The sequence below is a fragment of the Carassius carassius genome, chromosome 27, assembly GCF_963082965.1.
Source record: "Carassius carassius chromosome 27, fCarCar2.1, whole genome shotgun sequence".
NCBI lineage: Eukaryota > Metazoa > Chordata > Actinopteri > Cypriniformes > Cyprinidae > Carassius > Carassius carassius.
In genome coordinates this window covers 27,981,033-28,034,049 of record NC_081781.1, presented here as the reverse complement: position 1 = coordinate 28,034,049, position 53,017 = coordinate 27,981,033, and the positions used below count along the sequence as shown (strand labels likewise).

The following is a 53,017-nucleotide window of genomic DNA, read 5'->3' as shown; positions in this document are numbered from 1 at the left end:
GTTCATCATTGAATTTAGTGATGTCATCTCTATTCAGTTTAAATAGTGTCTGTGCATTTATTTGCAATCAAGTCAACGATATCACTGTAGATGGAGTGACCCCAATTAAGCAAGCCAGAAGTGACAGCGGCAAGGAACCGAAACTCCATCGGTGACCGAATGTAGAAAAAAACTTTGGGAGAAACCAGGCTCAGTTGGGGGGCCAGTTCTCCTCTGACCAGACGAAACCAGTAGTTCAATTCCAGGCTGCAGCAAGTCAAATTGTGTAGAAGAATCATCTTGTGATCTGGTCTTGTCCTGGTGGTCATCTGAGACAAGGTCTTTACAGGGGATCTGTATCTGGGGCTCTAGATGTCTAGGTCTCTGCTGTCTTTCAGGGATGTAGAGGTCCTTTCTAGGTGCTGATCCACCATCTAGTCTGGATACGTATTGGATCCGGGTGACTGCAGTGACCCTCTGAGCTGGATACAGACTGGATCTGGTGGCTATGGTGACCTCGGAATAAGAGAGAAACAGACTAATATTAGCGTAGATGCCATTCTTCTAATGATGTAGCAAGTACATCGGGTGGTATGGGAAGTGTTCCCGGTTTACCTAATTAATGCAGCCTAAAAATCCTTTAACGCATTTGGATATTAAAAGTATATTAGTATGTTATGTAAGCCAGGTTAAAGAGATGGGTCTTTAATATAGATTTAAACTGCAAGAGTGTGTCTGCCTCCCGAACAATGTTAGGTAGGTTATTCCAGAGTTTAGGCGCCAAATAGGAAAAGGATCTGCCACCCGCAGCTGATTTTGATATTCTAGGTATTATCAAATTGCCTGAGATTTGAGAACGTAGCGGACGTAGAGGATTATAATGTAAAAGGAGCTCATTCAAATACTGAGGTGCTAAACCATTCAGGGCTTTATAAGTAATAAGCAATATTTTTAAATCTATACAATGTTTGATAGGGAGCCAGTGCAGTGTTGACAGGACCGGGCTAATATGGTCATACTTCCTGGTTCTAGTAAGAACTCTTGCTGCTGCATTTTGGACTATGTAAGGATGAAAGAACCTGAGATACTTTGATCTCCTGAGAAACAGACAATATAAATATACATGGGCATCTTCGAGACACCCCACAGTGGAGGAGCAGGAGACCTCCTCCCCTTCTGGCCATTTGTTTCATTTTAAATCCCTTCCCCCATTCTTCCTTCTACTCAGTCTGCTCAAAATGATTACATGAAAATGCCAATGCAAGTTAACTAACACTCATGTCTAGTATCATTGGAAATGTCTCAGTGCAACTGGTACAATGGTCTCAATCTTACAAAAGTAGATTAGAAGATAATACAGATCTGAAGAGTCAAGAGATATCTTGATTATTGTGATGGGAGTGTCCTTTCCTAGGGTCCTCCATGTAAATTACCCGCTATTCCCATTGAGTTGTAAAACCACCCAGGCTTGGGACCTGAGTTAATGCAAATTCCAATTGTTAGTTCCTGTCTCCATCTCGAGGGATGTTTGTCTTGGTCTGAGGTATTTAAACGATTGCAGCAAGAGGATCAGGGCGATTTCTGTAGCCACAAAGCCAATAGTGTGTTGTGTGTCTCTTCACTTCATACTATGTATTTTCTAAGGTCAGGTATTCATATTTTACTTTTAGATTCATCTTTGAGAATTTGATGTTTTGTATTGATATGATTTGATGTGTTTCAATTGGATATGTAATTGGCAGAATACATATTTACCTGACTGATAATAAATTGTTACATTTGATTTTATTCTGTTTTACTCTGTAATTATGGACTCAAGTAGATTATGTTGAATCCTTGTTAGCGACATGAGCACCCGAATGAACAAGTTAATATAAACTAAAGAGTTTAACCAGAATAATCAAATGCCAGAAGAATAGGCCTACTAATTAGAAACAGACGTACAACCATTTTGTATTCCAACCTAAATTCTAAGGTCATATTAAAATGGAGTCAGATTAAATAATAAAATGGAGTCAGATTTGAGTTTAACCTAAATTGAATAACTCTACGCGCTGAAAGACCGAACACGCAGGAAACCTTCATCCAGCTCCAGATACCTTCCTTGGGCCGAGTGCCTGGACCTTACAACTAGCTGTAGTTTGTTTACTAAGCGTGCAGAACAACCACCCAGTAAAGCATTACAATAATCTAACCTTGAGGTCATAAATGCATGGATTAACATTTCTGCATTTGACATTGAGAGCATAGGCCATAATTTAGATATATTTTTGAGATGGAAAAATGCAGTTTTACAAATGCTAGAAACGTGGCTTTGTAAGCAAAGATTGCGATCAAAAAGCACACCTAGGTTCCTAACTGATGACGAAGAATTGACAGAGCAGCCATCAAGTCTTTTTTCAGAATTTAGCAGTAAGAAATGACTCGTCATCCAGTTTTTTATATCAACTATGCATTCCATTAGTTTTTCAAATTGGTGTGTTTCACCGGGCCACGAAGAAATATAGAGCTGAGTATCATCAGCATAACAGTGAAAGCTAACACCATGTTTTCTGATGATATCTCCCAAGGGTAACATATAAAGCGTGACGAGTAGTGGCCCTAGTACTGAGCCTTGAGGTACTCCATACTGCACTTGTGATCGTTATGATACATCTTCATTCACTGCTACGAACTGATGGCAGTCATATAAGTATGATTTAAACCATGCTAATGCACTTCCATTAATGCCAACAAAGTGTTCTAGTCTATGCAAAAGAATGTTGTGGTCAGTTGTGTCAAACGCAGCACTAAGATCCAATAAAACTAATAGAGAGATACAACCACGATCAGATGATAAGAGCAGGTCATTTGTAACTCTAAGGAGAGCAATCTCAGTACTATGATACGGTCTAAATCAGGGGTGCCAAACCCTGCTCCTGGCGATTTTCATCCAAGTTTAAGCCGAATTCTGACTCGTGCGACTCTTTTTCGGGTCAGGAAGATTTTCAGCATTTTCGTGCGTCGTTTGTTGTGCAGTGTTCGTGCAGTGTACAAGGGGAAACGAGAGCCGATTAATCTCTCCCGACCGGCAATCGGTTGGTCGGATGGATTTCTGACATGTCAGAAATTTTGGTCGCCTCTCGTGAGGTATCGCACTATTGAAGCAGGGCTACGAAACGATTTTCCGCGTTTCCCTCACTGCGCATGCGCGAAACCACAGACGAAACCATGGCGACATGGCGTGTAGTGTGGACGGAAAACTTGTCGAGTTATGGCAGCAAAATGTCAGCCTTTTCGACGTGTCGTCGGCAACTTACCATTACAGGAATGCCAGAGAGAAAAGTTGGGAGGATATAGCTGCTGAACTGCAGCTTCCTGGTAAGTTAATGTATTTTTGTTTATTTAGTGTCTAATTGTGTTTAATTTGCTCTTATTTCTAATAAATGAAAATATTAATTACAAGGTGATTAGTTAAAGTGTGTGTGTGTGTGTGTGTGTGTGTGTGTGTGTGTGTGTGTGTGTGAGAGAGAGAGAGAGAGAGAGAGAGATGATAAAAATACTGTTATAACAGGAGGATGCAGTAATAACAAAAAGGTAAATGTAAATGTTGTTGTAATTGTTTTTTTTTATTGTTTGTAATTTGTTTGTTTTGTTTGTTTGTTTTTCTTTACTTTGCAGTTAATGAGGTGAAAACAAGAATAGCATCGCTAAGAACCCAATATGGCAAACTTATAAAGCCTAAACCCAGTGGCAGTGGACAGAAACCCCTTGCCTCCAAGCAAACTGGATCCTCAGACATCTGGACTTTTTAAAGGCCCATGTGACACACAGACCCACCGAATCAACTCTGAGAGTAAAAGTTGTCTTGTCTTGTATCTACTAGGCTGCATCCCTTGCCTTAAATTGCAATCTGCTCTGTCATCCTCTGATTTTATTTTGCATGCAAAAGTAGTAAGTAATCTTAGACTGAGGGCACTTATTACATTGTAAATTCATTGTTATCCTTTATTCTGTTAAGTTCAGTGTAAGTACATTTTGACAAATGTGTCAGCTAAATGAATAAATGTAATTGTGAACGTTAATTACCTACACAAAATTCACAAAGTCTTCACTTCTAAACTTTTGTCTTTACCTGTGCTGTTTATAGCTTGACTCTGACTCAGATGACGTTGGACCAACAGAGGACAGCCAAGTAGAAGATGATCACATGCTTGATGTGTGCACCATTGATAATGGCCTATGGTCAGAAATGTCATCTTCTGCTTCTTGCAGCCAGCCTCCAAGCAGCCCAGCATTGGAAGGGGAAACCTCAGAGTCTGTGCGTGGTGACACTGCTAAAAGGCCTAGGTTGGGCAGAACCGAGGCAAAGCCATGGACAGTAATATTGAGATGGCGAAACTCACATTGTTAAAACAGGTGCATTCAACACTATCTGCCACAAATGACTGTCTGGAGATGTTTGGCCAGCAAGTAACAAATGAGCTGTGAAATGTTAAAGATAAAGCACTGCAGCTAAAACTAAGGAGAAATATCATTCATATCATATGTTGTATGATGCTCAAGAGGCAGAGCAAGCAAGTCAGTACCAACCACCATTTGTGGAGGCACCTTCATCTCAGACAAGGTATTTCTCATCTGTGACAGTGCAATATCAGGTATACCAGGCCCAGCAGAGCCCTCAAAGTGAACTGGACCACCAGGCCCAGTCACAAAGTCAGCCCCCACCACTCTCTTTTGTAAGGATGCTTAATTAGTTTAACACAAAAAAAATGGTCTACCTCTGTAAAGGGTTGCAATGTTATTTGCTATTGCACCTTCACCAAAACTTTTGTTCACATATTAGTTTACTTTATTTGGAGGTACACATACAAATTCAACAAGTAAATTATTTTTTAAAAAAAACGTAATATTTTATATGGGAGTATGTATCAACATTATTATTTTTGTTAATGTATATTTGCACTGCTGTGTTTGAATGCATGTGCAAAACCTGTCTGTGTAATCTTACTTACCTTCACTACTGAAATTAGCACTTTATGTTCTTTCTAGTGCAGTTACTTTGTACTTGGTGTGTTTCGGGGGGCGGGCATCCAACTTTGGGAGAATTTGTAATGTACCTCTAATGTGGTAGTAAAGGTTGAAGGGTTGTAATGCACTTGTGCCTTAAGAAAACATTTGTGTTTGAAAAAAATATAAAATAAAAGAATATTTTTGAATATATTAATGCAATTGTTTGGTTTTGATTTCAGGGAATTAGTCATTTGACTAACATCTATTGTTATCTGTGCAGTAAAAAATAATGTTCTTAAGACTATTTGTGTCATTTCAAAGGAAGTATATCTTTTTTTTTTTTTTTCAAAAGCATGTCCACCATCCAACTTGGTTACACAATTTTCTTTTACTGCAAACTAATTATATATTTTAATAACCAATACAATTACTACACCATATCCTCTTGCCATGAAAGACTCCCTGCAGGTGAAACAAACTATTGGCAAAGTGTGTCTCGTTGCTTCTTGGCTTCCACAGAGGGATTTCTTGCTCTTCCCGTTGATGCAGACTGTAGTGCTCCCTCTCTCCTCCATGCCCCTTCAATAAGCTGATGGGTGGCATCCTCATAATCCACATAGGCAGGTGGTACATTGGCATCAGATCACTGGTTGCGTAAAAAGTTGTGCAGGCAAAGACACGCAAAGAGAATGGTCACAAATTTCTCTGGATTCAGGCAAATGGTTGTTCTAAAAACTCTGAAGCGATTTGCCAAAATTCCAAAGGGTTTTCAACAACACGACGTGCCCTGGAAAGACGATAATTGTAAATTCTTTGATTTGTGCTCAGGGTTCGAAAAGGGTAGGGCTTCATGAGATTAGTTTTCAGTGGATAAGCTTCGTCACCGATGAACATGTAGGGCATCATGACATCAGTGTTGGGAAGGGTATCATCAGGGGGCACATGCAGTAGGCCAGCGTCCATAGCAACTCTCAGGTCAGACAGGGCAAACACACCAGCATCAGACACTCTGCCCTGGGTTCCTGCACTTGCATACAAAAACCTGTATTTGGCATCAACTACTGCCATAAGTATGATGGAAAACCTGGACTTGTAGTTGTAAAACAAGCTTCCAGTCTTGGCAGGGGGTTGAATGAAGATGTGTTTGCCATCCACAGCCCCTAAGCTGTGTGGAAAGTTCCACTTGTCAGCAAAATCTTTGGAAATGGCCTTCCACTCTGACTCAGTTGTTGGTGTCTGTGAAACAAGTGAGATAGAGACAAGGTGATCAACCAAGTGAAGCTGAAAAATCACTATTTTTATTCAGTCATTAGGATCCCAATGCAGCTCAAAATTGTTTAATATTCCTTTCTGAATTGAACCCATAAAATATGGGTATAACTACAAATAACCCATGTTTATTAACAGTTATGTCAAGGCTGAAGGCAGAATAAATAAAACATCAAGGATTCAGATAACCACATAATTATGGATTCATTTTTACTCACATTTACTCACATAACTAATGTTAACAAAAACTTATTGTCAAAGTGTTAAATTTAAAAGATGTGCAACAAAAAAAACAGCATAATTCTTTCATAAAACTGCTTTCTGCTTACAGAGTGGACATGGGTAATGTGATTATTCCAAACAAAGGAGTACAATTATACATATGACCATTACAGTCATTTACCTTTAAGTATTCGTCACGTAGAACAGAAGTTAGGGCTTCACAGGTCTCCATAACAATCCTGCTCAGTGTTGTGCTTCCAATTCGATACTGAAAACTTAACGAGTTGATGGTTTCACCTGAGATAAGACAGACATACAGACAGGCAGATGGATGAGAATGGAGGATGCATAACATCATCATTCCTGGTTGAATGGAGGGGGATACAGAGAAAGGGGTATTAAATTGTGATTAGATTTGTGTGCACACTCACCTGTTGCCAAAAATGTAGTGTGACAGAAAGCCTGTCATTGGGGCTAATGGCCTTTCTTAGGTGGGTGTCCTTCTTTGTGATGTGTGGAGCCACCTTCTCCAAGAGGAAATTGAAGTCCTCCACAGAAAGCATTAGAAGATCTCGAAAATGCTTCATATCATCCAGCTACATTAAAACATTACATAACATGATAAGTAGTCAAGAAAATGGCACACTGATATCATAAGCTGACATAATAATCAGTGAAATAGGATTCAAACAGAAACAGGATTTGGAGACATAAAAATAGAATTCATATCTAGTGTCATAGCCTATAGCAATATACTGTGAGTGATGTTCTAGGCAATACATCAGGTGTTGCAGCATAATACAGCCTATTATTTGAGCCACTTGACTGAAACACTACTTGTTCAGCAGTAGGTAGGTATAGTGTCAATGTTTTGTGCCCTAAACTTGGAAGACAACTGTAGATTTACGGACAATGTATGGATTACATTATACTTTTAAGGTGCATGAGCAAAAATAGATAAACATATGTTTTAACGAAACAAAAAGGAAAATAAAAGAGGGAAGAAAATGCCTGCTTACCTCCAGTTCGCGTTGCAAAATGGATAAACCATATTGGCCACGTCTTCCGAGCCACCTGCGTGTCCAGATACGCTGACGCCCTTTTTTTTGTTGGACGTTTTAGCACACAGAATTGCGCATATCACCAAAGCAGTGCGTTTATCCCAAGAAAGCATGTTTATGCTGAAACAGCCACAAACATCCGGGTTCTGAGGGATCCTACATGTTGATTCGGTTGATTCCACACGTATAGTGTGAGCAGTCAAATCGCATCTCAACAATCGGACCGTGCAGTGAGCGCTTTGGCTTTACATCGCATGCGATCTACTCGTACAGTGTGAGTTGGTACCTTGCTGAAATCGCACAGAAATCTCAGTGTATGCCCGCCTTAAGAAGGAATATAATTGTGAGGATACCACCTTTTCTAGTATCTTGGACAGAAAGGAGATTCAAGATTGGTCTATAATTAACTAGTTCTTTGGGGTCAAGTTGTGGTTTTTTGATGAGATGCTTAATAACAGCCAGTTTGAAGGTTTTGGGGACATATCCTAATGACAATGATGAATTAATAATAGTCAGAAGAAGATCTATGACTTCTGGAAGCACCTCTTTTAGGAGCTTAGATGGTATAGGGTCTAACATACATGTTGTTGGTTTAGATGATTTAACAAGTTTATACAATTCTTCCTCTCCTATAGTAGAAAATAAGTGGAACTGTTCCTCAGGGGGTCTATAGTGCACTGTCTGATGCGATACTGAAGCTGACGGCTGAATGGTTACAATTTTATCTATAATAGTATCGATTTTAGAAGTAAAGTAGTTCAAGTTCAAGTCATTTTATGAACTACCTGCTCTGCTCTTGTGGGCTCCCATGCCACCTGCTCTGCCTTGGTGGACCCCTGTTCCCGAGTTAAGCCCACGGCGGGCCCCTGTTCACGAGTTAAACCCATGACGGGCCCCTATTCCTGAGCTAAGCCCTGTTCCTGAGTTAAGCCCTGTTCCCGAGTTAAGCCCATGGCGGGCCCCTGTTCCCGAATTAAACCCATGGCGGGCCCCTGTTCCTGAGCTAAGCTCTGTTCCTGAGTTAAGCCCATGGCAGGCCCCTGTTCCCAAGTTAAACACATGACGGGGCCCTGTTCCTGAGTTAAGCCCTGTTCCCGAGTTAAGTCCATGGCGGGCCCCTGTTCCCGAGTTGAGTCCACAGCGGGTCCCTGTTCCCGAGTTAAACACATGGCAGGCCCCTGTTCCTGAGCTAAGACCTTTCCCGAGTTAAGCCCATGGCGGGCCCCTGTTCCCGAGTTGAGTCCACAGTGGGTCCCTGTTCCCGAGTTAAACACATGGCGGGGCCCTGTTCCTGAGCTAAGCCCTGTTCCTGAGTTAAGCCCTGTTCCCGAGTTAAGCCCATGGCGGGCCCCTGTTCCCGAGTTGAGTCCACAGCGGGTCCCTGTTCCCGAGTTAAACACATGGCGGGGCCCTGTTCCTGAGCTAAGCCCTGTTCCTGAGTTAAGCCCTGTTCCCGAGTTAAGCCCATGGCGGGCCCCTTTTACCAAGTTAAACCCATGGCAGGCCCCTGTTCCTGAGTTAAGACCTATCCCGAGTTAAGCCCATGGCGGGCCCCTGTTCCCGAGTTGAGTCCACAGCGGGTCCCTGTTCCCGAGTTATGCCCATGGCGGCTCCCTGTTCCTGAGTTAAGCCCTGTTCCTGAGTTAAGCCCATGAAGGGCCCCTGTTTCGCCTGCTTTGCCCCGGTCCCCGGCCACTGCACTTCCATACGTACCTGGTTCGGGGGCTTCCATTGTACTCACACCTGCACCTCACTTCAGCTAATACACACACATATAAGCAGCACACTCACTCCACCACATTGCAAAGTCTTGTTTAGCCTGTCTGACATTTCCGAGCATTTTTCCTTGTGTTTGTTCCTTCGGTACCTGACCTTTGAATTGTTTATATCAACTCTGATTCTCTGCTGCCTGCCCCGACATCTGCTTGTTTTTGTTATTGATTCTGGTTATCCCTGACATACCTGACGCAATTACTGATCATTGCCTGTCTGACCATTCTCATAATAAAAGTTCTGCATATGGATCCGAACGTCTCTGGCTCATCGTTACAAATACAAATTATTATTCTGATTCTTTCTGTTCGGCTTTCTGTTTTTGCTGAGCAATTGACGACTTCTGCCATAAATGCAATGAATAACATCTTATCTATCAACATTGCATTGTCAGTTACTCTTCTACTATTTACTTGTTCATCCACTGTAGAGGATTTTTCCACCAGTTCCGCGTTTCCTGCACTTGTCTTCAGATTTTTGTGGACATGCTTTAAATCTTACACATATGATACTCCTTCAGATACTCTTATATTTTGCACTTTCACAGCATCCTTTCTAACTTTACTTCCTCCATAACCTGCACTATGTTTTATTTCACAAAAACAACATTTTGGGTTCACTGCATGCCCACTGCGGTCATGTAACGGGGGTGATGAGTCGTGAGACGTGCAGATCCATGTGCAAGCTTTTATTAGACAGAGACATGGTCATAACAGGCATGGGTCAAACACTGGCAAACAGATATATAGGAGGCAAGACACAAGAATAATCCTAGGACAAGTGTGGGTCTTCGATGAGCTAACAAAATCCAGAGGGCTAAGCAAGAGGAGTAAATTCAGTAACCAGAGCAAAAGGGTCAAAACACGATTAACAGGGCAATTCAAGAAAAAGACTATGAAAACTATAAACTGAAACAAGACTAAGAGAACTAACATGGAAAGGCTTTTGTATGCAGCTATCACTAGGAGAGGGATATACACAGAACAATACTTGAAACCAGACAGAAAACAAACACGGAAAGGCTTGGTAAGTAGTTAACACTAGGAGAGTGTTAAACGCTAATCAATACTTGGCACTGTGTGAGAGGAAGTCCAATGCTTATAAAGCGAGTCTGATGATTGTGCTGTGTGTGTGTAATTGGTGGCAGTTGTGTGTGATAGTTAACAGGTGAATGTGATTGGTGCAATGGAGCATGGGAAATGTAGTCCAGGGTGTACTGTGTAGTGTGAGAGCCTGTGTTGTGGATGATCTCTGGTGGTGAATAAACGGAAATTCAATGACTGGATCATGACATAGCCCCCCCCTAAAGAGTGGCTTTCAGACACTCCATACAATCTAGGAGGGCAGTGGAGCAGAGGCGGAACAGGGGAGGGATGGAGGGCCAGGTCCACGTGGAAGTGGCCGGTGACCAAGGCAGAGCTGGCAGAGCAGGAAGCCAGGGTGGAGCAGGCAGAACTGGAGCCCACCAGGGTGGAGCAGGCAGAACTGGAGCCCACCAAGGATTGAGCATGTGGAACTGGAGTCCACCAGGCCGGAGCAGAGGACCACCACAGATGAGCAGATGGGACAGAATCCCACTATGTTGGAGCAGATGGAACTGAAGCCCACCAGGGTGGAGCAGAGGATCACCACAGCCGAGCAGATGGGACAGAAGCCCACCAGGGCGGAGCAGATGGGGCTGGGACCCATGGCAGAGACCAGGGCCTAGAGAAAGCGGAGACAGACAACACAGACAGTGCATTCATGGTCTCAGGGACCAAGGCAGGGAACACAGAGAGTTCATAGACGGCCTTCATAGTTGTGACAGGACAGAACGAAAGTTCATAGACGGCCTCCATAGCTGTGACAGGACAGAGCGAGATTTCATAGTAGGCCTCCATAGCCGTGACAGGACAGACCGAGAGTTCATACATGGCCTCTATAGCCATGAGAGGGCAGAATGAGAGTTCATAGATGGATACTACGGACACCTCTGGAGTTTCTGCAGTGAATGCCACCACCTCTGGAAGTTCTACAGCAGCAGCCTCAGGAAATAGGGAGAGTTCATTAACATTCTCTTTAACATGACAGGTTGAGAGTGCATTGCTGGGCGCCACCAACATACAGTGAGCTGAAGCGAGAGCTGCCACCTCGGGAGGTTCTGCAGCATGGCCCGCCACCTCTGGGGAAGCTGCAGCAGGCGCCATTGCCTCTGGGAACACAGCAGCGTGTGCCACTACCTCGGGAGGATCTGCAGCATCAGCCGCCATTTCGGCAGAAATCACAGTGGCCGCCACCGTCTTTAAAGTTTCAGTGGTGGTGTATGCAGCCCATATACACCATAAAGTGGGAAATGATAAAGGCAGGGGAATTAGTTCGGGAACTGGAGGGTTTGATAGTGCTGGCTTAGGGATACCAGCTGCAAGTGCTGACACCAGCGGTGGGTCCTCCACACTGGATGCCAGTCTGGGATACTGAAAAACAGTTCTGTGTGCAACAGACAGGAAGTGACAGGACTCTAGATGATCAGCTAAGATGTGACGAGACTCTGGAAGTTCAATAGTGACTTGGTTTGTGAAGATCAATGGTGACTTGACTCCGGAATATCAGTTGTGATTTGACTTGTCTCTGGAAGTTTGGCTGAGGTGTGACGAGGCTCTGGCAGATTGGCTGTGAGGTGACGAGGCTCTGGCACATCGACTGATACATGACGAGGCTCTGGCAGATCGGCTGTGACGTAACGAGGCTCTGGCAGATCGACTGATACATGACGAGGCTGTGGCAGATCGGCTGTGCCATGACGAGGCTGTGGCAGATCGGCTGTGCCGTGACAAGGCTCTGGTAGATCGGCTGTGCCATGACGAGGCTCTGGCAGATCGTCTGTGAAGTGATGAGGCTCTGGCAGATCGGTCATTTTGTAAAAAGTCTTCTCAGCAACTCCCAAAGTGAATGGTGAACTACACATTTGTAATGCACTGTCAATATAATGTTCAAGCATCCAATTAGGGCCATGTAGTGGCATAAGGGAGCTGAGTGGCTCTGAAAGCCTTCCATGAAAAAAAATAATTATTAAACATACCTTATCCAATGAAGTTAAGTGAGCCAGTTCAATAAAGACCACTATATATTCTTCAATGGGCTGCTCATCTTGACAGAAACCCATTAACTGGGCTGCTGGATTCATGGCTGGCCTAGAAACAGTCACAAAGCCACTGGATCCAGGTGTGGCCGAGTATTCTGTAACGGGCTGAAAGGTCGTGAGATGTGCGGATCCATGTGCAAGCTTTTATTAGACAGAGATGTGGTCATAACAGGCATGGGTCAAACACTGGCAAACAGGTATATAGGGGGCAAGATACAAGAATAATCCTAGGGCAAGCGTGGGTCTTCAATGAGCTTCAATGAAGCAAGAGTGGTAATCTAGTGACCAGAGCAAAAGTGTCAAAAAACGATTAACAGGGCAAGGCAAGAAAAAGACTAGACTATGAAAACTATAAATTGAAACAAGACAATGAAAACTAGAAACTGAGAAAAGACTATGAAAACTAGAAACTGAAACAAGACTAAGAGAACTGACACAGAACGGCTTTTGTATGCATCAATCTCTAGGAGAGGGATATACGCAGAACAATACTTGAGACCAGACAGAAAACAAACACAGAAAGGCTTGGTAAGTAGCTAACACTAGGAGAGTGTTAAAGGCTTAACAATACTCAGCAGTGTGTGAGAGGAAGTCCAATGCTTATAATGCATGTATGATGATTGTGCTGTGTGTGTGTGTAATTGGTGGCAGCTGTGTGTGATAGTTAACAGGTGAATGGTGCAATAGAGCATGGGAAATGTAGTCCAGGGTGTACTGTGTAGTGTGAGAGTATGTGTTGTGGATGATGACCTGGATGATGGTGAATAAACGGAAGTTCAACCACCGGATCATGACAGGTCAAGCCAGCCGCCAAGTTGAAAAGCTCGGTCAATTTAGCCGGCAGGTTATTTCGAGGGTCACGTATAAACTGCCTATTATGATAAAACCATCAGAAAATGTATCTGAATGCAGTGCTCTTCCTTCTAATGCCTTTTTATTCCATAGACTGTATAAGGTTTTTTCCCAACACACAGTCCATAACGGCCTGATGTTGAGTAACAAAATAAAAGCCCTCCAATACACATATTACAAAATAAAAGCAAGAATATGCGCTTCCTGTATCTATTCATTTAAAAAGATAGAAAAATAAAAGTTCTAGATTGCACAGACCACTTTCACCTCAGACTGAGTGTACACCTTGCCAAAGCTGACTGCCTGAAGTGGAATTACAAAATAAGAGCCTACCAAATCTCATAAATAAACTGCTGCATCTCTACTTTAAAGAATCTATAGATTTTCAAAAGTATGTGAAATATTTGAAGTTCATGGAATAGAATCATTAAAATACGTCCGAGAGTTTTACACACCGGTCTGTTACTGTGGTGACATTACCACGCCTCGAAACGTGATGATGAACAAAACAAACTGTGATTGGTTGTTTGACATGTCGGTCAAATGGCCTCATGGACGGGCCTTGTCCAATGAAAGCTGCCATAGATTCCTGACCTTCATTTTGACTAGCGTTAGGCTAACCAAGACTTGTCATTTGCACTAAAAACGTGTGAGCAGATGCTGTTTACTCTTACTGTTGATTTTTTTTTTCAATGCCCTTGGAAAACTGTGCCAGGACAAGCCGCAAATACAGGAAAAAATCCCTAGATGCTGCGCTATTTAATATCAGAAACAAAAATAAATTACTATAACTTTCACCATTTTAACTTTTTTGTTTGGAAGAGAGGCACACTACTTCTGTGAAGATCTTAAATGTTTTAATGTAAGTTTTTGTTTTCCACTTATATTAACCTGATTTATATTTTCTATGTTACTAGGTATTCCTAACAATAGTTTTTTTTTTCTTTTTTGGCAAATTCATGTTGATATAAAATCATAAAATCTTTGTTTAATTCATGAATGTTTGTCTTTCCAAGATAATAGTTGTAATTAACTTCTGTTATTATTGTACAAGCTACAATTACAGCCGTGGCCAAAAGTTTTGAGAATTACATAAATATTAGTTTTCAAAAAGTTTGCTGCTAAACTGCTTTTAGATCTTTGTTTCAGTTGTTTCTGTGATGTACTGAAATATAATTACAAGCACTTCATACGTTTCAAAGGCTTTTATCGACAATTACATGACATTTATGCAAAGAGTCAGTATTTGCAGTGTTGGCCCTTCTTTTTCAGGACCTCTGCAATTCGACTGGGCATGCTCTCAATCAACTTCTGGGCCAAATCCTGACTGATAGCAACCCATTCTTTCATAATCACTTCTTGGAGTTTGTCAGAATTAGTGGGTTTTTGTTTGTCCACCCGCCTCTTGAGGATTGACCACAAGTTCTCAATGGGCTTAAGATCTGGGGAGTTTCCAGGCCATGGACCCAAAATTTCAACATTCTGGTCCCCGAGCCACTTAGTTATCACTTTTGCCTTATGGCACGGTGCTCCATCGTGCTGGAAAATGCATTGTTCTTCACCAAACTGTTGTTGGATTGTTGGAAGAAGTTGCTGTTGGAGGGTGTTTTGGTACCATTCTTTATTCATGGCTGTATTTTTGGGCAGAATTGTGAGTGAGCCCACTCCCTTGGATGAGAAGCAACCCCACACATGAATGGTGTCAGGATGCTTTACTGTTGGCATGACACAGGACTGATGGTAGCGCTCACCTTTTCTTCTCCGGACAAGCCTTTTCCAAGATGCCCCAAACAGTTGGAAAGGGGCTTCATCGGAGAACATGACTTTGCCCCAGTCCTCAGCAGTCCATTCACTATACTTTCTGCAGAAGATCAATCTGTCCCTGATGTTTTTTTTTTTGGAGAGAAGTGGCTTCTTTGCTGCCCTTCTTGACACCAGGTCATCTTCCAAAAGTCTGCGCCTCACTGTGCATGCAGATGCGCTCACACCTGCCTTCTGCCATTCCTGAGCAAGCTCTGCACTGGTGGCACTCCGATCCCGCAGCTGAATCCTCTTTTAGGAGACGATCCTGGCGCTTGCTGGACTTTCTTGGACGCCCTGAAGCCTTCTTTACAAGAATTGAACCTCTTTCCTTGAAGTTCTTGATGATCCTATAAATTGTTGATTTAGGTGCAATCTTAGTAGCCACAATATCCTTGCCTGTGAAGCCATTTTTATGCAACGGAATGATGGCTGCACATGTTTCTTTGCAGGTCACCATGGTTAACAATGGAAGAACAATAATTTCAAGTATCACCCTCCTTTTAACATGTCAAGTCTGCCATTCTAACCCAATCAGCCTGACATAATGATCTCCAGCCTTGTGCTCGTCAACATTCTCACCTGAGTTAACAAGGCGATTACCGAAATGATCTCAGCAGGTCCTTTAATGACAGCAATGAAATGCAGTGGAAAGGTTTTTTTGGGATTCATTTTCATGGCAAAGAAGGACTATGCAATTCATCTGATCACTCTTCATAAGATTCTGGAGTATATGCAAATTGCTATTATAAAAACTTAAGCAGCAACTTTTCCAATTTCCAATATTTATGTAATTCTCAAAACTTTTGGCCACGACTGTACATCTTAGTGTATTTATTTTTTTCAGTTTCACACTTTTATTAATATCTACATGCTCAACAAGAATCTCTATTAAATGGAGCTAAAAAGCTATATCCTGACTTTCATGTTATTCATGGCTGTCTATTCTTGGTTAAGAACACCAATTGGAGGACAGTTCAGTGAAAAGTCACTTTATTCAGAGAACTAGGATGTCGATTATGTGCAAGTATGAATGAGCAACATGGACTAATGTTAGGATGGCAACAGAGCTTCTCAGAGGAGTGCTGGCAGCAGTCACACATCAGTATCAACAGGCTGAATCAATCAAAGACCCTCCTATTACAGAGTTTAAAGGGGTCATATGATGCAATTTCAATTTGTCCTTTCTCTTTGGAGTGTTACACGCTCTTGGTGCATAATGAAGATCTGTAAAGTTGCAAAGACTAAAGTCTCAAATCCAAAGAGATATTCTTTACCATGCCCTCCTAAAATGGCTCATTTAAACACACCCCCTCAACTCTATGTCACTATGTGGAAATATTTGCTTAATGCCACCCAAATGTTCACGCAAAGAAAGAAGGCGTGGTTTCAGTAACTGCAGTTAGTGCTTAAGTAGCCATGTCAGGGAGATGCGGAGTGTATCTAGGCAAAGGCCTTTGCACTTTGTTTGGCCTTCCAAAAGTAGATGCATTTAGGAATCTTTAAGAGAACAGCAACGCATTTTATGGATGGCCGTTTTGTGAACCTAGGAGAGGAGGTAATTCTGAATTTGCTATGACATGAACGTTGTTTTCTCAGAAACACAACCATGTACATACATGGTCTTTACATATTATTGTAGCACAGATTGTACTGAATACAGTTTTTGCAGACTTTAGCCATGTATATGTTTATTAGCAACATGAAAAAGCACAAAAGTTAGGGGGTCAAAACTTCTCCAGGCCCCCAAAACCCCCTTAGACCTCAGTGGGTTAAAAAGATGGTTCTTTAATCTAGATTTAAACTGCAAGAGTGTGCCTGTCCCCCGAACAGTGTTAGGCAAGTTATTCCAGAGTTTAGGCGCTAAATATGAAAAGGATCTGCCGACCGCAGTTGACTTTGATATTCTAGGTATTATCACGTTGCCAGAGTTTTGAGAACGCAGCAAACGTGGAGGACAATAATGTAACAATAGCTTGTTTAAATATTGAGGTGCTAAACCATTCAGGGTTTTAGAAGTAATAAGCAAGATTTTAAAATCTAGAAGATGTTTAATAGGGAGCCAGTGCAGTGTTGCCAGAACCGGGCTAATATGGTCATACTTCCTGGATGCTGCATCCACCCAATAGTCCCACCTTGAGGTCATAAATGCGTGGATTCACATTTCTGCATTTGACACTGAGAGCATATATATATATATATATATATATATATATATACATACATACACACTACTCAACTATGCATTCCATGTTTATGTCAACTATGCGTTCAAATTGGTACGTTTCGACGGGCTGCAAAGAATTACAGAGCTGAGTATCATCAGCATAACAGTGAAAGCTAACAAAGTGTTTCCTGATGATATCTCCCAAGGGTAACCTGTAAAGTGTGAAGAGTAACAGCCCTAGTACGGAGCCTTGATGTACTCCATACTGCACTTGTGATCGATATGATACCTCTTCATGCATACAAGTATAATTTAAACCATGCTAATGCAATTCCATTAATGCCAACAAAGTATTCTAGTCTATGCAAAAGAATGCTCTGGTCAATAGTGTCGAACACAGTGCTAAGATCCAAAAGCAATAATAGAGATATACAACCTGTCAGGGAAGGATAACAGGAAGCAAAATGCAAGTAACAATTTATTGATAGGAGTGAATATGACAGGCTTCAGCTGACGGTGGGTGGTGCAGGGACCTCGATGGGCAGCATGGAGCGGGTGAGATGGTGAGTATCGTATGTTGGTGAAAGATGATGGAAGATCCAGAACATGATGTAGTAATCCACAGTGAACATGGAACCGGAACAAACCCACGAGACTGACCGCTGAACAGGAGGGAGAAAGACATGCAGCACAGAGGAACTCAAACAACAATATTACAAACAAGAGACGAAAAACAGGGCATTAAGTAGGCAGATGGAATAAGATGCAGCTGCCGCTGATCACTAAATGATCAGCGGTAACGCCCACATCAAACAATCAGCGAACAACATAACATGAGTTGAGCAGCAAACCATGCATTCATGAACCATGACACAACCATGATCAGATGATAAGAGCAGGTATTTGTAATTCTAAGGAGAGCAGTCTCAGTACTATGATATGGTATAAATCCTGACTGGAAATCCTCACAGATACCTTTTTTTCCCTTAGAAGGAATATGATTGTGAGGATACTACCTTTTTCAAGATTCAAGATTGGTCTGTAATTAACTAGTTCTTTGGGGTCAATTTGTAATTTTTTGATGAGAGGCTTAATAACAGCCAGTTTGCAGGTTTTTGGCACATATCCTAATGACAATGACCAATTAATAATAGTCAGAAGAGGATCTATGACTTCTGGAAGCACCTCTTTTAGGAGCTTAGATGGACATACTGTACATGTTGTTGGTTTAGATGATTTAATAAGTTTATACAATTCTTCCGCTCCTATAGTAGAAAATGAGTAGAACTGTTCTTCAGGGGATCTATAGTGCAATGTCCAGTGTTGGGGAGTAACTAGTTACATGTAACGGCGTTACGTAATTTAATTACAAAATTATTGTAACTGTACTTAGTTACAGTTACTAAGAAAAAATGAGTAATTAAATTACAGTTACTTATGAAATTTTGAACGATTACAAAGTGGATTACATTTGAATATTTACACACATCCACATACAGATTTAACTGATTTCTTTCCCAAATTGCACTGACTATTCTGAGACATACCGCCCTAATAATTTCCGGGATGCGGAAACACAAGTCTAGTTTGTAGAATCCAGTCATAAAAACGGAATGCCTAACGCGGACGGAATATGGCACATTTTGGATGACTAAATCAAAAGTAGGTCACTTGAATCAAAACATGACATGGACTAGTGTCTGTGAATATTAAGCCCCAAAAATGCAATATATGACTCCTGCACGTTCTGCGTGTCTGTGGAAATCAGGCGCGGACTGGACACCGGGAGAACCGGGACAATTCCCTGTGGCCTGGCAGCCGATTTTGCCCGCTATTTTAATATCATTATTTTGTAATAGCCTGCCGAATGTACTAAAGCGATCATTTGCGAATCCGCCATTTGATAATTAAATCTCTAATAAATCATGAAGTGTTAGTCATGACTCGCGCGCTCTCCGCGCCTCCGCCAAACGGTTTGGATCAGACTCAGAGTAATCAATGCGAGAGAGAGAGTGGACTGTGGAAGCGCACAGCTGGAGCAGAGAAGCAGAACTACTGTTCAGGGTTTCAGGTAAGTTTCATCTGTAAAGATGCTTTTTTGTCTTTGTTTTTTTATTTATTTAATCAAGCAGCAGCACGTTGCTCATCAGTCATCACTCAAAATAGGCTACTATATAAAGGACATCATTATTATCTGTTGTAATGTTACAGTAGTAATTTAGCTGAAAAACAATCAGATTTTTTTTATAGGTTTAGGGGGAGCTACGGACAGACAACAACACAACCCTTACGAAAATTAACGTTTTAATATATTACTATAAATCCAGAGAAAATAGTTACTATTGTTTAACTGTGGTAACCAAAAATGTAAAATGATTTTACAAATTTAGTTATTTAAAAATAAATACAAATCCATTTGCAAAAAACAAAACAAAACAAGGTTATTGTATAGGCTAAAAAAAGCATGGTCAATTTTTGTAAGGAAAACATGACTCGTGTACAGTATTACGATTTTTCTATAAAGATGTTGTAGTATTGTAGAGTATTGTATTGTATAGTTTTGTTCAATCTTGAGTATTAAAGTCATGAGAGAGATGGATAACAGGGCAAAATAAAGAGACTGAAGAGAAAAATGGAAGTGAAGGTGCAGTTCAGGAGAGAACTTTTAATTATTTTGCATGTCCCCAAATTAAAGATTTAAACCTTTTTTTATGTCAGGTCCATACCAAAAATAGTTTTTTCCATGAATTTGTTTGTATGAGTTTGAATTTTCCAGTCTGAATTTTTTTCCCAGTCCGCCCCTCCTGTAAATTAAGGGCAAAGACATGGTTTGATTTACTACACATAGGCCTACTGAAGCTCGCAGTGTTTTCAACCTCTGCCATCTTAATATAGGAGTACACAAGCACATAAACATAATTTCTAGAACTGTTCTGTGTCACTTCATGTGCATTTTACTTATTTTGAGAAAACTATCATCATATCATATACAAAGAGACAGCAGTTTAAAAAAACACCAATGTTTCAGGAGTTTATTACACAGAACACGACACATGCTTATTAGATAACTGTATTTAAGTTGATGTATATGCTTTTATTTATTATTCTTTAATTTTCACAAATTTAGAAAAGTAATCAAAAAGTACTCAAAAGTAATTAGTTACATTACTTTAATAAAGTAATTGAAAAAGTTACACTACTATTACATTTTAAACAGGGTAACTTGTAATCTGTAACCTATTACATTTCCAAAGTAACCTTCCCAACACTGGCAATGTCTTATGCTATACTGTAGCTGACGGCTGCATGGTTACAATTTTATCTCTAATAGTATCACTCTTAGAAAATGCTAGAAAAGAGAGAGTCCATAGTTTCTGTTACATCATCAGGTTGTTCTGAGGTTTTGGATATGCTAAGGAATTGGGATACATCCGGTAGATTACTTACAAAGCAGTCTTTTGTGGTAGAAAGGATGGTTCTACCATACTTGTAACAAGAAGTAGAATTATCAGTTTTAGCTATATGAAGTTTGCACAAAACTAAATAATGGTCTGAGATATCATCACATGGCTGCATAATTTCAACACCATTAATATCAATTCCATGTGACAGTATTAAATCTAGAGTATGATTTGACAATGAGTAGGTCCTGAGACAAGTTGTCTAACCCCAGTGGAGTTCAGAATGTCTATGAATGCTGATCCCAATGCATCTTTTTCATTATCAACATAAACTTTATCTGCAGCCAGCACTAACTCAGATACAAACTCAGCACATTCTTTAATAAAGTTTGTATAGTGCTCTGGTGCCCTATATACAGTAGTCAGTACAAACATCACAGGGGATTTATCATTTACACTTGTTTCTCTGGACAATGTTAAATGAAGCACCATTACTTCAAACGAGTTATACTTGAAGCCCGTACTCTGAGAAGAACTGAAAACATTGTTATAAATTGAAGCAACACCTCCCCCTTTAGCTTTTGGATGTGGCTCATGTTTATAACAGTAATCTTGGGGGGTGGAATCATTTAAAATAATGTAATCATCAGGTTTTAGCCAGGTTTCTGTCAAACAGAGCACATCCATATTATGATCAGTGATCATATTATTTACAAAAAGTGTTTTCATAGAAAGGGATCTGATATTCAATAAGCCAAGCTTTATCATTTGTTTATCCATATTGCATCTGTTTTTTATTTGTTGAAACTCAATTAAATTGTTAATCTTAACTTGGTTTGGACATTTTTTGTATTTTCTAGTTCAGGGAACAGACACAGTCTCCATTATGTGATATCTAGGTGAAAGAGTCTCTATGTGCTGAGAATTAACTGACCTCTGTGACGGGAGGCGGCTAGCAGAGGGTCGGTTTAGCCAGTCTGTCTGCTTCCTGACCTGGGCCCCAGTTAGTCAAGTATAAACACTAATTTCTTTGCATATGCAGCATGGGGCCGCAGAATCTTATCCATGAGTCACTGAAAGGTAGCCAGTGCCCCGAACAACCCAAATGGAAGGGTAACAAACTGGTGTAATCCAAACGGCGTTGTGGAAGCTGTATTTTCTTTTGATTATGGAGACAATAACCCTTTGTTAAGTCCAATGTCGAATAAAAACGAGCCGTGCTTAGGCGATCAAGCAACTCGTCAACCCGCGGCATTGGATACGCCTCGAATTTCGACACAGCATTCACCTTGCGGTAATCCACACAGAACCGGACTGAGCTATCCGTTTTCAGAACCAAAACTATCGGGCTCGCCCAGTTACTATTGGATTCTTCTATTACCCCCATGTCAAGCATTGCACATAATTCAGCCTAAACTTCCTTTTTCTTGTGCTCAGGTAAGCAATACGGCCGGCTGTGAACTACCACGCCCGGCTCGGTCTCGATATGGTGCTGAATCAGGTTAGTACGGCCCGGTAGGGGCGAGAAGATGTCGGCAAACTCTGTCTGTAATTTTGTTAGATCAGTGAGTTGGGACGGCGAGAGGTGATCTCCCCCTGCGGCCAGGGCGAGGGATTGTGGTTTGACATTCTCCTCTGGTCCGAGATCATCCTCCCCGCCAATCACCATTGCCAACATCACTGATTCCGCCTCATTACATTTTTTTAGGAGGTTGAGGTGATAGATCTGACGTGCCCGGTTCCTATCGGACGGTATTACCTCATAATCGAGATCTCTGACTTGTCGTGCGACCTCAAATGTTCCCTGCCACTTAGCCATTAACTAAGAGCTCGATGTTGGGAGTAATACAAGTACTTTCTCTCCCGGTGCAAATTTGCGTAATCTAGTTCCCCTGTTATACAGCTGGCTCTGGCGGTCCTGGGCTTGTAACAAATTCTCCATTGATAGCCGCCCCAAAGTGTGGAGTTTTGTTCTCAAATCCAGCACATACTGAATTTTGTTTTTGCCCTGAGATGGCCCCTTCTCCCAAGTTTCACTCAGAACAACCAACACCCCTCGGGACTGGCGTCCATAGAGAAGCTCAAAGGGGGAAAACCCAGTGGAGGCTTGTGGGACCTCTCGCACAGCGAATAACAAGGGCTCTAGCCACTTATCCCAATTCTTGGCGCCATTTTGAAAGAATTTATGGATCATGGATTTAAGAGTGCAATTTAATCATTCAATCAGGCTGTCAGTCTGTGGTTGATAGACGCTAGTTCGAATCGATTTAATGCCCAATAATCCGTACAGTTCGTGTAGCGTACGTGACATAAACACCGTGCCCTGATCGGTGAGGATCTCTTTCAGAACCCCCACCCGGGAGATAAGACGAAACAGGGCATCCGCAACACTCTTAGCAGAAATGTTGCGGAGGGCCACTGCTTCAGGATATCGTGTTGCATAGTCAACTATGACTAATGCAAACAATGTCCCTGTGCAGATCGCCCCTAATGGACCTATGAGGTCCATACCAATTCTCTTGAAGGGGACCTGCATTAAGGGATGGGGGCGCAAAGGTGCTTTTGGGGCGGCCGGTGGATTCACCAACTGACATTCCGGACAAGATGCGCACCTCCTGCACATGTTGTCTTGAATGCCCGGCCAAAAGAAACGGGTCATGAGGCGATTCAGTGTTGCTGCCTGTCCCAAATGGCCCGCCATAGGATTAAAATGAGCCGCATGGAAAAGCATTTCCCTGCGGCTCTTCGGAAACAACTGGGTTGTATTCACTTTTGTCCAAGCATCTTGGGTCACTCGATTCAGCCGATCTCTTAAAATGTCAAAATACGGATGGTGGTGAGCGGGTGGGAAGGTTGGAGAGACTGGCCATCAATGGAGCAGACCTGTTGAAAAGCATGTTTTAATGTCTCATCCTGAGACTGCTCCAGAGGAAAGTCATCACGCTCCGAAAGAATAAGTCTCCCGATTTCGCTCGGTTCCCCTGAAGCAGAACCCAGCGGTCCTGGCTCAGTTTCTCCCACCTGCACCCGTGCGGCCTCCTTCCGTGCCTTATTTCCCCAAGAGGCATCCGCACATAACGACCCCAATAAAACAGTAAACGCGGGCCAATTCGTTCCCAAAATTATTGGATGCCGGAGGTGGGGACTAACCACCACCTCCACACTATGCTTCTGTCCCCGGAATTGAATAATAATCAGGACCACCGGATACTCCACCACATACCCGTGTACGCACCGCACCTTAACCACACGGCTTGTATCCAATGCCCCCGGTTGAATCAGGCTTTGATGGATTGAGGTTTGGTTACATCCTGAATCCACCAAGGCTGGATATGTACCCCCCTTGATACTCACAGGTATTTGGTACTCACCAGCCTGACCGTGGTTGGCCTGTGGGACATCCAGGATCTGGATCATCATCCCCACCTCCATCACTGGACACCTGTCCACAAAATGCTCCAGGTCCCCGCAACGCCAACAGGCCAGCCCAGACCTCCCCGCCGCCCCAGTGGCAGAGAGTGGATTGGAGAATTGGCGCGGAGAGAACGGAGAAACAGAAGCGCTATCCCCTCCGGCAGGATGATGGCACTGGACCCACTCGGCTGTTTTCTTTGGTAGCTGAGTGATGAATTGCTCCAGCACCACGAGGTCGATGGTGTTCCACATCACTCCCCTCAGCCATTCCCCCAGGTCAAGGGAACAGAACCGCTGGCGATGCTGCTCTGGGGTCCGGCCGACCCGCTGAATGATGGCCCCGCTAAATGAAGACCAGGAGGCTCGCCACCGGTAGCTGTTGTGCGGCCACCTGGTACTCGCCCGAGAGCAGGGGGATCAGACGGACTGGCCATTTGTCACGGGGCCAGCCGCACGCTTCCGCTGATTTTTCAAACAGTTCTAGGAATACTTCCGGGTCATCTTATGTTCCCATCTTGTGGAGGGGTAAGTGAGCAGGTACCACGGGCGGTCCCGTGGCCTCGACGCAAACTTCCGGGTCGATCCAGCTCCGGAACCTCTCGCGGTCCTCCTGCTGGTCTTGAAGGATGGCGTGGAATCGCTTGGGAGGAATGACGAGAGCAGGCCTTGGCTTGGAAAGCATGATGAGAGCAGGCACTGTCATTGAGGAAATGATGAGAGCAGGCCCTGGCTTGGGAGGCATGATGAAAGCAGGCAATGTCTTGGGAGGAATGACATCAGCAGGCCCTGGCTTTGGCTCGGCACACATGACATGAACTGGCCTTGGTGCAGCAGACATGACGTAAACAGACCCTGGAGTAGCAGGGATGACGGTTGGGTGATCTGGTTGATCTGGTTTAGTGGATACTGTATGATAGTTGCGTTCCTATTCAGCACTCCTCACAGTAAATGACGAACCACTTAAATGAAGTGCAAGGTCAATATACTGTATGTGATGCGATCTAGGAAAACCCAATACATGCTGAAATTTTACCCTTTTTAGTTTTGGTACCATAACTAAATTACAGTATACTCATATGATACCATATGAAAACCCTTTCCAAAACTGTTTTAATTTTGTCCATAGCTTGAACGTAACAAAAGTTAGGGCTATCTGAAGTTGGCAGATAGCTATGATTTTCCGGAATGGAAAAACAGGTTTAAAACAGAGGGGTTTCACTTTCATTTCTACTTAACGATCACTGTCTGTCAGAAGCGCCATACTGCATCATTACACAAACAGACTAATGTTACCCTGAAAAGGACAGTTTTCCGTTGTTTATCATGGGCATAGTCTTTGAACTTTTGATCACCTCTTGTATGTTTGGATAGCACAAATAGTGTACCATTTCAAGCTAGCGCAGCACACCTGTGCATACAACAGACTGTCATTGGACTGCTCCTCTTTAGTAACATCATCATCCGATCCTTCATCTCTGGATGGGGAACAGTCCATTATAACATCTTTTAGGGTACTGACATCACCACGATTGAGCAGACAGAGACGAGCAAGATTGTAAGTGAGCAGCTTCAGACTGCTTTGTTTTATTGCGCTCCACCATCTCACGATATAAAAAAAAATACAGCATGCAAAGTTTTTATTTATTTAGTTTACACAGGACTGGCGGGAAATGTGCATTGATACACTTTTATTATATACGTTACTTCATTTTTTTTATAGGTTAACTGTTTCTGTGGTGTTAAGAGAAAGCACCTCCACAGCATGCTCTTTTCTGCTTGCTGCAATAAATCACTATTTTTCTGCACTAAGCAAATACATTTTGACAAGATGTTTTCAGAGATTATAGACAAGATATTATAGAATAATAATTGAATGAAACCCTAATTTTCATAAAAAATTTACATATGACCTATTTTTAGAATTTCCTGAAAATATCCCAGCGCGACATCCGAAGGGTTTTCCCAGAACACATCACATATTGTTCCAGAGTCTAGTGCGATGTGGCATTAATTTAGGGATTTCATTTGTGAGACCAAAATGGAAAATGTTCTTGAGTGCAACAACATTGAAGTCCACCTGATGGCACAGTCCACAAAAGTCCTCCACATAATCCTCTATGGCCTGGGTTGACCAGATAAGCAACCAGGAAAACAGCCTGAGGGGGACTTGGTTCTCTGAAGGCGACACACGACATAAGACGACTTCAAAGAACTAGTGACAATGAAGCCTGACTGTGTTGTCACCTCCTGTCTGCAGTGTCGGCCCAAAAAAGTGGTGCTGGAACACACTGCACAGACTACAGCCAATGGCAAACTAACACGTGCGTTCTGCTCATGCCTGAGAGATACAAGCTATTCATATCAGCAACTATTAATAGTATATATTCAGCATTTAAAAGGAGTTGAATCGGGGAAACTGCCGCCGATGTGTGCCCGACAAGAGCCGAAGAGTGGAACACACTGAACAAACTAGCCCGACCGTCGCTTGCCGTCGGCCCAACGATGGCAAACATCCGATCGTCGGCTTGATGTGGGCTTAAGAAACACTGTCCATGCTGGCAAGTTCCTAGAATTGAGTTCCTATAGAACAACGTGGTGTGAAAGCTCCTTTTGTCATAATATCGTTTCTGTCATGATTCTGCCTTCATGTCCTGATTTTTCTCTGCTTGCGTTGTCTTGTCATGTAACCCCGCCCCCTTGTGATCCTCGTTTTGTAATTATTAGCATATCAGTTTCACCTCTTGTGTTCATTATTAGCCTCCCTTTATAAACCTTGTGTGTTTCTCTGTCCTTTGTCGGTTCATTGCCATATTTTGTCTAATATTGTCTAACAGTGTCAAACAGTGTCAAGTGTTGTCAGATGTGTCAAGCTTTGTCTCTGTCCATCGTAAATTATATCTTGCTTTGAGTATTTTGTCTAGAGTTCTGTTCTTCGTATAATGTATATTGTTTTGTTGTTAGTTTAGTCATCGTCAAGTCTTAGTTCAGTCTTAGCAGGGCTTTTGCCTTTGTCTTGTTTTGCCCCCTCGTGGGTTTTGTTTTCTGTTTTTGTCTCCAATAAACCTTGTGAGAGCATTCTGTCTGCAATTGGGTTCATCTCCTCCATCCCTTATAACAGAATGAACCGACCCACAAGGAACCCAGCAGACAGTATGTCCTCCTTTGTTGAGCACAACTCAGACGACCTTGCACAATGGTGGCAGAGGGCTATCGACGATGCAAGGAATGGCAAGCTGCCAATTCCTCCCCAGGGAGAGCGGTCCCTGAGAGAGTACGCTCGGGTCGCGAACGAGAGGAGATTGTTTCTACCTGATAGTCTCCTCAACCGCTACCTCATAGCGGGCCTCAACGCTCCTCCACCCCTGGCAGAACGGGAGAGGCTGATCTGCTGCTCGTTTGGTGACATGGTGGATAGTTTGTCGCAGAGGGAGTTGCGGGGTTCCACCTTATTGTCACCATCACCCAAGCTATCAGCGCTGTCCTAAGCGCGGTCCCAGAGCCCGCTACTGCAAGCGCTGTCCTACGCGCTGTCCCAGAGCCCGCTACTGCAAGCGCTCTCCCAGGTGCTGTCCCAGAGCCCGCTACTGCAAGCACTGTCCCAGGTGCTGTCCCAGAGCCCGCTATCGTGAGTACCGCAGAGAGAGTCGCGGCCGATTCAGCTGCTGAAGCTGTCTTGCGGGCTGTTTCCGCGCATCAAGAGATGCCTGTCCTCGTCGCTGCTGACACTTTGGCTGAATACTTAAAGCGTCTTGTCCAGATTCTTGAAGCTCCTGGCAAGTCAGTCATGTCTTGTACTGAGTCCACAGATTCTACGAGCGCCGAGAGCGCCGTACCCCAATCAGCTGCCGTGAGCGCCGTACCCCAGTCAGCTGCCGTGAGCGCCATACCCCAGTCAGCTGCCGGGAGCGCATTACCCCAGTCTGCTGCAGACGATGATCTCCCCGATTCAGAGATGGGGAGCTCTATTCTTGCTTCTGCTCCAAAGTCACCCGCAGTATCCCCTGTCTTGTCTCCTGTTGTGTCGCCTCCTGTCTCCCCTGTCAAGCTGCCTACTGTTTCCCCCAAGTCATCCCCTCATGTGTCTCCAGCCAAGTTCCCCCGGAGTCCCAGTCCTCAGTCCTCGTCCCGGAGACCCAAGACCCCCAATCCTCCCATCCACCATGGACTGCCCTCTAAGAACTTTGTGCTTCCCCCACCTCCTCTGCCTTGTTTATTGTTTTTGATTTTGCACCCTAACCCTATGATTGTTTTTTCATGTTTGCCTTTAGTGTTATTTGTCATGTCTTGTTGGTTTGTGTCTTTGTCCCAGTCAGTCGGGTCCCGTGATTGATGTTCCCTTGAGGAGCGTCTGGAAGCCGCTCCTTAAGGGAGGGGTTCTGTCATGATTCTGCCTTCATGTCCTGATTTTTCTCTAGTCTTGTGGCAGGATCATGACAGGCCTGTGTTTTGTGTACAAGCACATGGCCTTGTCTTTGGGCCATGTGCTTGCGTTGTCTTGTCATGTAACCCTGCCCCCTTGTGATCCTCGTTTTGTAATTATTAGCGTATCAGTTTCACCTGTTGTGTTCATTATTAGCTTCCCTTTATAAACCTTGTGTGTTTCTCTGTCCTTTGTCGGTTCATTGCCATATTTTGTCTAACAGTGTCAAGTGTTGTCAGATGTGTCAAGCTTTGTCTCTGTCCATCGTAAATTATATCTTGCTGTGAGTATTTTGTCTAGAGTTCTGTTCTTCGTATAATGTATATTGTTTTGTTGTTAGTTTAGTCATCGTCAAGTCTTAGTTCAGTCTTAGCAGGGCTTTTGCCTTTGTCTTGTTTTGCCCCCTCGTGGGTTTTGTTTTCTGTTTTTGTCTCCAATAAACCTTGTGAGAGCATTCTGTCTGCAATTGGGTTCATCTCCTCCATCCCTTATAACAGTTTCAACCCTAAGTGGATTCCGGATGATAACGCTGCTCAATGCATTTGTTAATTGCTTCTTAAAAGATGTTTTAAGTAAAAATAAAGTCCTTGATCACAACCTTGTTTTAGTCCTATTTAATATAAAAGTCTTTGCCACTCACTTATAAAGACAGTCTATTGTTGCCATCTAATGGTGTAACAATGTAACTAAAATCCCCATCACTGCTGCACAGACACCATGTAATACTATTAATAAATACTGCTGTTATTTATTAATAGTTAATAATATTGTTCATTGAACAATAATATTTACAGGTGCAGCATGTAATAATGACAGTGGCTGAAATGGGTACTGCGGTCAAAATGTAAAATATCCGCTCCTCCTCAGAGCACAATTGACAATGAAAGGCGACAAAATTGACATAGTATACTGATGAGTTTATTTATTTGTATATTAAAGGGGTCATATGATGTTTTTTAAAAGATCATTATTTTGTGTAACAGAATATGTTGACATGCTTTAATGTTTTTAAAAAGAAAAAAAAAAAGAATTTTCAAATACTGTACATTATTGTAGATCCTCTATGCCCCGCCTCTCTCAAAAGTGTCGTTTTCTACAAAGTTCATCCTTCTTACGAGCGCAGTCTGCTCTGATTGACCAGCTGACCCAATGCATTGTGATTGGCTGAACACCACAAGCACTTCTCGGAAATGTAACTCCCCTTTCCATAACTGCTAGCTTCATCTTTCAAAATAAATGTAAAGACGGTTAATAATGTCCATAGTTTTACTGTTATTTCCCTGTATTTCCCTTCTTTACCTGATGGTGGCAGGATAACCAAAAGCCATTATAAAAGTTGGTTAGCAATTCAGTTAAAAGTACTAAAGCTCAAAGTTACATAAATATCGAAAGTTATGAAACTTTGCCCTCAGCCACAGTTATTTACTTTGGCACAAATAATACATTGATGAGACCAAAGACTGACCATTAGATTTACCTAAAACAATGTATATCTCATGATTAACCACTATAGAGACATCAGAGCCAGCAGCAAATTCCAGAAGTTCTCGCTGAGGTAAGGTTTTTCTCCACGGTTCATGAGCGCTGAATGACTGCTGACTTCCTAGAGCTCACGACTCCGAAAATATTGAAGTTAATTCTTAAATATGTTCTATCTTTATGAACAACATTCTCACCTAAAAAACAAAAACAAAAAACTTTAAAACTACATTTGGTAACACAACAACAGTATTTCAAAAATTATAGTGGATTTTGGCGTCTGCTATGACACACGCTGTGAGAAATGATGTAAAGCGGAGTGATACAAACTGTCAAATGGTTCCCATGGTGATATTGGGAAATATCTCATGATTTGAAAGACCTTCCAGCCAATCAGATTTGAGAACCACAACAAACTATTGATATATACCTGAGACTATAAGAACAACCTCTCTCTGGATAAAACCTCATGAACAAAAAAGGACAGCAAAGATTGCATATCCATAAAATACTTGTTTGTGTAAAATCTGCTTATGTTCCTCTGAGAATTTAGGAATGGACCAATCATATATTTTCATATAAATTCAAATTAAATAGTCAACTTGTGACTGGGTTGGCTATTCAGATTCTTCTTCTTACAACTTAATTGTACTCTTGTATATAAAACACAATGGTTGTGAACTGGTTTCTTTCAGTGTGTTAACAAATATTTGTCAGTCAGTCCATACTAATTTGAAATGCTTTCTTTGATTAAGAAATATCTGTATTTCTTTACTGTAGAAATATTCCCATATTAAAAGACTCTAATATGTATTTGAATAGAAGAAAAAGACAGGAAAATTAAGCTTTAAAGTGTCCCTGTGAAATCCAGATGAGAGACATGATGCTTTAGACAATGGGGATTGAACAGAATAAAAATTAACACACTGTAATATCAACATTTTTGATGTGGTATTTAAATGTGGATTTATGTTTTTATAATACAAGCAATATCACCTCTGTGCACAGGGTATGATTTGATAGTTAATGATTTTGTTTGTATCACCCATGAAATTAGAGCAGCCATTATAATCTCATAATACATGCTCTTTATCTAATGTCCCAGATATGGAACACTTCCTTTGCAGGACCGCAATTAAAGTCTCACATCAGTGGGTCTGGCACACGACAGGAAATGGGTTTTGCATCCTCCACTTTAGTCCCGACTTTCCTCCATTATGACATCACTGGGATCAGGAAGTCATTGGAATGGAAAAAAAAATGCGTTTAAAGCCCTCGGCGGAGGACAGCCATGAACCACACAATATACAAACATATGCCAGGTGACTGAGGAAAGACTAGGAGATGAATAAAAGGGAAGGAGACGCGACCTGCCCCAACACAAAGTGCTGCTGGTGAGCCACATGCTTCGTTTGAGGCCTCTAGAGTGCTGCAGAGAGCAGGATGTTTTGGTTTATTTAGCGCTTAATGTGGGTGTTTCAGACAAGGTGTGCAGTGCCCTCCTCACCACAGAGAAGTAGATTTATGAGAATGATGGCTGATGGCTCAGGGGCAAGAGTAGGGTACAATCTCTACAATGCTACTGCTATGCCACAAAGTGAAAAATAATACATTTACATATACATTTTTTAACACTAGAGCTGGCAAGATATTACATTTTTCATATCAAGGTTATTGTGGCCATAAGAATTCATGATATCGATATATTGTGATATGTATAGAAACCTTTGGGGGGGAAAGATATCTAATTATTTTTTACTTTGTTTATTGAGTTTTTCTTTTTCACCCAACGAACATAAGGAGACTGATAAACGCAGGGCACAAGACTCTGGCTTTCTCCATCTTCTTTAAAGTTCCTATGAAATAACAAGAGAGAAAATACTGCAGAGTTCAATAGTATGATGAATAAATATTTATGGTAACACTTTACAATAAGATGTCATTTGTTAACATTAAAGTATTAATTAACATGAATACATGTATTACACATTTTTATTTTTCATTTTGTTAATGTTAATAAAAATAGAGTCATTCATTGTTCATGTTAGTTCATATTGCATTAATGGAAACATCACAAACTAGAAAAAATCCATAAATAATAAATCAACAGTGTGAAATGACAGGTTTTAGAAGCCATGCAGTGCAGTGTATGTAAGCATAAAAAACTTTAGGGTCAGCCAGAGCCCGTGCAAAGATTTCAAAATTAGAGTAATGTGATCACTTGCTCTGGTCCTGATTATGATCCAAGAAAAGAATAATAGTTTACATAAATGTTAATATTTTTACATAAACGTTAATATATTTTTGGAGCTTGTCAGCTTCTGGACAATATATAATATATGCTTTCACTGTATGGAAAAGAGTTGCAAAAACAAACAAAGTATTTGCATTAATTTACTCATGTATTGCTTCAGGTATAGGAAACAATAAAAAGAAAATAATTTACCAATCTAAATCACTGTCTGTAAATTAAAATGTACATTTTCACTTTAAAAAACACAAGGATGAATACATGATTAAAGAATTTTCCTTTTTGGGGCAAACTAACTCTTGCATGGATTCACATTGGTGTTATTTTTGAAGTTAATGTATTTTCCAGAGTGTTGTCTTGATGTCTAGCTGCGATAAAAAATTTGACTTGTAGATTCTGGCAAGGCTTCAGCTGATTTTCTGCTTTGATTTTTACAAGATATCGTTTGACTTTCTTGTATAGATGGCTAAATAAAAGAGAGACAGTTTAACCTGTGAGGTACTGTGAGGTCAAATATAATTAGCACACATGTACTACAAACGCACCGCTCTTATCTATGTTATTTCACTTAGACTTTATAAAAATAACAGGTACAGCTGGAGTACTGTTTGTAGTATACTGTCTGGCGACCTTCTGTCACACAATCAGTAGGTCAGGAGAACATCAAAGCAAAGGAGTAAGATACATAATGTGAAAATAACCAGCGATTAGACAGCTAGATAGAGAGACAGATGGATAGACAGACAGAGAATCTGCTATGATGACCATCACAGATTAGTGGCCTTTCTGTCATTGCACTCTAGTATGTGTGTGTGTTTACTGAAAGCATGTGAGCTGAGAAGATAAACAGCTAGTTGGCCATTAAGTGTGCTGGACATCAGACCCTCAGTTTTTCTCTCTCAAACAGTCTTTTCTCATTTGATCGGTCATGGGCCGGTGTGGCTGGCAGTCTCCTCTGGGCCGAAACTGGCATGCTTACCAGCTGCTTGATCCGATGGTCTTTTCTCCATTTCCCAGATTATCACAATCATGACCTGTATTCAAATTGAACGTTTCTATTCTGTATAAACAGTTATTATAACTGATGATGCAAGTTTCTCATCATAACAGGCCTTGGGTTTGTCTAGATCTTTATCTGATTGTTGTTAAAAAGACAAAACACATGAGTATGAGTTCTTCAGTGCAATAATAACATCTACTCAGAATTCAGTCATCTTTAAAAACCAGAACTTGCAGCATGGAAAATCAGTATCCTTTCTGTAAACCAAGAGGAAAGATGAAAACAAGAATTGTTTAAATGGTTAAATACTTATCTTTGATTCACTTTTTAAACAGATTTGTGTTGTTTGGTTACAGCATGCCACAGCATTGTAAAGTTGATAGTCTCCTCCACTCATTTTTTATTCTGACTCTTTTCTACATTTCTACGTTCTAGATTTTCGACAGTTTAGAAAGTTGAGGAATTGTGTAACCAAAACTGTAGTGGAGCCACTTGACAGTTCTAAACTAATATTAGTGTAGTCTGAACACTGCCACTGAATGTGGAGTTTAATTGCAGAGGTGTGTACTTTTTCCACAAGAAATCAAGTTAAAGTTGTTATTTGGTTATCTAGACATATACTTATGTTATAAATATTGTTGGGAACACAGCTCTGTGGTCCAGAAAAATAGTAAGAAAGTACCCCCCATAGTTGTGGCTATTACTTTTTAAACAGCAATGTCTTGTGGGCCAAATCTATCTTATTTTTGCCATTGGGGTTTGGTTCTTGCATTCAGCTTGTGTGAAACAGAATCTGACAAAAAAATGAAAGGAACACTTAAAGTCTGTGCATTGAGTCTAAACCCGACTGAACTCTGGGGTGAGCCTGGTTTGTCAATTGAAGGAACAAGACGCGCACTCATTTGAATACACAATTTGGGATATCACGCTTGGTTCGTAGTGTGGTCAGCAGGTTGCTCTTATTGGAGGGTACTGCGTTACATCACACTGATTAAATGACGCGAAGTCTTCCTGTTTCCTTTATTTGAGTCTTTAAGTGCTCTTACAGCTGGAGGAGCGCGTGCTGAGCGCTGGACAGCGTCTGTCTCTTTATTAGCGCCTGTCACTCACTTTTTTACCCACACCGTCTCGTCCACTGGGAGATTTTATTTCGTATTGTTCTATTTATCATCTCATAAACCACAGAAGTCTTTCTGCAGTGATCTGAGAGGTAAGTGACCTCTTGTCCTGTACGACAGTGAATGATGAAGTTTATCGGTGAGGGAGTAACAATGATATTCACTTGTCTTTCGCGCCGTCTGTCCTTGCTTCATAGAGATTGTTTCCCCGTCCTTTCATAGTTTATGTTTCTTGTTGGACCTTTACGTGATTGTCGCTTCTATTGTATTATTTATTATTTACATATAATGTATTTATGTGATTTGGATGCTTATATGTGACATGTAAAACGTAACATGAAATATGTTATCCTTTTCAATAAATTTGACCCAGAGTGCTGTTTGACCACGTCAAATAAATTTTAAATATGCGTCAATGACGTTACACTTTTCAGTAAAATGAATAAAAACATAAAAACAATTTAAGCATTTCACACATAAAATGACTTGAATTCACGATTTCAACTCTTCAAGTCATGTACACGTACTAAGAATGTCATTCTCAAAAGCAAAATCTTAGTTTGGCATAACGTTTTATTTCTTTTCTTTTTTTTTTTCTTTAAGATTGCTTATTAATATGTGCAAAAATGTGTATGGTCTGACCAAAAAAATCCGGCAGTCCAATCACCATGCAGAAAAAAAAACAAAAAAAGATATCATAGATACCAATAATGCATGGTATTTATTAGCAAGTAAGTAAGTAAATAAGTAAACCTAAGTAAATTGGTCACACCACATTAGAATTTCAGAGTCATTTAGTAATTTACCGTTATTTAAGGAAACATCTTAGGATCTGTTGAAGTTGGCCAAAACATCAATGTCTATTTATTTATTTATTTTATTGTTTGTGGAGTGGGTCTTCACTTTCTTTTTAATTCTTTTTAAAGTAGATGTATATTTTATTGGGCTGAACTTTGGATAAGTATTTTCCTTTTATTTTTAGTCCTGGTTATTAAGATATTTCCATATTTTCCACACTTTTATCCACTTTTAAATGTTGTATCATAAAAAAGATTTTTCAATAATTTCAATAAATTAAATAATTGCTGACTGAGGAATGTATCTTTAGGCTCAGGGACAGATGCCTACACAGCTGCATGTTCAAATTAATTCACTTCTTGAAAATGTCTGTCAAATCTCTCCCTTTGCTTCATAACAAATAATAATGCTTTAAGACTAAACATCTAATTAATAATATAACTAATATAAAATATGATAAGCTGTGTGTGTGTGTGTGTGTGTGTGTGTGTGTGTGTGTGTGTGTGTGTGTCTCTCTCTCTCTCTCTCTCTCTCTCTCTCTCTCTCTCTCTATATATATATATATATATATATATATATATATATATATATCACTTTTCTGTCTATAGGTGACTCTGATAAAGGTGTGAAAGTTCAGGCCAGGGGAAATGGGTCATTAGAAGCACCAGAAATGCCAGACCATGATACAGAGTTGCATCAGAATCGACAGACAAAAAGAAGACGAGTGGACATTGGAGTGAAGAGAATTGTTAGCTCATCTGCCTCATCAACACAAACAGCTTCTGCCATCATCACTGTCGCCCGTGCAGCCAAATCCACTGTCATCTTTGATGCCATGAACTCCCATCAAAGTAAGAAGCAGGATGTGCTTGAGGGCCAAGGGGCTCAGCTCGATGAGGCCAAATCAAATGTTCTCCGCAACCTGCTTAAAAGGGGCAGCTCATATGAGGAAAACATGTTGCCCTTTTCTGGTGCCACTATCATCACGAACCTACTGAAGAGCAATAAGTCAATGAGAGGAACAGGAGGCAGGGAGTCAGGTTTTCCCAGGAAAGCAGAACCTGAACTACTACAGGAGGACACTTGCAGCAACTCATCCCAGGAGAGTGCTGAACAGTGTCTCTCACCATTTGGAAAAATCACACTAGACCACTTGGACTCTGAGCGGCTAAATGAAGAGCACCTTCAAGCCAAGCGTGCTCGCGTCGAGAACATTATACGTGGAATGAACCACTTACCGAATGTGATGGCAACTTCTATTTCTAGTGGAAAGGATAGTGAGCGGGAGTTAGAGGGAGAGACCAACATTACTGCACAGTCCGTCAGCCCAAGAGAAAGCAATCGAGAAAACAAGAGAAAACAAAAATTACCTCAGCAGCAGCAGCATAGCTTTCATCAGATGTTTTCCACACATAAACAGCAGAAGGTTGAGGAACGCAGGCAGCTGAAACTACAGCTGGAAGACATGCAGAAACAGCTGAAACAGCTTCAAGAAAAGTTCTTCCAGATCTATGACAGCACAGATTCAGAAGCAGATGGAGGGAATCTCTCAGAAGACAGTGTACGATCTGGTGGGATGTTAGGTGAGGGTGGCATCAGTGAATATCTCATTCAAAATTCTGTTGCTGATCGATCTGATAATGAGATAGCAGACTTGGATACAAGATGCTTTCTGGATGAAGCGAAGGCCTTGCACCGTGAACAAGTATTGCTGGATGGAGAGATGGCCAAACAGGAAGGTTTTTTAAGGAGCAAAGGTTTGATGTCTATGAATGAAGCAGGCAAACGTCTGGCAGAAACCCTTAAGCAGGAGCTAAACTCGGCCATGTCTCAAGTGGTAAATGCCGTGGTGAATGTTTTTTCAAAACCTCCACGGCCACCGTTACAAATATTCCCATCACTCCCAGCAAATGAGGACCACTTTGCTTTTAATGGGGACAACCCAAACTTCCACACTGCTAATCATAGACTGCAGTGCTTTGGTGATGTTATGTTTCCCAGCCCACTTGACCCATTTGTCGGGGTCCCTCTTCCTTGTGCCAATGATCAGACAGAGGCACTACCACTGGTAGTTCGAAAATCTGCATCCGAACACCACCAGTCCTCAGATTCTGGAGCTCAGAATGGCCACCTTCATCCCTCCTTACCCCCTTCTTCTCTTTCTGGAAACACAGGCTTCATCTCCCCATCATTCCATCACCCATTTTCACTTCCTCTTGTGGGTTACTCATTTCAGAGCACACTTGGTGGCTTAACCGATCTGTCAAGGGAGACCACCAGCTTACGAACAAAAATGGCTTCCAGCCAGCATCTGACACTCAACCATTCTTGCTCACCAGTTCTCCCAGGAAGCACCGCTGAAGGGCTATCACTCATCAAATCTGAATCTGGGGACCTCCGGGACATGTCAGACCTCTCTCCATACTCAGGCTGTACAATATCCTTTTCATAGAAGTAAATGCTTTCCATTTCACTTACTATTTACGTTTTAAAAATGTTCCTGGTCAGGGCACATTATTCCTTAGAATAAAGTCTTATTTAACTATTAATTAATATTTAATTAAAATGTAATTACATGCTTCGCCTCTAAAATGATAGCTCATGTTAAGGTTAATCAATAGCCAAACAGCACAGGAGCAAATGCTCTTTCATTTTATGGACAAATTCAATGGAAAATGGTAAGAATCTAATAAGAATAATTTTGGGTGCTGAACTTTGTGTTAAAAAGACAACAACAAAAAAAAAACTTATTGACAAAATGCAACTGCTGTTTTTATTGCTCTGTGTGCTAAATGCATTAAAGTGTAACTGCATTTTGTCACAAAATACTGTCACATAATTCAATAAGTCCATGAAGCTATTCAGATAGCAGCTATTAACATGGCAAATCTAGATGGAACCCATTTCGAGTCTCTTAATGGAATCCGTAAGTAGACAATTTTAGTGATACAATCAAGTCAGAAAACATATAGCAGATTAGGAGGCGTAGTGAAAAGATTTAACCAAAGTATGTTATAGACTCTTCATTCATAAAGAATCATATCAACTTGTGGGAAAATGGGCATCCGATGACCCCTTTAAGAGTGACCTTTGTTAAACTGGTTAAATAATTCTGTAATTCTTGATAGCTGTGCGTCTTTCAACAAATCAGATTCAAGCTTCCAACAGTATTTATTGCTTATAGCATATTTCTTAAGTCCAAAATTATAAACTGTGACCATTAAATGTAGTTCTGAGTCAGATAAACCTGAAGACTACGGATTTGCTTGCTACTGGGATTTTAAGCAGATAAAAGTTCTCCTGTCTGTCCAAAGTTATATTGGCAGTTGTTGAGTTTTTTGTTTGACAGTCAAACAAAGGGCTTTGCACTGATGTCAAAGCTCAGAGAGGCCTTAAAGGAGGTAGCTCAGTCCCCTTTGTCTGTAAAATTTGCCCACTCAGCCATTTTGTTGTCTGGCAGAGGTCAGAGCGGGACAACAGCAGGAGTCTCACACACAGTGCAGTTCCAGTGTGTGCTCTTATCTTAAATAGATTATTGATGAATGCTGGAACTATGGAGGAAAATGTTCAGCGTTGGCAGACAGCCAAACTGTTTCCCCTTCAAGGTCTGACATAGTGAACCTTTATCATTTATTCAATAACATCAGCAATGCTATGTAGTTTTATTTATTTATTTGTTTTTTTGTAATTGAATTGAATTCCAAACCAGATTTTTTGTGTTGCCTTATCCTGATTAACTACAAAAATACTCTAATAATGATTCATCTTTAAGAACGTCAGATCAGATTATTGTCACCTGTGAGAAACTTTTCTAGCTTGTCATGCTCAAAAGAGCCTCGCAAAACCTTTACCGCTATATTTGTGTTCTGTCCCTGCTAAAACGAAGGTTACAAACACATTTGAAGGTCATATGCAAATGCTATCTTTATCTCTTTGACATCTGGAGGTTTGGGATCAGGGCATAGGGAAAGACGTTGCCCGCTTTGCCTGTAAAATGAGTTTCTGATGTAAACTATGTTGGTGTGGTGTTTTCATGTTTTATTGGACGTGACGAGCCGACACCTTGAGTGATGAGATGATAATGTCAAGCAAATCTTAGCACTGGGCTTATTTTCCTTTACTGCCAGTGTTAAATCCAAGAGGGACTGTCCCCAAATCACCTGAAGAAGGCCAAACTGATGTTCTTCTACTCAAGGTACCCAAGCTCCAACATGCTCAAGATGTACTTCTCAGATGTGAAGGTGAGTGCAGACTTATAGAGATTCTTTAAACCTAACTAATCAGTATTTAACACTCTTTGTGCTTCAGTTTAACAGGTGCATCACATCTCAGCTGATAAAGTGGTTCAGTAACTTTAGAGAGTTCTACTACATCCAGATGGAGAAGTTTGCCAGACAGGCCATAAATAACGGTGTGGCATCAGTTGATGATATCATTGTGAGCCGTGATTCAGAGCTCTACAAAGTGCTCAACATGCACTACAATAAGGCAAATGATTTTGAGGTACGTGCTCACTTACAAACACACACAGAGATTTAACTTTGGTTAATGTTAAGAGTCATCTGTTAGAAAGTCATTGGTAAAATGACTTCCTGGAGAGTGTTACCATTGTGTAGTATTTTCAAATCATTGCTTTGTTTGAACAGCCCATTTCACACTCTTCTGCACATTTGGTGCATTTTGAGTTGCAGTTCATTTATAATACTGTAATGTGATGCAGTACTGTATGTTAAATGACGGCATTGTATCACAATGCATATTGTATTGTGACACGGTCAGTCGAGTTTAAGTTTATATGAAACACTATATTAAACACTATTTATCTGTTCTCATGCGGCACACACAAAGCCAAATATAAGGGCACAACCCTTCAGTTGGGTAACTAAAAGATGTTAAAGATAGAAAAACTAAACGAAAGTCTTCATAAGAAATGATCCAATACTAAAAGAAGCAAAACATGTAACCTGAGCTCTTGTACTCATGGTGAAAACACAATTAGCCTATTATAAAAACAATGGAAAGTTTCTGCTGTCTTCACTATAAAGAGGGTGGTAAAAGACGTCATTTTGCAGCAGAAGAGTGGGACAGAATGCTGCCGAAGGGTTTGTTTGAGTGTGTTTATAGGGGAAGGTGACCCGTCACTGCTGAGTGTTTCTGTGGCACAAATGTGCTGGAGTCATGTGGCAGAAATCTACCCTCTCCTTCTCACTGCAACAGAATCTCTTCATCCCTCATGCATTTTCTGCCACCACAGCCCTTAAGACTTAATTCATGTATCATCTGTCTCAGTTGTTTCGACTAAAAATAATGTGGATATCATTGCTAATTCATTACTTCAGGACAATCTGGTCCTTGACAAATTTGTCAGGAAAGTCGTTGTGATTGCTCAGATTTCCAAAGATACCAAATGTGAAGCTAGAGTAGACACATATCAAATATGTCATATTAATGATACAAGAGGTTCAATTATCTCAGTGATCTCATTTTTCTCAGCCACCCCTGTTCTTTTTTATAATTTGACTGAACCGAAGAAATGGTCATTCTTTTACACAAAAACATACAGAGACACAAGACACGTTGTTCTGGTTTCTAGGAACTGCTCTTATTTACATAAATAAATGAGGAATTTGCAAATAGTGCAGAGATCAGTATACAAATCTACTGTTAGCTCCATCACATGCTTCATCTGTGTGAAGACATAGAAGCCAACATGTTTTGCATGTTAAGGATTTTCTCAGTAGGTGTCTAAGAGATGGGATGGCTGATTAACACTTTGCTTAGGGAAAGTGTGCCAAGCTATGCAAATCTTACACACACCTGTGTGTGTGAGTTTCTATGTCTGTGTTTATCCACTGGAATGAGAAATTGTACTACTTGTGCACATAAGTGTCCCTTACCAATGTAAAAAAATAAAAATAAAAAATAAAGGCCTATTAAAATCAGTTGCAGGTTGCAAATATTGCCCTTTACTGTAAAAGTTAACTTCTGACCCTGTTTGGTCCCCTTAATGAAGAATCTAAATACTGCGTCATATGCTAGAGCAGCGGTTTTTAGATGTTTCTCTTATAGCTTGAGACATTTGTTCTATTTGACTATAAGTACCCTGCGAAATGGACATCACCGGATATTAACCATGATTCCAGTTCGAAGCGAGCATGTATTCCATTCAAAGGGCATTAAAGTGTGCAAGTCAAGAATTTAAATTGTCTTTATTTACAGAGGTATATTATGTCACACTTCGGTAAAAAGCTTCTTCTGTGTCTGAAGACGCTGCAGGCAGCAGCGCAGCGTAAATCCGTGGATTAATGTTCTGAACTGAGGTAAACTTCAACGGATTTCCCCTGATCACGGCTTAGGGAGCGGTGAACACTGCAGGGACCATGTCAATTGAAACAGAGTTCATTCACGTAGCTCTCTTCTAATGAGCTGTTTATCCGAATCAGGTGTGTAAGATCAGAGAAATATGCAAAATATGCCTTATGGTACTTTGATGTGAAAATTTTGAAGCTGTTATTTTTATATGAAAAAAATAGTTTTTATGTCACTACATAAGAACGTTTGGGGTATGAGTGTGTGAAGTTTCTTTTGTAGAACAGAATGTCAAAGTATCTAAAAGTTATATTAACCACCCACCTCAATTACTTATGAATTGGAAAACCCCATTACAGAAACCTATAGGAAAATCTTGAGGGAACCAGTTGCAAATTAGTCTCCTGGGTTTTGAGATCACGGCTGCAGCAAGGTAGGAGTGACGATTTCTAAAGCCTGAATGCAGTCGCACCAGTAGCATAAACATACTTCTATGAATAAATAGAAATGCATTAATAAATTATTAACAGTAATATCAGCTTTGAAATGGTGAAGGAATGAAACAAAGTGGAGCACTTATCCTAACATGCAAATCAACCATTTTGGACATAAGCTGCCATACATTCTATACTATAATAGTTCTTTGGTTTTGTGAGGTTCAGCTAGATGGTGTCTGTCAGGGGCTGATAGGTCAGTTTAGGTAAAGGGCAGAATAAGACCATAAGGATAAAAGAAATCAGCCTGAAAAGTGTAGATGGGTCTGATTATGATGTGTTAATACATACAGTAGCTCTAGCAGTTATTGGAAGGTTTGAGTCAAGCTTGCTGACTGTCCTTTTTCAGTGTATTCATGTTCCATTTTCAGAGAGAAATTGTGCTGAATTCAGGATTCAGATTTCTAAAGTGATATCAGTGTGTTCTTTTAGTTGTTCTACACTTTTACCTGAGGGTGAAACACAGTCTTTTGGATATCCACACCTCTGACCTTGAGCAGTCAAGGTCTCTGTGATGCAGTGGAAAAACAACACACTACAGTTTCAGATGTATGACTGAGTTTTGTCATGTCCCAAGATCCCCTAGGCCTGGGGTCGTTATTCGTCTTAATCAGTGCTAGAGTCAGTGTGATTGAACCACCACAGTGGGACACAATAGCCAGAATAATGGTAAACTTTTTTTTCTTTCTTTATTTTTAAAGGCAGACTGCATACGCTGGATAGTTATTTGTCAGCAGTGACATTATTTCAAATTTTCAGTTAGAATTTTAAAAACAATACCAAACAAATCTTAATTCTGTTCATGAATAGTGCTACAATATGTGATGTGGAACGATTTGATCACAAACACCCTGAGAAACATGGCATTATGTCACTGTGTGAAAGTGAAACGCAAGGCTCAACTCAAGGCCAGAGTTCAATGTGTTTACTTATCCTTCAACAAGGCTCTCAGTTTGATGCCTTGCTTTCAGAGAGGCCATCTGTGAGCCCTCACATCAACCAGACAAACAGAAAGATAGTGTGACTGAACACTGTATTATACCTTTGTAATTCTCAGCTGACATGGGAAGTGTTCTGGACTACATTCCCATGTTGGTTGGTTATGGATTAAACGGAGCAGTTTAGAGTGTGTGTGCAGTTCATGGATTCTTCAAGTATATCGCTTCCTCTATCTCTCATGGTCAGTGTGTGTTTGTTGAGCACAGATCAAATAAAAACATGTTCCCAGAAGAAGACTGAGTCAAAGTTTTGGCAACTATTTTTAAAGGAACAGTTCATCCAGAATGAAAATTCAGACATTATTGACCCATGCTCTGACATTCCAAACCTGTCTGATGTTTTTTTTTCCCCTGCGTAATGCAAAAGAGGAAGTTTTGAAGAAGATTATGCTATAATGCAGTGTTAAATATCTGTCTCATTGGTTGGTTTTGAGAGATCAGAAAACCGTTTTTTTAAACTTAAACTTTTGTTAAGTTTAAATACCATCACAATGACTGCAGTTTACTATTTAAAATCCTAATAAATGCAGGTATAACTTAATTTCTATAGCGATTACTTCTACATAATGGAACTCTATAATGCTTTCCTGATGGCAGTAATTTATATGTTAATAATAAAACATTGGCAGGATGTCCTCCTGAAGTATGTAAACACTTGACTGAAGCCAACCAAAACTTACAAATAAATTCACAAGATGGTACTGTAACTCTCAGGGTTGGAGACCCTGGGGCTGGAGAAAAAAGCCTTGTCCAAATACCAATACCAAATACACTTGCGGTCTTTGCATTTGACTACTTGACTATTTCTAGGATGTATTTCCTGTATTTGGCCCAAGTGTTCAAGTGAGGATGAAGACCACAAGTCTGTGTCAAACTTTCATTACCTGATGGGATTTAGTGTGCGTTAAGGGCACTGCGCTTTGGCGTTTTTAAGATCTGGACAGTCTTGCAGACTTACTTCCTGTCACATGCACATGCTCTCAAGTGGCCAAGACCACAAGTGTGGGTATTTGGACAAGGCACAAGAATACTAAGAATACTAAGACAGAAAGTTGAAGGGACACCTAAAGCAGTGGTTCCCATTCACAGTCTCTACTAATGAGTTCATTACCTGAAACAGGTGTAAAATTTGCAGTGGGGGGTGTGGGGGGGGGGGCTGGAATGTGGTTGGGACCTACTGACCTAAAAGACTGGACTTAAGGGTGCTTTCTATGCCTAGTTCAGACTACATGACTTTAAATGTTGGCAGATTGCTGTGCTGTTCTTAGACTAAATGTCTGTTTTGAAGTCGTTGTGATGTTCATACTACGTGGCACTATGTAAATGTTCTGCAACAGGAGGTCACAGACTACAACAGCTTTGTCACCCAACTACTCTATCCGGTCCCCAAACCACATTTCTTCATGAAAACACATGGAACAGGAATGATGTGAAACAAACAAAAAATGGACAATGGGAAAAAATTTGCACTGCAAGCTGTTTGGGTGATGATCTATTCCGAAAATGTTTGCTCTATTTCTTGTCCACTCTTTGCTTAAAACCATGTGATACATCGTTGAGTAGTTCACACATAAAGATTGGCAAGCACTGATCACCCGCTGATTTTCACCTGATCACAGCCCGACCTGTGGGTGTTAACTTGTTAACTTGCAAATTCTTATGCAAGTTAAGGTATTGCAAAGACTTAAATCGGGCTTACAATCCTGTAGTATGAATTTGGGATTAGTTTATGAATCTGGTCAGAGAGCTTGGTAAAAAGAGACACCATATCAGTGCATGAATGGTGGTGCCCATCATAATGTCTGAGAAGGGTGTTCATTAAATCATGATTATCCAAGCTGGTCCAAGAGTTTTCTGGCCAGACAAAACAAGAGTAAATAATAATAATAATAATAATAATAATAAATAGTTTTGTAAAAGTGATTGTTTTTCAAAAGGTTTTGTTTACCAACTTGTTCACCAATGATACAAATGTGTGTGAATAACATGCTTGAGATTAAATACAATATGACATGATATGTGAAGTAATATGTAGAGAAATTAGTGGTGGAGATAGATTTTTATTTTTAATATAGATTAATCTAACTTTAATCTTGGAATTAATCTAGATTAATCTAGATTAAAATGGCTCACTTGAATCCTGCCGAAGGCATTCAGAATATGTGTGCTTCCCAAATAAAATAATGACTAAAAGTAACGTTAAGTCTTTGAGAATGGGTTTCTCAAGACAGGTGGTGCATTAGACCAGGGGCTCATCTCCTGTTTCCAAAATGCATCACAAACTGCTTGAGAAAGCTGTAAATTAATTCCACACTGCACAAGGTGCAAACAACCTTACGCCTGTTTCACACATAATCCATCTGCAGTGCGTATGCATTGTATATTTTTTTTACGCACCCATGTTAACGGCTTCCAGCGTTCACGCAGTTGCAGTCCATCAGTGTGTTCCAGGAGCGTTGCGTCTGCAGCATTGCAGCGATCGTTCACGTACCGAGTAGCGGACTGCAAATGCGTCCTGTGTGAAAGCACAATGAGTATGAGTCCGTGCTGCTTCTGCACCACATACATAACACACACGGACTGCATACACACTGCAGACGGATTATGTGTGAAACAGGCATGCGTCTTGTCGAGGTTTCCATTGGGAAGCTTCTTTAAAAAAAAATTCCCTGAAGCAAACCCGGCATCTCAGCTGCATCCATGTTAGCACATCACGTTTGATGTGGTCATTTCACAGTAGGCATACACACAGGTTTAAAGACTTGTTCTCGCCCCCTACAGATTCGGCTAGGTATACATCCACGCTAAAATATCAAGGTTAAAGTCATCATAGCTTGCGTAGTATAGACCCAGCTCCCAACCCCACTTTGAGAATAGATTAACGGTGATAATTTTTTTATCGCCCGATAAGAGTCTCCCGTTAACGCAGCACGTTAACGCCGATAACGGCCCACCACTAAGAGAAAACAAAGGAAAATCAAGTGAAATATCAATTGTGAGCAGGAATCATGGTTGCGATCTTAATAGCCTAATTTCCAATCAATTATAAATCGTCAAATTAGGTATAAAAAATGAACCGCTACAACTTTCATTTCAATCACAGAATCTTGTTTCATGTATACATATAAATTGTTTAATTTTTTATTTTTTTGGAATAGGCTATGTTATAAAACTCCACAAATCTAATACTGTGGAAGAAACAATCATATATGACCTCTAAGCTAAAGCCCGAAACACACTGCACAATTTCTGGCTGTCCCGGATGAAAGATTGGCATCGTGAAACAATTGTGCCGATTTCTGTGATCGTGAGAGAGATTCAAAGATGGCAGTTGTCATTGTCTTGCGACCAAAGATAGCCTACATCAGAAATTGCATGATAATCACACAGTATGTTTGCTGCTACAATCCATGTTGACTTGACCAACCAATAAAAATGCAACATGAAACCAATGCAACAGTGCTAAAACATTAAACTACTTACTGCTTTCTACTTTTTTCATAGCACATATTAACTACAGCTGCTAAAATGTGATTTATTATGCTCTTTTTGTTTACTTTTAGTGCATGTTGATGACTTTTATTCTTTTATAGTAACGTGCATCATAGCATACATTAAGGGTCATCATCGTACAGTCTACACACGTCATAGCCAAGTTTATTAGAGCCACACAGTGTGACATGCAATGGTCTTATAGGATTGCTAAAATCACACAGTGTGTCTCGGGTTTAACAGATTTACATGTACACCAGTAATGTGATTAATTGACACTAATCAGAGTAATCACTTCATTGAATTATGTTCACCTGACAAACATCTTCACAATTCTTTACATGTAGTTTTCCGTTAATATTAATATTTTTAAGAATTGTTTTGGGTTTAATACTTGTATCTTGATATACAACACAAAAAAGTTAAACTCAAATGCAATAGACCTTTATATTTTAAGAGTATTCTGATAATTATGTGGTGGATTTAGACTTCCTGTGATGAACTAACAGTTAACACTTTTAATTTCATGGCATATTTAACTTCCTCTCCTTGTGTGTTTCTGCAGGTCCCTGAACGTTTCCTGGAGGTAGCTCAGATAACATTGCGTGAGTTCTTCGGTGCTATAGTGGCTGGTAGAGATGTGGATCCATCATGGAAGAAGGCCATTTATAAAGTTATCTGCAAACTGGACTCTGAGGTTCCAGAGATATTTAAATCAGCCAATTGTCTTCAAGAACTCTTGCAAGAGTAATGTGTTAAAAACTCATTGAATTATTTTCATTCCTTTTTAAATGTATATTGATAATTTGAGATGCAGGATTTTACCAGGTTTTTTTTCTGCCTTTTCACAATTGAATGTATTACACGAATTAGCATTATATTTATTGTTTTTATTTTTTCAATGGTGTAACCTTAAGTGTATCTCTCTACAGTCCATGCAGGCTATTGATTGTGGATCTCACAGTCCTGGGGCCTCGTTTTCAAAATGTGCATATACACAGATTTGATTTTAGAGTATGCATACCCTAAAATACGCACCAACATTCAAATTAATAAAAACCATCTGAGGAATAGTGCTTAGTGCCACATTAGGCTATAATCAGATGTCTCCACTTTTCCTTGTGGTAGAGCCGAAGTACTGCAAGTATTCGCAAATCTAAGCAATTCTTGTCGCTCGCATTCTCAAGTAAAGGATTTGGATGATGACTGGTGCTCTGTTAGATCAGTTCTCAGTTCAGCCTCATTCAGACTGTCAGCTAAAGTCCAGTTTTTGTGCAAATCTGATTGAAATCCAATCATATTTAGTCTGAGTGGCAAAAAACTACATGATATACAATTTTTGTGAATTCATTTCGAGATTTGTTTGTATGTTTAAAATCCTATTCAAATCACAGTCCTGGACATCCATTTTAGTCAGACAGGTTAGATCGGATTTAGTTTTTTCACGTTCCCATGCCACGTAAAACATAAACACATCAGACGTTTTTGTACAAAACATCCTGAACATCTTGGCAGAAACTAGCTTGTGATGTGAAGTACAAGCGAAAAAAAGACACAAATTCCAGCTTCCTGCATTTCTGCTGCTACCTCATATGATGAAATAGGGACTAAGAAAAATCATTTTGAAAATTTAGGATATGCACAAAAATCGAATTTGGACTGACAATCTGAACTTGGCCTCAGTCCTGGCGACCATCTGCTCTGCATATTTTGCATGTTTCTCTCATTTAACACACCTGATTCAGATAACAAGCTAGTTAAGAGTGAGCTCCATGCATGAACTGTGTTGCGGTTGCAGACATGGTGTCTGCACAACTGTTTATTGCTCCCTACTCCCTGAGTATGAGAAAATTGAAGTTTACTTTACTTCGGAACATTCATTCCCAGTTCCCACTGCCTGCAGCATCTTCATACACAGACTAAATTTCCAAGAAGTGTGACATAATATACCTCTGTAAATACAAATTAAATTCATGTCTCACACTCTTTAATACCATATGAACAGAATATATTTGCTCTCTTCAAACTAGAATCATGGTGCAATATCCTGTAAAGTTCACGTCACAGGGCACTTATGGTCAAATAGTATAAACATCTGATGTAATAAGAGATATAAATACAGAGCAGGGGGTCATGAGGACTGATGATCAAATGTAGGACAGTTTCTATGCAACATTTTATAAAAGAGGCCCAGGAGTTTATAATTATTTTTTTACCTCACTTAATACATTTGAATTTATTTGACCTGTGCCAGACCTTCTTGTTATCATTTATCTTTGGCTAATTTGGTTTTTCAAATGAATTTGCAGATGTTATTAAAATATCTGGATAAGGTTGTCTGAGATTACGGTTCACCATGTTGATCGCAAAGGGCAAATATGCTAACTCTGCAAACAAAAACCCTTCAAATGGCAAGGGTGACACCAGCAAAGAGATATAAAACAATTCTGCTTTGCTGAGAATACAGGATTGTGTTAAATACAGTAGCTTAAACATTGACACTGAAAAAAAATTGCACTGTAAAATAAGGGTAAAATACTGGCAGCTGTGGTTGCCAGCATTGTACTGTTCATTTACAGCTCTTCATTTTTACAGTATGTTACTGTAATTATATCACGTTGTAACTATTTTCATTTGGAAACCGATTTCTTCAAACAATTTAAGTTTTAAAAAACATGTGTTTATATGGTCTTAGCAAAGTGAACTTATTTAATGTGCGTCCACTAAGAAATATTTCTTGCTATAAAACCACAAACACTTTTTAAAGTGTAATAATAAAGCAACCAAAACATGACTTTTAGCCAAATCTTTTTGGATTGTCATTAACTAGCAATAGCATATATTTATATATTAAAACTTTTACTAAAGAGATCATCACTGCATTAGCAACTCCACAGTTACTTTGAATAAAGCAGCTAAACATCAGTGTTTGTGGCTCATCATTGACTGAAGCACAGGCTTTACTCTCCAGCACAATAGTGACTTAACTGTCACAGTGTCTGGCCTTTGTATCCCTGGGTGTCCACTAGTGGTCTAACTTCCCCATATAGTCACCCCACTGCAAGAACTACATTTCCCACAAGCCTTTGTCCAATTCATCACTGTTAATTGCACACCTGTTAATTGTACTCAGCTGTTCCCACTTTCATCGTTTTCACCTGTCCATATATACCCTGTTTGTTTCTATCAGTTTCATGTAGTCTTTGGTTTATGTCACCCTGCTTTTCGTGTTCCCTGGTGTTTGTCATGTTTCTTGTTTTGGACTGCTTTTGTGGATACTGACCTCTTGCCTGTCTGGATTACGATTATCTGGATTCTCCTAATAAAACACTGCAAATTGGATCTCTTTGTTTGTGTGTACGTTCGTGACAGACGCATCACTACAGTACAGATTCACATTTACTCTCCAGAGAAACAAGAAGCCTACTCTCCTTATCCTTATACTTATCCTTAACATTTTTTTCTATGAACATTCACTTATATTTTAGTTGTTTGGTAAATTTCACTTACATTTTACAGTGTATTGCAGATTTTTTATTGAATTAAACATGCAGCTCTCATCCAGTGAGAATCTTTTTCTTCAGCCAACCTTCTATGAGAAGCAAGAAGCCTATCAATAAGACTACTCACCATGATCTACATTCTGCAGCAGTCACGCTTTCTCTTCCCCTGCTGTGCTCCGGTGAGCTTCGGATGCAAGGATGACTTGCAATTGCCTCTTCTGCACAAAGACAATTGAACTCTCTGATAGCCACAAGTCATGTATCTTCTACCTTGGCACGCCCACACAGAGGTAGCGCTTGGAGGATCAGACTGCCCCCACTGTAGAGATATGAGCCTCCGGACTCTCAAGCTTTGTGTGGCTATCGTTCAAGGCAGTGTTTCCCAATCCTGGTCCTGGAGAACCCCCAACACTGCATGTTTTTGGTGTCTCTCTTATCTGCCACTCACATTTGAGGTCTTGGAGTCTTCACTAATGAGCTGATGAGTTGAATCAGGTGTGTTTGAATAAGGAGACATCTAAAATGTGCAGTGTTGGGGGTTCTCCAGGAACAGGATTGGAAAACACTGGTCCAAGGCGATGAACTCGCACAATTAGCCCTGCCGTGCTCTTTCTCTGCAGCCTCTTTTGAGCCAAGGAGAAACGTGCCACAAGCTTCTGATGTGGATCTGTCAGGGTCAGGTGATGAGCCTGCGCCGGCTCAGGACCGAGATGGGCCAGTCAGCCATGGTTACCAGAAATTGTGGAGATGCTGGTAGCCCACCGTGGTCTATCCCACTGAAGAGAGACCTCCTCTCAAGCACAATTAATGATATAGCATCCAAATCCAGAGACATGGAGCCTTCATGTCTGGCCACTCGACAGAACTTGTCTGTGACAGATGCAATTCCTCAGCACATGTTGAACACTATCTGTTATGCTAAGGCTCCTTCTATTAGACGTTGTTACGCACATAAATGTAGTTTTCACAAATTGGTGCGAGGCGAACACCCATTCAACTACCCAATACCAAAAAAAAAGGGCCTGTTAGAGCCCAAACAATCAGCAAGCTTGCATGCGCTCTCTCTTAAGGCAGCACTCCTGCTCACGCTGGCCTCTGTTAAGCGAGCTGGTGAACTACAGGCACTGTCAATTGACAACTTGTGTATTAAGTTCAGGCCAGGTGATTGCAGATTCAACTTAAAGCCTAGGAAGGGTTATGTACCTAAAGTGCTTGTGATTCCATTTAAAGTGCAGGTCAAAACACTATCTGTTTTCTGTCCAGAAACACTGGCCGTGCTGGAGCCGCTTAATACACTTATGCTGTATGTGTGGTGTACATTTATACCAAGCGCTCTATACAGATCAGGCTCTCGGAGCAGCTAGTTTTATGCTTTAGAGCACAGGCACGCCTGCCTGTGTCCATCAAAGACCGTCAAAATAGATCGTCAACGCAATTGCTTTGGCTTATGGCTCTAAGGGCATGAAATGTCCTAAAGGGGTTCGGCCCACTTAATCCACGGACTCGCTTCCTCGTGGGCCTAGGCAAATGGCATATCTATTCAGTATATTTGCATGATGGCAGGCTGGTTGTCACTCAGCACTCTAGCAAGGTTTTGTAACCTAGATGTGTCGTCTCTTGCCTTTCATGTGCTGTCAGTGCGAGCAGCACACGTGCCTACTCAGCCTCAGATATGATCTGAGCTGCTTGCCTCAGTGGTTTCGACTAGGTTGTATACAACCTGTATTGGTGTAAATTGAAATTAAATGATGACATTAGACAAGCTTCAACGAATCTATATGTGATGGCGCCAGAGACATAGCCATTTCACATTCTTTGTTTCTCAGGTGTTAACTCCGCCCCTGGTGTGACACACCATTGTGTAGTTGCCACACCCCCATTGACTTTCACATGGTTTCGACTAGGTCTGTAGACCTGAGCTGTGTTTAACAAGAGCGCCAATATCATTGCCGCTCTCGTTATGGTTCCATATGTGAAACTTGACATACTTAGTCAAGCCAGGCTCCATCATTGTGACACAGCGGGATATTATAAGTTCCCATAGCAATGTAGAGTGACCGAATTAAAAGGGAATACTTCAGTTATTCACATAACCTCGGTTCCCTGAGATGAGAGAACGAGACATTGCTATTATTGCTGTGTCACCCAGCACAGGATCTTAGAATACCAAGTGCTTCAGTCAAGATTCATAATTGATGACGTACAATTGCAGCTTTATATAGAGTGGGAGCCTCCTCATATTTTGCGCGTTTGAACACCATTGGCCAGTTTCACTGGTGTGATAAGGCTTCATTAGTATTTAGAGAAAAGGGCAATGTCTCGTTCCCTCATCTCAGGGAACTGAGGTTACGTGAGTAACTGAGAATGTTTTTCTCTCACCACCCCCGTAAAAATCCCCGGCAGAATTACCTATTGTTCTTTGACAAACACCAAGGTCGTATGGTAATTTTATTGCAGTCCGAATCCACATTTCTGAGTTTACAAGAAGAAATCGTTTCAAAAGTTTTTTGGTGTAATTTGCATACATAGGTATTTCTGAAATGCTGGAAAATGCAATAAATTGCATTTTATTTACAGCAGACAATCATGTGACTGGTCATGTTAGCAGCACATTCTCAGGTTCGTAGGATCACAGAATTCACTCCTCCTCTATGAATAGATCACCATCCGAATCTGTGACTTTATGACTGAGGTGATATGCAAATGCATTTTTACAGACATCCACATGAGAAATAATTAACGTCCAAATCAGGCTTTAGATGAAATCAACTGAAATTAAATGTCTCAACAAAATCTCTCATTAAATCTCTGAAGATCTGATTAAACAACTCCTAAAACAGCTTAACCAGCTTCACTTATTAACAGACTGACTTTATTTATGTCAGACATATACAGAAGATTTTATTGAGAGTTACAGAGGTTTAGATGTTTTTTTTTTTTCATAATTTTAATGATGGAGATCTCTGTTTACTTTAGTTGGGTTCTTGAACCTTGACTTTTTAACATTAACTTTTCTTTGGCTGCTGTAAAGCTTGTCATGTGATGTTCAAAGATCTGTTCATCCGAATATTTTGTTGATTGTGCTCTTGTAAGAAAATAGCAGT

The 53,017-nt window shown here is 40.7% G+C and overlaps 1 pseudogene; it reads left to right on the top strand.

Moving 5' to 3' along the window:
• The first annotated feature begins 34,228 nt into the window (after positions 1–34,228).
• On the top strand, positions 34,229–47,954 carry LOC132107111 (prospero homeobox protein 1-like; annotated as a pseudogene).
• The last annotated feature ends 5,063 nt before the right edge of the window (positions 47,955–53,017 follow it).